This window comes from Symphodus melops (genome assembly GCF_947650265.1).
Source record: "Symphodus melops genome assembly, chromosome: 21".
NCBI lineage: Eukaryota > Metazoa > Chordata > Actinopteri > Labriformes > Labridae > Symphodus > Symphodus melops.
In genome coordinates, this window is record NC_136711.1 from 18,454,180 (window position 1) to 18,524,881 (window position 70,702).

The following is a 70,702-nucleotide window of genomic DNA, read 5'->3' on the forward strand; positions in this document are numbered from 1 at the left end:
GAGTTTGCGTGGCACATGAGAGAGGCAGATCTTCCTCAGAAGCAGGTACTACACCCCAAACAAACCAGGAGTACATAGTGACCTCCAAATACTGTGTGTTTGTGTGAATGGTGCTGTGATGCCCAGCCAAGCCCCCAGGATGTGCGTCGGGCTTTGAGGCTAATTTGGCAAAGTGTGCCAGACTTTTGTGTTACGACCTCTGTGTCTGTGGCGTGATGCATACTGGGCCAAAAAGACTTCTCCAAAATGGTTTTACATATGCCCACTGGAAAATTACGAGAACATTTCACTCAGAAAGGCCCTGAGATATTTCTGGGCTGCTTGTTCACACATGACGCTCTTAGCGGGAGAGTATAGGTATGTCGGCTGCATTCGTCAAGCGTGCGTTTGAACGCCGATGATGTCACAGTGCAGCGCTGAACGCACCTTCAAATGCAGCCGAAAAAATGTGTCCTCTTTTCCCCATTTTCAGAAGATGTGAAATGATTCTCTCTTAACCTCCCATCTTGGACACTTTCAAGCTCTTGGAAGGATCTTTAGGTTTGTGTCAGTTTTGGCGCCCCCTGTGGCAAAAAGTTGCAATTTTTTTATCTCTTTGCGGATCTTTTCCTGAACATCTGTAAGAAGTGTTTTCCGAAAAAAGCTCATCCTCCTGTTATTAAACAATCAAACACTTCGCTTAGTGCAAATGTTTTTCCTGGAAGAAGTTTATGAGGGCACTTATGGTGAGCGCTGTTAATTGCCTATTGATGGAAACTGTCTTTTCTCTGAAGGATTTTTTTTTGGAAATAGCCACAGCTACCATTTTGGAAGTCAATGCGGTAAGGATGTGCTGCAGAAAACCTGAAGGTTAAGAGTTAAATGTAATAGGACAGACAGTGATCTGATGAAGATCATTTGGTTTGAGTGAAAGCCCCAGGAAATCTACTTCCAAAGACTTTGGGATGATGACCTTGTTTTGCCGACTGATGCCTCTTTCTTCCCCCACTGATTTTGTCTCCATGCAGCTAAACTTCCGCTTGAATCGAACACTTGTTTTCATACAATAACACAAGAAAAGGAAACTGGTGGAAATAGAAACGTTATATCCGTGCTTCCAGTAAGTCCCCATGTGATGTCCTTGTTACATCAAAGATCTTCATTTGTTTATCGGTCACCATCAGCCTTATCACGAGCGAGGGAGGAGTGGGAGGGAGAAGAGAGAGAGGAAGACGGAGCTCCAGAGAGAAGGGCGAGAGGAAAGACGGAGAGGTGTTTGTCGACAAGCTTTTCAAACAACACCCTCCCCCGCAGACGCCTCGGCCTCCGGCTCCCTCCTTCCTTAACCCCCGCGTACACTTTTTTTCTGCTCACCTTCTCTTTATTCCCCTTTTTTTTTTTATTTCTCTCCTCACAAATATTTCACTGTACGTCTACTACTACCTCCTTTCCCTCACAGCTCCCTCCATAACTACAACAGCTGAGGCTTTAACAACATTTGGTCCATCCATCAGGCACAGCCAGCTTTGATCAATAAGCACTTTGAGTCCACTCCACAGCACCGCACTGAACTTAAAATGTCTCCCGTCTGTCTCTGTCAGTACTTATCTCCGTGCTGACAAAGCCATATTAGACTCGAGGATGTGGACGACTGCTACAAGAGATTTCATGAAGCATTTGTGCTCTGCGTTGTATGTGCTGTAAATAACAAAAACATTTCTCTGTACTTTAACATTTAAATCCATGCTGAAAAAATGTAAAGAAGCTCTACTCTGATAACATGACGGTATCAGTAAGTGGAGGTGTATCACAAGCATGGCGGCCCCTTTCTTTTTCTTTTTTTTTCCAAGTTAAAGATGTCAAACGTGAATTAAAAACAGATGTGGTCTCTAAACACGTGCCGCATTTCAAAAGTCAACCCCCCCCCCTTTATTTCCTGTCTGGTATCACATCTAACAGCTCTAACTTTAGAAGTAACAAGAAAGACAAATGAGAGTGTTTGTTTTACTCACTTGAGTTATGAGGCTACTCTTTAAATGTGCAAAAGTAATTACTATAATTATTACGAGAGAGAGAGAAAGAGAAAGAGAGAAAAAAGGGGGGATTCACAAGTAGATTGTGTCACTTTCAAAGTGGAAATTTGGGGATTTTGTTCCAATAACTTGTGCTTTTCTGTCACATGGACTCTCATCATGCTCTCCTTTTTTTTTCCAATTGTCAGGAGTTTTCCAATATACTTTGCGGAAATAACACTACACTGTTGAGTCATGCTTCAGAATCAGGGACGAAAAAAAGAAAGAGAGAGAGGTTGTGGAAATAAAGTACAGGGAGGGAGCACAAACTCTCGCTGGTGACTTTTCCTCATGGGTTAAAGGTTATTATTAGTGTAGGCATACACAGTGTAAAATTAAGAGTATGCTAATAACGTCATGCTAACAAGCTAACAATGACTCATTAAATCTTCACATTTTAAGGTTTAGTTTGTTGGCATGGTAAAGCGAAATGGCATGTGATTAAGAAAAACAATGGATGTAATGGATATCCTGCTTTATTTAAAGGCACGTTTTGTAATTTCTGCCACTAGGGGTCAGTCTAAACAATAACCATGATAGCTGTTTTTCTGCATCGTTAAACAACGATCACAGTGAAAAAATGTTCATCTGTACAAAGAGACTAATGTATAAAAGTTGTATTATGTTTTGTTTAGATTAGGGTTAGTTATTTTTTTCACCTTATGTCATTATCTGAGAGCGGCTATAATGTTAAATATTAATGTAAATATCAAAACTAGATTTTCCTACACTGACATGATGATCACAGATCCTGGATGGTTTATTCAAAGGTCTGTGGATTAATCTGTTTGATCAATTAAATCTAAAATAAATTCATACAAGAAGCGTTTCACTTTTATTTATAACTTCATTAATTTAAAACACATTTTATTATAAATAGAGTTGTTCTATTCAGACATGGATATGAAAGTGTACACCCTCCTGCTGACTAATAAACTTATTTAATAATGGGCAATTTTTTGTCCTTACTCCGCAAGCTTTGAAGTCACATATTGGTTGTCTGGGCAACTATGGGTTACAACATAATAATGTTTAGTCATGCTTGCACGTCTGGAAAAAAATGAGGAACAAAGAAGATGTAAGCATCAGCACAAACAGTGTCAATGAAGTTGAAGTTCAGTTAGTTAATCACATTTCCTTTCTCCTAAATGATGGTCTATGACTCCTCCTTCTCCTTTTGTCAATTAATGATTAAAAATATGTTCATACATCGGCTTTAACGCAATAAAACGTCTGCTTAACAACAGTCCCGTTTCACTTTTCCATAACCCTTGAGTCTGTCCTGATCTGCTAAGCTGCTCACTGCTGGCTGTACAGACAGAGTATGGCTGATGCAATATTTACAGCCTGTTGTGCTCATCTGAATGTGCGTCTAAACATCATTAAGCAGGAAATAACATGCACAGTATCACCTGGCATAGGAGACAGAATATCAGCAGACATGGTGTCCAAACTTATTGTCAGGAAACGTTGAATCCCATCAGAGCTTTTGCTCGTCATCTCCTCTTTACTAAACAATCTCTGTGGCTTCAGTTTAGCTTCAATCCAAATGCATATTTCCAAATTCTCTTGGTCGTGTGTGTGTGTACAAAGCCTTGAGGACTTTAGCCCTACATCCTGTGGTTTTTGGTGCTGTGTGGACTTAAAACCACAAAAATGCAAGCATGCATATGCCTGAACTGATTTACGTCAGTTTTTGGTGCTCGGTTTTATTGTAAAAGTCTCCTGCAGAGGTAGTGCCACTTTTTTCCTGCTTGTCAAACAGAGAGGCAGAGACATGAAATTGAGGTAAACAAGTTCTTGAGTTTGTCTGGGCAGAGAAAGAAAAACATGTCAGGATGTTCGTGCCAGGGCAGGTTTTTATGAATGGAAGTTTTTTTTTCCCCCTCCAACTTTCCCTCTCTCTCTTTTTGTGAATGAAAAACAACTGGAAAATCCAGTATAAAGCCCTGCAGCCTGCCGGGAGATGATTGGCTCGTGTGGCGCAAGCTCCGCCTACGGTTGCTAGGAACCCGACTACCGGGCTTGTGATTGGCTCTTGGAGCGAACCGAGACTTCATTCATAAGTCAGTGTATTCAACAGGACAAAGACGAGAAATTCGAGCCCTTGAAAGAGGAAATGCACCAATCACGAGCTTCGTCTGGCTCGAGTGAGAAAAGCAAGTCTCGCTTTATCGCCAAAATCACGTCTGTTTGAAAAATGACAGCACAGCTGGGGCCCAAAAGTCACCACATTTCAAATAAATGTGCTCAAAAATCACTATTAATGGCGCGTGTCACTAATTTCTTCTTAAATATGATGAAGTTCTTTTGGTGCTGTGACTGCACTCAAACACAACATCTGTTTCCCGTCACAGTTTGAGCGCTGGAAAGTGGAGCCTACATGGTGATCCGTGGGCAGACGTGGCAAAAAGCCCAAAAAACAGACTACTAAATAACACTCATAACTCATACGCTCTCCGTGACCATTATTGCGTGTTTTTAAACCAGAAAAAACACGATATAAAACGGGGGGAAAAAATCACTCCAAAAACCGCAACAAAAAAAAAGCTGCAAAAAGCTGCATAAATAAAGTGTCTGTTTCACCTGAACTCCTAACACGACGAGACGAGCTGTCTGTCACACACAAAAAAATAGATTTGTAAAGGAGGGCAGCAGCCTGCTGGGTAATCACTCGCCATCACTTCCCCTCGGTATTTTTTGTGAATGGAGCTCATTATGCATGCAGCCTCCACGCAGCTCCATTCACAAGCAGCGCTCCCTCCTCTCCCTGCAGGCTGCGTGGATCGCACTCAAACTCAGCCTAAATGACCACAAACGGTTAACGGATGGATTATAAGATGGATGGATATTTGGACCAGCAAGTGCCTTACACTTTAGCAAATGTACGTATGGATGAACTGTGATTGTTCTTTTTTCCAGCTCTTTGCAATGACTCTGCTGCTACCGGGCTTTATCTGTCTCCGCGTCGCGTCTGCACGAGTTTTGGCCCGAAGCGACTGCATGTAGTGCGCGAAAGAAAAGTCATATTTCTCTCCTGGTTTTAACACAAAAGTATTCTCAACGTAAGGCGTTTTGAGTTCAACATTTAGGACCGTTTAAACGAGGTTCGCTCTGAGCGCTGGTAGAAGTGACAAAGTGTGCCAAATGGTCACTTTCTTCAGACGCAAACAGCGCGTTTGTTTTTTTTTCCCGAGATTGCCTCCACAGCTGAGCAATGTGTTGTTTTCTAAGGTTGTTCATGTTCACAGAAAGCTGCTGTAGTCCCAACATATGTAGGTAACTAAAAGTGTTGGCGTTATTTGTCAAAAATATCACTTTCTTCTCCATTTTTTTGCAAAGTGTTTTTCTGCTGTTTTCCTCTCCACATGCCACATTAAACATGCCATTAGCTCCTCTGACACTGATGTTGTACACATGCCCTGTTGGGACTCTGTTTTCTCACTTGTCCTCTCTTTGCATGTATGCCTTTTGCAGAAGTCGCATGGAAATGGGCCCCTAAATAGACTGTTGATGGCAGCGAAAAGGAAATACATGGACACAGAATTACCCCCTCAGGAATCTGAAGGTAAAGTAGTGGAAGCTCTGCTCTCTTTTACATGACGCATGTTTACATCATTGTCTATCAACCCCAGGCCATGGTAGCCTGGCTCTCACTTCACTCCATTTACAGATAAAGGATGAAACAGGTCTTATTAAGTTTCTAATAGTGGTCTGTCATTGTGCAGTGCACTCATCAGACTGTCTTTTTTGTCTCCCTGTTCAGACCTCTTCCAGGATTTAAGCCAACTCCAAGAGACATGGCTCACAGAAGGTGAGTCGCACCTTAAGGCTGCTTTTACTCTTACTCTAACTTAGATCAATCACCAGGCTTCATCATGTGTCTGCTTGCAACGTTTGTTTGAAAAAGGGCCACCCCCAAAAAAGGTCAAATACAGCCTTGTGTCTTCTATATGTTCTTCAAATGTTAAGGAAGTAGACACACATGCTGCTTTAAGTCTTAAAAGAAAAGCTTCGGTTGTGACTTATTTTTTAATAATTGAGTAAAACGGAAGGTAAAGGGCTGTATTTTACTTTTTTATTTTCTGGATGCATAAGTGAATATGAAAAATAAGACAAATCTGGCATGCCGTATTCTGTTTATTTCAAATTTGAAGGATTTAAACACAAATTCTGCTTTCCATCTCACATACAAATCAGATTATGAGAATTATTCAGTGAAGAGTTGATAAAATAGAAGATAAGAGACTGTATTTGTCTCTTTTATATCCGTTTCTTTGTAGATTAGTGAGCAAGAACCATAAAAATACAATCAGAGTTTATTATCTCTTGTTTTATTCAACTCCTGAGAATTATGCACATGTGCTTCTCTTCGCGGAGGGTTTAAAGCAGCACATGTTTATAATTCCAGAGAAGTTGAATAAAAGGGAAGTTAATAGACTGTATTTGTCTTATTTTTTGGGGGGGATTCAGGATGAATGTGTTAACAAGAAAACCTAAACCCTTCTCATCTTCCGTTGTAGTCCACTTTAAAAGAATTTGCACATGTTGCTGCTTTTCATCTGCGCTTAAAAACCTGCACATGAAACGGAGTCCTTAAAAGTTGAATTGATGATGCATCAGAAAACGGGAAAGGTTTTTTAAGTCCCAAATGCTCTGATTTTCACATCTGCTTTAAGGCTTTCAGTGTGACTATAACACCTTTCAATGCTTTTCTATTAAAATAAACTGTGTTTTATGGGGAAAGGTTGACCCTCTAAGTGAAGCTAAAGAGCCCCCAAAACTTTCTGATGCATCCCACGTAGTCATAAAACACACAGAAGAGAAAAAAAAGGAGGCCATGGAGAGCACAGACGGGACATTATTAGCTTTGAGCATGTCCTATTTTGGCCATGTTGGCATGTAGCGTGCGTGCCAGCCTGCAGCCAATGCAAACAAACTGCTTATTTGGCTCATGTCACTCAAAGGCACATAGCGATGAAATGAGGACCAGTCAGAGGCAATTGTCAGCTAGTAGACTTTAATAAGTGCAATGATGATGTGAGCCCTAATAGAGTAATTATACTGTACGTCAGGCGAGGGGTAAACAACACAGTGAGTCACGAGCTTGTGTCTGTTGGTGCTGCTTCAGTCTGCAGCGGGACGGTGTGGGTCTGAATGTGCGAGGCAGAGCGAGCAGCAAGAGGTGTGAATGTGGTTGTGTCGCTTTGCTTTGATGTGCTTTTATGTGGAGCTTTAAAGTGAAATGCAACTCTTTTTTTTTTTTTTTTGGATTAATATGAATCCACTTCAGTCTGATCAGTCCGGTGGAAAAAGTCCAACCCTGCAAACTGAAATGTTATAGTTGTAGTCTCTTGAGTGTTTGCAGTTTACTGTGCAGAATTATCTGTTTTGACCAGTATTCAGAGTTTTAAGTGTTAATGCACAAGCAGGTTTTTTGTCAGACATGAAAGGAATGTATTTTCAGGATGTTTATCCTCTGACGCACACTCAGATGAATACAAATTAAAGCAGTGCAATGTAACAATCATTCAATGTGTTATATATACACCAAGACCTACAGTATGTTCATGGTCTATCTATGTGTTCTCTGACCTTATTGAATTAGTGACGTTTCTGAAACCAGTCTTGGTCCAGGAGGAAGCCTCAAGACAAGTGAGGTGCAGAAAGTTAAAGTTGAAAATGGACAAAATCTAGCATCTCTTGTAGTTAAGCTACATCGCATAAAAACAAAAAAGTGTCCTTTTATGTCCAAAGAATTAAACACCATAAAAAAACCTTGTTTCATTTACATATATATATATATTTATACTCATAACTTCATTAGAATTTATTTGATCCTTTTTAGTACAGCTGCTAAATTAATCGTGAATCCGGCGTCATCACGACACGAACATTTGGAATAAACACATCGCAAAAAGTCAGATTTTATAAGTAATAAGTAAGAGAATTTATTTCAAAGAAACCAGCAATGCTTTCTCACTCAGCGTGCGTTCATTTAGCACCATGCAGGTGCTTTCACACCAGTTTGAAGCAGTCAGATGCTAGCTAGCAGATGCTAGCCAGGAGATGCTAGCCAGCAGCGGACTAGCAGCTACACCCAGATTATCTGTTGCCACTTTGTATGTTGCCTATTTATTCTGGATGCAGGAGAGACATGTTACAAACACACATTTTATGTTAAAAATGAAGAACAGCAGATATAGAGAGGAAAAACTGAGACTTACAAACAATCTGAAATTTTGTGAATCTGTCGCATTTCGGCTATCGCGATTTTGAGCAATGTTTTAAACCTCACCAAACCTGAATGTCACTTTGATTCAACAGTGTGATTTTAAAGAGGTAAATGATAAATATTAACCGTAGATGCTGTCTCTGTTGCTTATAGCTGATTTAAAGTCAAGATCTCATGGCTGTGTTCATTTAAAAACCCAATAATGTGATGTTTCCACCAGACCCACGGACACTGGCTGAGCAACATAAACATGAAAACAACAAAAGTAGGTTTAAATATGGGATATTCCAACTATTATCCTTTACCATTTTTCCCATTCAGGGTTGCAGTGGGGCTGAAGCCGATCCTAGCTGTGATTGGGCGAGAGGCACTGTACACCCTGTTTAAATGGATGAGATGTATTTTTCAGAGTAGGCTACATAAGACTTTTTTATCCATTGCATGAGTGGTGCTCAGCTGTTCTTGGTAAATTGTGATTTCATAAGAAGTTTCTCCTTCTAAGAATAGTTGGAGTACTGTGAGTTACGCTGGTCACGCAAAGAACACATCAGGTCAGCAAACTGTGAGGAAGTGAGTGCGTTACAATCAGAGACAGCGTGACAGTCTTTGTGTCTATCCGGGATTTAAATACAGCCCTCTCCTGTTAACGTCAAACAATGCTGCCTCCATGTTAGCCTTCTCACCTTTTCTCATGCAGCGTCAAAGAGCCGGCAAGTTCACTTCACACCCGCGTCTCACACACACACACACACACACACACACAGACAAAGACGAGAGACAGAGGCAATAAAAGTGTAACAATAGGTGTCGCTTCAAAGATTGAGCCCATTTGTATTCACAGATTTTACTGTTAAAAATACAGCTGAAGGGTTCAAGTCACCAAAATAAACCCAACTCATCTCGTATGATGAAGTCTAACAAGGGCACGAGTGGTTTCAGTACACCTTAGGACAGGGTTATTTTTCATTCCCATTTAAAGTGCTTTGGTGAGGGGACCTCAAATTTACAGTAGAAGTTCTCCTTTAGCAAAAACGGGCGCATTGTCTTGGTTTGATGTTGGTGTCCAATTTAAAAAAAAAAAAAAAAATCAGTTCCATCAGTTTTCTCCAACTTCTACTTTCTTTAATCAAAGTTCCTCTGAGAAGGGATAGTAGTGTGAAACATTGTTTCTTGTTTTGATCTAAAGAAATACATTCATGTTAATTCAGATTGGTATAAGCAGCACAATTTATGTTCCTTTCAGCCCCATTGTATTAAGTCGGCAGAGGAAATCATTGAGACAGAAAGCCCAAAATCAAAATAAAACCAAAACCAAAAGTCCCTGTCCAGACTCTCCTGGAGGGCAAACACTTCAATCTGTTGTCTTTTGTGTAATTATGATGAACCAAGCCTTTAAAAAGAGACATGAGTTCATGTACTGGCTTTCAAAATGAGTGACAGATTATAGTTAAGTCACAGGGAGATAGGTTGGTGTAAAAAAAAAAAAGAAAAGTTGGAGAAAGATGGAAGAGTAGCTTCACTATCAAAGTGTTATTTAACCCTAAGTACTGGCTTGTTTTCAGCTTCCCCAGCTAAGACCTCTCCTTTCCTGTTGCATTAATTAAAGACCTGATCATGACTGATTGCAGTTGTGAGGGATTCACCGAGATTGTAAAAGCCGGGTAGCTGGAGGGAGTTTCTAAAAAAAAAAAAAAACTCCTGCCAAAGGAGAGCGGAAGCGAGTGAGAGACAGAAAGGGTGAAGCGCTGAATGGCAAGAGTTCAGGAGCTTGTCACATCTTGTCTCGTTTTGGCCTTTAGGTTTATATGACTGCGGCTGCTTAGCTCCTCCCAGGATCTCCCACTGAGAGAAAAAAAAAAGTCATTCAAGGTGCCTGGAAGCATCGGGGAGAACATGCGTCTGTGCTCGAATAAACACACTTTCCTTCTTGTGCTGACTTGCATCTCAAAGCCCCTGACGACGTGTTCCTGGAAACAAATCGCACACGCACACACACACATGAAAGTTTACAGACACACACTTCGTATGAGATGAAGTCTGATGTTCGTCCTTGTGTCTCTGCTCCTCTTTATGAGGTCCAGCATGTTCCCTTTTGGACATGTTGAAACTAGCCGAAATGAGAAGTGATTGATAGTTGGGTCGGCAGAACTAAATATCGGCCCCTGCTCTGTCTCAGACAGCAGCCTGATTCTCCGTCCCCCGAGGGCGAAAGGCAGAAAAGTTAAAAGGGGGTAATATTATTATGGTATAGTAGGCCACAGGATGGAGCGTTATATAAGAAATCGATGTAATTTATCTTAACATGCTCCAAAACGCTGTCATCCGGTTTCCTCTGCACAGGAAGGAGGAGTGTGACGACAAGAAAGTAGATTTGAATGTCTTATTTCCTCTTTTTGTCCTCTGCTGCTCTCGTGCTCTCTGGGGTTTTGGTCTCTGTGTTACGTGGCCTTGATTTCAAAATAAAACATTTGATGAGGGGAGAAAAAAAAAAAAAAGACAGCTGAGGAGGAATAGTGGGACAGAGTGAGGTGGTTGGGCGAGGTCACACTCTCACACTTCTGTTGTAACGTTACAGTACGAACATCTTCTTTTGGGGCGCCTGTATAGCGGTTTGTCCGTGCAGCGCATGTACAGAGGTTAGATCTCTCTCTCTCTCCTGAGTTTCTGACTCTATCCACTGGCCCATCTCTAAAATAAAGGTATGAAAAGCCCAAACTGCATTACATCATATATTAAAGTTTGATGCCAGCGACACGTTTGTAATATGGATTTGAGAGAGGGTAACTTTTATCACCCCGTAACATGGCCTCCTCTTTGAAGCCCTCAGACACTGAGAAGATCAGTTTCTTTTATTTTGAAAATCGAATGCTCAAGCTCACAATGTGCCAACAATGTGTACCTATATAACCCATATGTTACCAGCTTGTTTCATCCAGGATATTATAACTTTACCAGTAATATTTGTATTTTTTTCTTAACCGTGAAGGAAAGGGGATGATTGTATTATTTATTGGGGGAAAAATTGGCAGTTTTTTTTAATCCATTTTCAGTAAATGCAAGGTGCTAAAGTTCTCACAGTATGGTACCACTTTATTTTGCAGCCCATTTGCCCCTGATTGAGTGCATGTTATTTAATGATACCCATCAACTTTTCCCTACCAGTTAGCTAGTACCATGACGTAAGTGTGAGTCCCAGGCAATGGAAACTCTTTAAAACCCAGAGAAACTTGTCGAGAGGGACTTGTGCCAGTTTGAAAGGTTGCTAGCTCTGGTTCTGCTTTATGGTCGTTAAATCAAAAGGTAGGCCGACCAAATACCAGCGACTGTTGGTGAATTTGACCTCCGAGCCGCTGTTGGCAGCCAAATGTTATTTGGCTTTTCCAAACTGTTTGTGTAACTCGATGTCCAAAGCTCGGAAAGCACAATTGTGAATGGGTTTGGATTCCTGAAAAAAAAAAAAAAAAAGCGTTGCACAATGGTGTCTGTCTCGCTGAGCTGCACCTGGGCTCGGCAATGCTGACTCTGTTTTTTTCTTTTGGATCCGAGAGGAGGTCCATTTTAAGAGAGTGGCACTGAAATGGACACCATTGCAAGTCATTATACATCAGATCAAGATATCACACGTGTGCACATCATCACAGTCATTGTAATTGAATATCGTCTCTGTGAGAATCTGATATAATGTATGTCGAGCTATAAAATGTTCCTTTTAAAGGAAAAGTAGCGGGTTAATAAATAAAGTAGAGAACACTAATTCAAAGCAGATTGTTGCCACTTGACAAGAAGATCTAAGAAGTGTTTTAACCTTAACTTGCCCTCGTTTCACTCCCCCACATCTTCACTTCATTCATGTCTGCCTTCCTTGTTTTATATCCGCTTGTATCTCTCCATTCGTCATTTACGCAGCAGATGAAGTCCAGACTTCTTTTAACAATGTAAGACAGAGTCCCTAACTCTTAGAGGCAGAGAGAAATTCTATCTCTTCACAGAACTGACAGATTTTCACAGTATTTTTGGGGGGTTTTCGGCAGGATAGCCAGTTTCAGTCTGACCTGATCCTCGAGATGGAAATAAAGGGAACTGACTAACGGCTGGTTGCACCACTATGACTGTTGGTGTAAAGCTGTCTGAATATGAGTGGTCAAGAATGAAATCACAGGATGTATTGCATATAGTATCATGTCAGACAAAAGATTGCCTGGGGAGAGGTGACATGGTGCAAAAAAAAATAAAAAATAAAAAAGGAATCAAAATCGTGCATGGACCACTTTTTGAAGGTCTCGCCCTGTCTTGGTCTTGATCTTGACTCTGTCTCTGTCTGTTAACGTCTTGGTCTTGTAAAGAACAGAACTGTATCATATCGTATATCTCTCTCTTGGACTGAAAAGAATTTCATTTAAACTCTTCCGAGATCCGTTAACTGAAGCTGGCTCCATGCAGCGTTATGTTGTTGTGTTATTGATCTCTGGGTGAACACAGCACCGACATACTGCAACAAAAAAAAAAACAGGAAGTGAAGGTCGCCTGAATGAAGGAGAGCCTTGCTCTAATTTCAGAGAGAAGAAGGGAGGAAATGAAACACAGAGAAAGGTCAGATTTAGTCTGAATAATAATAATAATACAATTTTAAAGCGTTTTTGTTTTTTTTCTTATTTCAGCTCAGGTTCCTGACAGTGACGAACAATTTGTTCCCGATTTCCACTCTGAGAACTGTGAGTACCCCACTTTCAATCACTATGTCCTCTCAATGCATGATTGTAAATGTACTGTGTGTTTCTTTGTCTCAACTTGGTTTCTTAAAAAAAAAAAAAAAAGTGATAATCTGACCATAGATTGCATGGATTGGATTTTTTTTAGATGTGTTTCCAATCAGGTATGAATCTATGCAGCATACATAGGTGTGCATTATCATTGGCCCATCGTGTATTTCCAGCTGAAATCTGCACGTCATGAGAAAGCGAGGAAGAAAGCGGCGGTTAGATTGGTGCTGTGAGACCGCCAGGGGCTTATGTAGGGATACTGTAACCCGCTGATGTTACAGTAATCTCTTTGGCAGACAAAGCTGTGCAGAAACAGAAGGCCTAATGAGCCGGTCATCATGAGGTGAATTTGGACGCAGGCATTGTGTGCTGCCGTCACCCATTTGCATCCCTTTGAAAAGCTGAATGGGTACGCCTCAGGAAACCAGTAAAAAAATCATTCAGGGCACAGGTACAAAGATTTCCCTTTGTGTACATCGGAAGGTGTAAAATGGAAAAGCAAATTCCTGGGCTGCACAACTGAGCAGCTATTTGAATGCGTTTCCCTTTTCTTGTTGTGTGTCTTAACAATGGCGATTCAGGATCTGGGCGGGGGGGACGGGGACGTGTTGCTCTGCAAACACTTTTTTTTTTTTCCTGGCCCATTGAACTCACTGCAGGCTCCTCTGCAATGTTTTAGCCATGACTCTGAAATGGGTCCGAACCCTCAAAGAGAGCTTGAAACGCCTCCAAGAATAATCTCGAGCGCAAAGTAGAAGTGACAGCTTTCAGTTGCAGTCAAAGGCGCTTCCTCTCGCTTGAAGCCCCGTGTCTCTTTTGTGTGTCAACATCGTGTGATTCAACCAGCTCCGAGTCACAACTGCTCGGCCGCTCGGTGACACACACCCTATGCGAGATTGTGGCTTGTCTGCCGTCCAACAATGCGGAGAAGGAAGCGCAGATGAACCCCGGGGCACACCGAGGTCGTGTCTACTTAACCCCCTGACCTGTCAGCCAATCAGCTGTCAGGCCTTTTGCTAACAGTTGAGCAGGGTATGATTTGCAGGGTCATCGGGGCTTCAGTTTGACGGGCAGCTCACTTATACACAGCAGAGACACTCCTGCTTTGACAGACAGTGTCCCCGCTGGTCTCAGTCAATAGCCGCAGAGTCCAGTAAGAGCGTCTCTATTCAGCTTTGATTTATAGGAAATTGAGGCTGACAAGCGCCTATAAATATATTCATCATTGTGTGTCTATTAAAGGCATACAGAGCCGTGAGTTTTCCCATGCTGAACAGAAGGCATCTGGTGTACTTTTAAAAAACAAGTGACTCACCTGTTTTAAGACTTTACAGCAAAAAAACATAAAGCAAAGCCCTAATCCCAGGTGACCGGAGTATAATTGAAGCTTTTATTGAAAACAGCACCCTGGTAAAAATTAAACATTGTTCTTGACTGACTCAGGTTGTTACCTGCATGGGTGTGGTGTTGTCGGAAAGAGAGAGAGAGAGAGAGAGAGAGAGAGAGGAAAACAGGTTAAAAAAAAAGAGTGTAAGAGAGAAAGACGGGAGGCTAGAAAACAAGGGGACGAGCTGGAATGCTAGATTAGAGGAAAGAAAGAAGGGGGGCAAAAGGAGGGATTGTGCAATACCTGCACATCTGGTAAATCTATCTCATCTGGTCCCTCAGTTTACGGCTAACAAGCGTGCTCTGTCTGCAGGCTGCGGGGAGGTTATGCAAACATGCAGCTTTAATGTACTTGCTGACCTGCCCCTAATAGTAATTGAGACATTGGTAATAACATTGCAACTTTTTTTTCCATTGACCTTCTGTGATTGGCTGAAGGCCGTGATTTTAATCTCATCAAGAGAAGATGAGGATTAAAGTTTGGTGTTGACAGCACATCAAGATTTCGTCCTCGCCTGACGCTAAGCAGTCCGACAGACTCCTTTGTCTGCTTTACCGCCTGCGGGGAAAAAAACACATGGAGGTGTCACTCAAATTTATGAAGCACATTTAATTAAAATAGTTTCGACATGTCACTTCTTTGCCTTTTTTTTTTTCTTATACGTGTCTCAGAAACGGCAGAATGTCTAAGCAGGAGTGTTTAGCGAGGCCCTGCCTGCGCTCCAGAGCCCGTTCTTCTTTGTCCAAGTATGTTGTTTACACTTGGAGCAGCTCAAGAGATGTGACCCATTCATAAATTTTCTTCCCTGTGTGCGTAAGAGGAAGTGTGCCTCTCCCCCCCCCCCCCCCCCCCCACACACACACACACCCGCTCCTTCTCTCTCTTTCAGGCCTCCGCTGCTCTCTCCTTCGCTCTTCATTCATAAAAAAAGCCCTACAGTACTACAGACCCCCGCCTCCCCCTCTCTCTCTCTCTCTCTCTCTCTCTCTCTCTGACACCCCCTCTTCTCAGAGAGGACTCTCCAAACCCCTCCCTCCCTTCCTGTGTCTGTACAAACTAAGTCGAATTTAAAAATCTGGACTCCCCTCCCCTTCACCTTTCCTCTCTACCTCTCTCCTCTGTCTCTCTCTCTCTGCACACTCACACACACACACACACACACACACACACACACTTTGAGTGTTCCAAGATGTCGACTAATCCAGTGTTTTGCAGTTGTGTGGGACGATTGTTTAGTTCTGGGCCTTACAGTAATTATATAGGAAGTTGTGGTGATATACAGTAGAGTGGCGTTACACTGCTTTCCAGAGAGTTTAACAAAGGAGAGAGGAAGAAGAAGAAGAAGAAGAAGAAGCCATACACACATTCTCTCATTATGCTTCTTTATTTTAAAAAGTTAATCTTTATATTTTTGTCTTTTTCTTTATTTGTTTTATTTGCATCAACTTTAGAAGTGTTTCCCCTTCTTTAAGTCTAATGTAGAGGGTCTGCACTTTATTTTTTTATAAGAAGTGAATTGTAACTCGAGACAGAGAAAAGGCTGCTTAGAGAGCAAACGTGCGTAGAAGTTTGTGTCTTTCATGCAACAGTTGCAGAAAAGTAGAAAAAAAAAGTTACAGTAAGAACCAAAAAAAAACAAAAAAAAAAACAGGAAGTCATAAAAAAAGAGAGAGGCAGACATTTTGCTCTGGAAAAAGTTGTCACATGTGAGAGTTTAAAATTACAAAATCATTTTCTAATAATAATTTTGAAATGTCAGGTCGGAGGTTTTCCCCCAGAAGAGGTTCGAGTAACCCAGATGATCTAAATCTAAACATGTGAACACTTGGTTTAAATGTGCGCTTGTTTTAAGATGACATTACATTTCAGGACAGGAGTAGAAAGAAATAAACCAGGACAGAGAGAAAGTCGAGGTTCCAGTAACCCAGTTGAAGCGAATCCTCGCAGCAGTGTGCCTCTCTGGCTCCATGTGTTCTGCTTTGTCATGAATTCACAGCCTTCCTCTTGTTTGGGTTGTTTTTCTGGATCAGAACTGGCCCAATCAGGCCCTTATCTGGCACATGGGACCACGGGTGAACCCCAGCCCCTCCCTCCCTCTTCTCTTCCTCAACTCCCTCTCTCCCCCGACAGAGAAACATGCAGCTCTGTGTTCTCCACTTTCCAAAATACAGCTGCTATGCAACAAAGTGCGCAAAAACAGCCAGGTGCCTGCCAGATATGCATGGATACCGTTGCTCGCCCGCTCTCTCGCTCTCTCGCTCGCCCTCAGAGGCGGGGCTTCCTCAAAGACTGTTTGTTGTCTGTTTTGTTTTGCTCGTGGGTAAAATGCTTGATTTCTCACTTAAGTGAAGACATGATTTCTTTTGACGGCCCCTTTTGCATTTATCACGCGCACACAAACAAACATGGCATGGTGCACACACACACACACACACACACACACACACACACACACACACTTCAGCCGTGCAGTTTCATGAATGGGCTGGTTGTGAGAGACTGGCTGAGGCAGCACATTGAGTGAAGGGGAGCGAACCTTCATTCATGACATTAGGGGGGACATAACTCCAGCAGTAACAACACCTAGGAGAGGTGGAGGCTTGTTTTTCTCTTGTTCTCTGTCTGACAACTTTATTTATAAAGCACGTTTAGAACAGCCAAGGCGGACCAAAGTTCTGTACGGTAAGTTTGGCAAAATACATGACATCCAAAACATCCTAAAGACACTAAAAGCACATAAATAAATAAGTTAAAATGCTAAACAATAGTTAAAGTTCTCTTGGACACTGATGTTGGGATAAAACAAAAACCAAGGACTACACTTTTTTTTTTTTTTTGGGGTGGGGGTGGGGGGGTAAGGCCTGTTTTAGGCATGCCACTGATGTTTCGTCACGCAACTTTGGTCCTTTTTATGGCATTTTCCTTTTCTAAGGAAGTCAATTTTAGAAGCTTCTGGTAGAATTAGTTTTTGAGGTTTGCTGCCTAAAAGAGTTTGCCTCAACTTAAAGTTAGTTCACCAAATTATTTAGTTGATCTTTTAGTCCATCCGATCCACTGAAAACGCTTTATAAAGGCTGAAACATGTGGAGTAATAGGCGTTTAACAGCTTCCAGTGGGGAAGTAAAAGGCGCTCCCCTGCGTGTTGATTCAGAACAGCCCTGTCAAAGCCAGGGGGCCGCGGGGATTTGAGCCAGGCAGCACAGCCCGAGTGTCAGCAGCATAGCTTTGTGAATGGACGGCAGTGTGTGTTTTATTACAGGAGAGCGAGGGGAGGTGTGTGTGTTTAGGAAAAAGAGTGTGTGTGTGTGTGTGTGTGTGTGTGATGGTCACATGCCTGCCTTTGCATTACTGAGTCCGTGATGGTGAGTTTACTCCAGACAGGGCCGCTCGACTCTCTGCAGCTGGAATGTTTTCTCTGTTTCAGAGCAGAGAGGGGAACAGAGGCTGTGAAAGGGACGGGCGAGGCCGTAAAAATAACAGTAGCTGAACTTGAAGCGACCATTAATAAGGACATACTGGGACTGTGTAACATGACTGCCAGAAAGCTCCAGGGACAAATCCAAGTCTAAAACGACCTGAGCATTAGTCTTGTTATTATTTTCACATACGAAGGCCATACACAAGAGTTATGTAAATGTGGTGACTTTGCTGAAACAAAGTCAGAGGGAGAAAGTGTTGTTGACAAACTCCCTGATTAGTCTAACTTCTGGGTTATTGGTAGATGGTGCAAATCCCTGCCACACTGTCCTTTTCCAAAATTCAAGCGCTTTCTACTTCAATTTGAACTTTTTCCTTGTGCTTTGAGGGATTATTAGTGACATTAGGTGTGTTAACTTTGGTTTTACCTTTACATAAATAAGGAGTAAGATATTGTCTTAATCTGTTTTACAGGTTTCTGTCTGCTTCAAAGTTCTGTTTACATCTATTTAAGTCAAAAAATCTGAAAGCTTGGGAGGACTTTCCATGGAAATTAATTGGGGTTTATAAAAGCCAGTAGTACTAATGCATATTACCCAGACCCCCCCACCATTTTTTCACCATTTTACAATAAATTACCAACTTAAAAATACCCTTGAGACAACACCTACAACACTTTAATTCCATTTAAACGCACACGTGAAAACCAGACTTTAAGCAGTATCTGCCTTTTCCTCAACCAACGTGTTTTTGTAGCCTTGTGTTCAGGTGCTTTATGTAACTCATATTTAACACATGTTCACACGAGCATTTGAGTAAAGGCAGAACATAAATCTGCCCTGCTACCCTATAGAGGATAACAGGCTGAGTTTTCTCCGCTTTCGAAACAGCTCTGAACATTTGAGCCTTCAGATGTGGTCCGATAGACACATCCTTTGAACTCTATTGTTTCAACCTCAGCCGTGTGATCCTCTTGTGTTTCTTTTCTTCTCAGACTTCGTTGTAGCAATGTCACCAATTTCCCAGATCTGAGCAGTTTCTTTGATAGGTACAGTCTTTTTATATAACTGTAGTGAAAGATATTTAAAACTATGAAAATCAAACGCGAGTGGTAACAAAGCAGATTTTGCATCACTGATCTCTACTTTCACATCCCTTATAATCCAACACGCACTCTTATCGACCCGCCAAACGCCAACACACGAGTGGAGGAGGTGTCTGCCCGAGCGTGGACCCCACAGTAACCTGCTGACACAGAGCGGTAGGTGTGCGAAGAGCGAGCTGAGAGCCCCGTGTATGACCGTATCGATCCTTGCCGATCCGCAGGAGGAGACGGAGGAGATGGAGAGGGTTGATAGATGAGTTGATAGAGATAAAGCAGAGATAAATCAGCGCAGGAGGGCGGGGGGAGGGGGGTCGAGATCCTGATCGTGAAACTGAGAGAGGGTGAAAGTAGGGGGTTGGGAGAAGATCGAGAAGGACTGAGGATGTGGCAGGTGCGCTGATAATTTCAAGTAAGGTGTCTCGGCCTGTCTGTGTTGTTTTTTATCTCCTCCTGATAAATCAGATGTTGCCCTCTAAACACACCTCCAGGCTTTGCATTGCAACATCTAGGCGAACAGATATTGAAAGACTGCACGCACTCACCCCTCCATTTCCACCCGCGATCGCCTGCTGAACAGTGGGAGCTCATTATATCATTGCAGTAACAGTGTGGGGGAGGATCGATCTCTACATTAAACATTAAGAGGGGACAGCTATATTGGGGGCTGAGAGATCGAGAGTGAGGAGTCAATATTGTGCCAGATTAATTACATCCAGTCCACGCCTGTGACGGCCTGTCCCTCTTGCTTCACATGTCCCGGGACAGGGATGTATTGTATCGGCTTCACTAAACAGCAGAGGAGTGAGATTTATGGATGGTCAATGTCCATTTATAAAAAGCCAACGCGGCACAATTGAAAGTGAAGTGGACAATGGGGAAAACGTGAGCTGTCGAGGCATTTAGCGATTAAAATTATGATCCATTGAGGATACAAAAACCAAGAAAATATGACAGAGATAACCAAGTGTGCAGGCTGTGTCAGGTCAAACTGGTGCACTGTTTCACCTACTATAGATAGGCGGACGTTAACATGCAAGGAGGATCAGAGGCTGGGGGTTCTCGCACGAGTGTTCGCCACACGAGGCAAACCAAATGACATTGTTTACCCGTGATCATTTCACAAAGCTTATGCTTAAGTATGATTGTTTTCTTCCCTTTATAGATGGTTATTCCCAGTCCTCGACTAACATTTTTGTTAGACTGACAAAGGAAATTAGTTGCGAGGAACATCCCATGATTACAGTCTCAAAAATATATATATATACAGTCATATAAGTTTAATTAAAAAGTGGCGTTTGTTCCTGATGGTTAAAGGTATTTTACCGGATCCTTGGCCTTAACAAGAGTATATGAAGACATCCCTCTTCTAAAGAATACATTAGGATTATTTCCCTTGTACCAATGTCTAGTTTGTTGAAAAGATGCAAAGCTAATAGTTTAAAGATCACTCAGAGAAAAAGCGGAAAACTTGTTCAGACAAGAGCTTTCCAATCCTTGCAGACAAACACTGTGATCTATTTCCTGCCAACACGAGGGAAGTGAAACTTTGATGTTTGCAAAAAAGCAAACCTTTCCCATGATGGGTGACATTCACATCAACATCCTGTTGGCCAACACAACATGATGAAGAACATTAAAACAGCCGGCGAACAGGAGAGGGGGAAAAGAAAAAAAAAACACATTTAAGAGAAGGACGACAGTTCTGTTACAGCCAATCATCTGTCTCGCTGATACCAGCGTTCTTTCCATCAATCTCGTTAGGCTTGTTTGGCAGGTATCTGACAACCATTCTTTAAATATTCAAGGAGCCTGAACCATTATCAGATGGGAGAGGACAACCTGTAAATCAGATAGAGCAGACACTAATGGATGCAACACTCTCAGCTCCCCGAGCAGACGGACGGACGGACGGACAGACACTGAAGCTGCTCTCAGGCCAGATGAGGATGAGCCTGTCAGTGCCGACCAGGCTGATTTCTCTCTCTCTCTCTCTCTCTCTCTCTCTCTCTGTCTTCCTGATTGTTCAGTGACCTGAGAAGTGCACACACATGTCCAGCACATGTTTCCATGCATCAGTGGAATGACTGGATTCACTGTGCAGTCAAAGCCGTCTGGATCATATTGTATCGCCTCGCTTCCCTTCCGTCTCTTGCCCTCATATATCTCATAGTTCTGACTTTTTACACTGAACTATAACCTAAACATGAAAACACAGTAAATGAACCACCTAAACTTCTTATGCAACATATCTTTTTTTTAGGTCACAACCAATAGACCTTTTTTTTTAAACAGTTTGAAACCATTTTGAATTTCAGGGTCATGTGTAAATGCGAAACATTAGAACGAGGTTGTCTATTACCCACTTTGGAGGTTCATACGGCCATTAAAGATTTAGTTGAGCAACACTAGAAGGAGATTATGACTTTTAAAATGCAGAACTAGCTAAAGCAACAAAGCTATCACTGATGCTATCTATGCTAACTGCTAACTATGAAATGGTTAGCAAAGCATTTTGTTGTTCATTTTCACACAGCAGGTCGTCATTCACACCTCATTGGTCTTGTGAAATGGTCTTTTTAGGACTAGATTTTCTAAAAGGAAGGATTGCTTAGTGACTTTTGACTCATTGAGTCTCTCAAGTATGATAACAACTTTGCCTTTTTATTTTTTTTTACTATTTTAAGACAAGGTTTTAGAGGTTTTAGGGCTTTTTTTTCTTGATGAAATAAAAAGTTCATGCCCTCCCTGCGGCTCAGAAAATTGGTTACTGTGCTGTCATCTTTTCTTTTTATTTAACCCTCTAAATGGTTATTGCCAATTCAAAACCAAAGACGTAGAAATAGCACCCACACTTGGTCTAAGAAAGCTCGACATACCACTGAGTCTCCAACTTTAAAATAAACATTAAAGTATAGGTTCTATCCAACGCAGTGCATGTGTTGACAGTCTGATACTTTAAAATTACACTGTTGCTGTTTCCCATTATGCCTCCCTCTTACCACAATGTAGACATGTATTCAGCTGAGTAACTAATGTCATTTGCAATCTATGTGAATCAATAGTCTCCTTTTAACCTTTAAAACCTTTGTAGCATAATTGGCATTCTTGTTTTCTATTGATTTGCCGCCAAGCAAGGGTGGAGAACCAGCAGGTGTAACCTAAGGCAGCGGCCTTTGAGTGCACAATCCAACTGAGGCCTTGAGTCCCTATAGAACCACATTTAAAACACCTATCCATGAGACAAAAACCAGATCATCAGAGAGATGTTTCCAAGAGTGCGACTTGAGTCCTATTTGTGTGATTGAACCCTTTAAGTGTGTATTTACAGTACTGTGACATGTTCTACGCTTTAGCGGGATCCAGTCACCTTATTTGACGCTGGGGTTGATGTCCGATGAGATATCGTGAGCATGTCTGTCATGTCATGTGCTGCAGACTTCCAGAGGCTTAAGACTTGGCCAAGTAACACATAAACATCCAAAGTAAGATTCTCCAGATCCATGGCTGTCTTAGGGCTGGATTTCCCTACGCCAGAGCCTTTAATGGTAGGAAATACTCAAGAAGAAAATAAAAAGAAGATGAGGGGGGGGGGGGGGGGAGTCTGTTGCAAGGTCTGGCCAACTGCTTAAAACAACTCATTCAAAAGTAATAAAAAAATTGGATTTATAGATATTCACTGGATATATCTCTTTCAGAGATTATTCAAAATCGTAAAGCTTTTCATAACTACTCCAAATCCAAATATATAAATCACATTTTAGACTACATTTTCAATCTTTAACAAATGTCCCAACAAGAAAAACAAAAGGAATACAAAAAGTAAGCCTTCGTAACACATGCACTCCTGAAAATGTTCAAGACAGCCTGTCGTCCTTAAATGCTGAACTTTCATAAAGATCAACACTGTATTAATGCATCACAAACGTGCTTTTTATTGTGCAAACCTATTTTTTTATATATATATAGTATCAGGGATGGTTGTGTTTTTTGGTAATCCCAGAGGAATCCAATAATGTTTCCTGACGTGTTCACACTACCTCCTTCGTAGGGCTCAGCTGAGGGGCCCATTGTGTAAAGTAGTGTGTGTCCGTGTGTGTGCTGGGGGTTGCCATCCCCTTCTCCTACGATTTGTTTGTGGTGGGTGTCTGTTGAATAGGACCCCCCCCCCCCATGTAATGATCCCTCTACTTCCTAAAGCACTCAACCATGACCATCACCTTTCACCCTGCAGCCTCCCCCCCTCAGAGCCAACATTTACATATGTAAAAGTCCATCTCCACCCTGTCTTTCGCTGAGGGGTCATCTCTAAACGCAGGGCTCAGAATAGGGTGTGAAAGGGTGGCGGTGAAGAATACGACAAAATAGGGAAGGAGGAGATACGACAAGTTTGGAGTGAGGAAGAACCCTTTGACCTTATCAGTGAAGGAAGTGCTGGGAATCTGCCTCGGATCACCCAACGCTGCAGGAGAAAGTGCATACATTCAACACTCAGGCATACACACGCTTTCCTGTTGCAAGCTTCTGCTCTACCTCAAAACTGTCTGCTTCCAAATCCAGCAGCTATTGTGTACTGTATATGTCTTTTCACTTCTAAACACCTTTCAGGTCTTTCACGCTCTGCGCTTAAGTTCACGCACCGATCACCCGCTCGCCGTAGAAAAGACACTGTGAAATATGAGGATCTCATCGAAAGGGTGATGTAACATTCAACAAAGCAGCTACAGGAGGTTGTGTTGCCCTGAATAAAAGCAGGAAGAGAAGGGAACCTGAAGATCATAACTCTCACTGGATCCGTTTACAAGACTGCCACCGCCGTATAAACTAAAGCAGCAAATTTGACATCGTTCAGACAGGCGGATTTACTGTAATGCATCAGAGAGTTTGGAATAGCTGGTGGAGAGCAGACTTTGTTTTAGGGATCACTCTTTGAGCTTTTTGTGAAATAAATATATCAAATGTGTGTTTTTCAACAATCTGGCTGTCTCGCTTTTGTCCAGACTGAAGAGACGGTCTTAAAAGCTTCGGAGGAAAAGCATCGATTGGTGTGAAATTTGGTACAAATATTCGTGGGCCACAGGGGATGTGTTGTTATGAGTTGGGCATTTTTTCTGATTTAAAATTGTGTGCCTTTAACACTTAAAGTTATGCAAAGAAGTATCTAAACATTTACCTGACAAATGACCTTATTTGAACTGACATACGTGGTTACCAGATGATTTGTCTTCATGAAATTGGTGACGACTTTGCTCTATTTTTCCTGTACTAAAAGGTTTGACATTTTATTTTTTTATTTTTAGCATATTACAATTACATTTAGTTTAGATATTCATGTTCCTGTTAGGATAATAGCTTTAGTGCGCACATGACCTCATCCTAGAACTCATTTTTGCAGACTCTACTGTACTTTGTGTTTGGTGATTATTTGGGAATATTTGCACCTAACAAGCTAAACCAGTTTGTTTTTACGGCACTGCAAATATGGAAGCGTACTGACATTAAAGCATGGCTCAAAATGCTACTTCACCTGAGGCTTAAACAAATGACTTCTTTCCCCGCAAACCCCCTGAAACAGTGAAGCACAACAGAGCCAATATAAATCTAAAATCTCAAAGATTGCATGCTTTGCTCACCAAACAGTCTCTGGTCCAAACCTTTAGCTGTCACTGTTCTGCGTCTGTAATATTTTGTGCAACTTAGCAACCAACTGCAGAGCACACAGAACCGCTTCCTGCTAACAGAGGTACAGTGTGTCTGAAATGCTTGTTTGGAAAGGGATTACTTCGTCTTAAATTGTTTAAAAGGTTTTTTTTAAGGAGTGAAAACAGCCTCTGCTAGCACGACTACAGCCTCTAAGTCTTGCCCAAATGTATTTATTCATGAAAATCAAATTCAGAAGATCAAAGATTGGTGTAGCCTTGTTTGACAAATTGTTTATCAGAACAGCAACCATCTACTCCTCATTGGAAATGTAAGATATCAGATTTACAATCACAGGCAAATACACAAACACGTAACTCTGCCTGATGTTCGTTTACCAAATGAATCTGAATGCTGAAAGGTCAAACATAACTGACTGGGGCAAATTCACACATGTATTAAAACACCGTCCATATGCCGCCTGAAGCCCATCCCAATCCGGACTTTTTGAAACAGAACATCCTCATAAACCGGGAGCCACATCAAGGGCAATATTGCTGCCAATCACATTAGTGTCTCTTCTTGGCTGCACTCTGAGTGTTCGCTCTCCGAGGATTGTTTGCAGTTCATGACCATGGCAGAGGAAGGGGGGGGAAGACAAACACAGTAGTATTATTGGAGCGGCAGTCATGTGCCACCCTCTGTGTACTCGCTCGCAGACGAGCTGTCGGAGACTCAGAGGAGGCTGGAATCCCATCGTGTCTGTCTGGGAAATCTGGGTAAATGCTCTCTAATCCTGTTGATCTCCTCTAAAGCCAACACTTCCTCACCTGCCTGCCTGCCATGGGAGAGTGAGTCCGGGCCAAAAATAGGAAGGTTATGATGATGAGCGGCACGGGTTGATTGTCGGGGGTCAGTTTTTATTTTTTTTAAAACATAATCTCAATCTCAGAAAAGTGCATTCATATCCAAGAAAAGCGACTTTTAATGGAACAAATACCAGAAAAATACTTTCATTTTTTTAAAAACAATTTTCACAGCAAAAGATTCAATGGGTGTTAAAGAACGACAACCCAGTAAGGCCTTTTGATCACAGAGACTTGCTCAGTCTCATTTTGGATACCTATTGAAAAGAATGTGTATATTTTAGAAGATGCAAAAAGAGGAAGACTCAAAGAAAAAGACAAAATGCTAAAAATAAAAAAGCTCAAAATGAAAACGAGATTCATCTTAAATGAGTTAGGTTTTGCTTTCTAAAGTCATTTTCACATGTCGCAATTTTGGAAATTTTAAGAAAAATGTATCACATGAATTCTTCCTGTGTCGCTTGTTCACGCATTTCACAACGAGAGACTCCCTGTTGACCGTGTAGTTGGACATATTTACAAGATTAACAGAGAATAGCATGCTGGTGAGCAGAGCACAAAGGATATAAACTTAATCGACCCCCCCCCCCCACCCCCGCTTCTCGTCGTGAATTTTCCTGAATATTTCCTGCTGTGTTCTCACATCAGCTCATCCTGACTTAATTCGGAAAATGTACAATGTGGCTTGCAGGGAAGATTCTTGATAAAGTCAGGGTGATGTACTAACCACAACATTTCAGGAGGTTTTCGGGAATTTTGTACACAAGATGCTGTATCCTCACATTTTTACCGAAGGATTTTTTTAAAGGTTTAAAAAAAGTGATCTTTATCTTTTTGGGAATGCACCCGAACGATTCAGGAGATCAGAAACAGTTTTAAATCTGTACTTTTATTCAAAGATCTTTTGTACTTTGAGCTGAGTTTATCCTTCCTGATCCTGACTGGAGCAGCAGATCTTCAAGGTCCTTTGTGGTTTGGTGCGCATTATTCTTCCTTCTTCATTTTTTCACTTTCAATGTCGCGCCTCAGTAGAACAGACGATTCCAGTTTCATTCAGTCAGACAGACATTTTTTTCCCTCCTCCTTTTTTGTGAATGGACGACAGTATGTAATTACCTGGGCTGAGCTTTCAGTGTGGCCCGCTCCGTCAGCTCCACACCCACTGCACACACACACACACACACACACACACACACACACACGTATGCACTTTTCAGCATATGCACGCACAGATTGCCAAGATTTCTAATACGCACACACACATGCACTCTCACACTTGTGCACACACATAAATACAGGCCTCCCCAGCTGGAAGTGCACAGCTGCTGCTGTTTACCCTGTCGGGACCAGAAAAACATCCTGTACAGTTCTCCGGGTGAAAACCTCCCCTCACATAATAAACACAAGCCCTCGGCACAGTTTGAAGCTCCACTTTGGGTGGTTTCTGTGGCCGTCGAGGCAAAGGTCCCCTCCAGCAGTGCGTCTTGATCGACAGTTTGGGGAGCTGGAGATTAAGCGGGTGCCTCTGGGGACGAATCGAACTGGAAAATGTTGCTAAAAAATCAGAACTTAGATTATGGAAATGAGTCTATTCTTCATGATTCCCATCTGAAAACGGCAAAAGAAAAACTTATGGCCAACATCTGGATACAAATAGGAAAGAATGCCAAACAGAACGGGGTGTATATGCTGTTCCAACAGAGGTGTGACACTCGCTTTCATCAGTGTGCAGACATCTCTCTGGCCCGTAGACTTGTTTACCTCAGAGCTCGGCTTTGACAGAGGAAGTTTTGGCTGCTGTTGTGTCTGGAGGAGTGAAGAAAAGTGGGCGAGGACTCTTTGGTCTGCTGGAATGCAGTCGTGTGTGAGCGTGTGTGTGTTTCTTTTGCAGCTCTTGTTGTCGTCAGTGGCTGTTTATACGTGTCAGTCCGCTGCCCTATGTGTTTTGTAGATGACAGTCACTTAAGCATTTTGGTTGGCACGTAAAAGAGATTCCTGTGCAGACAGAAGTATTTGCGTTGGCCCTTTCCGCCTAATGACAGGAGTATCGGGGAAGGGCTGAATGAGACGACGAATACACAAAAGCGGCTCTCTGTGTGCCAGTCCTCATCGCTGCGTCCTGTGTCTTTACAGCGGTGGCATTTCACAGCCCGCCAGTCACCATCAAGAAGGAACCGCAGAGTCCGGGATCCGACCCCAGCCAGTCCTGTAGCCACAAGCAGAACTTCAGCTACCCCGGCGGAGAGCAGTGCCTTTATGCCAGGTACACCAGGTTCTCCCTCCACGATTTCTAACTCTGTCCAGTCTGTCCTGTCTAAAATAAAAAAAATGAAAAAAGCCAGAAGTAAAGACAGAGCATGCGAGAAATTGACGTAGCCACCTTTAGTGAAAAGTGAAGAAAATGTTGAGCTTACATTTCCTCAAATACCCTCCAAATTAATTCTAAATGATGATCCTGTTTCGAGTCACACATATGACTCAGCAGCAGTGTGTGCATGTGAATGACAAGTGTCCTCTAAACTCGGAGGGAGGAGTAGTGACATGTCCTAATACAGTCACTCCTAGCTCCTCAAAGACCTCAAAAACATCCAAATCAGCCCCCGAAGGTATCAAACCTTCTACTCACCATAATAAGGTTATTTTTTTATAACGCTTTAAACACATTACAGTGCTCATCCTCTGCACGAGGAGGCAGCATTAATCAGAGACAAATAAAAACAATCCACAAACCTGGATTTAACTAAAGATAGTTTAGATTCAAATTGTTTTTGTTACATGATGAATGTCTTATTGTATTGAAATATGTTTTACTTACAAAGGGGGTTCATGTAACGGTAACAGACCCGGGTTAGGTTCTGGTCTTTGTTCCCAGATAAGAGCAAAGAAGAGGCTTGTCATGTTCTCGTCTTATTTATGCCTCAACCAGGCTTCCTTTATTTTAGCTCTTATTTGGAACATCGTTCAAATTGTATTAAAGCACAGATTCATGAGTAGGATTTATTACCACTCTGCATATTTACTGACATCCTTTTTCTTTTTTTTACCAAAAGGCTGAAAAGAGGAAACAAAAGTACTTCACTTTCCCCCCCTTAACAACAGTCACTGTTGTCCGCTGAGCCGTTAGCCGTGTATCAGTCAGCACAGCTAAAACACTGACCACATGCTATTGACCACTCAACCTCTGACCATTAGTGTGTTTGTTGTATTGACTGAAAATAACTTGTAAACCTATCAGCCCTTCCCAGCTGACGCTGCTGTTACATCAGGCTTCATACATGTATGCATGTCCTCGTATGTGTTGCAGTGCCTATGAGCAGAAAAGGGCTGCAGGAGGAGCCAAGAGCTCCTGCCCAGGGACCCCCATGTCCCCCATGCAGCAGCATTACTCCCCTAAACACGCCACGGCCGGACGGCCCGATGCTGGCTACATGAACCCCGCTGCCACCTCCCAGCCGCTGCCTAGCAACAGTTACCCCGTCAACCCCAGGTGATTGAAAGCTGTGCTCTCGTGCAAAGACATTCTGTGACTGTCCAAGGCGGCGAGCGGTGTGTGTACGCTTCGAGAGGGCGAGAACTGGCAGTAGCTGGTGATAAGGATTTCACTCTGCATGTGTTGTTTGTACGCTCACAGTACCAGTTAAGTTATTTGTACAAGGAATATGTTAAAAAAAAAAAACACAATAAACAAAGATTATTATTATTATTGTATTTATATCACAGAGATAATGGAATATTTTATCATAGAAGAAACTTTTGCGAAGAGGCCTTTCACATTGTATCGCTTCCTTTACAGTCAAGTAAAAGTCCTCCACAACTAAAGCTGAAGGAGAGATTATTTTACCATCAATAAGATCTATTACAAAGTTGAAAGTATCCAGTAACATGAGTACAAATGTGGAGCTTAGACACATTGCAGATGGCACATTCAGCAGGAATAGTTTGCTGTTTATAAAGAAATGGATTCAGGAGGATTGTGTAATAAGCTGCTGTGTCTAACATCTCAGTTCCAGGTATCAGGGCCCCTCAGGAGACCCCATGTGCCCCCAGTTCCCTCCACCAGGGCAGGCCTTTCAGCGCATGCCATCTGCCCCTGCTGGACACGGAGGCAGTGGGGCAGGTGGAGGCGGAGGACCAGGAGGTGGTGGAGGAGGAGGAGGAGGAGGAGGTTATCACCGGCAGCACTCGGACCCCTGCATGCCGTACCTGCAGCAGAGCTTCAAGCAGGAGTACCTGGACCCGCTGTATGAGCGGGCGGCTCACATGGCGGGACCGGGACACAGGAGCGGAGCGGGACACGGACAAGGACCTCCCCCCCATCCCCACCCCCACCAACACCCTCACCCCCATCCACATCCGCACTCACACCCGCTCCCACACAGGTTCCCACCAGCCCACATGATGGTGAAGCAGGAGCCAACAGACTACACCTATGAACCCGGTGAGTGTCAGGGACATATCTGGGTCTTCACATGAGAGGGGAGAGTCGGGCCCTTCTGGTCCAATACACAGCGGCTTACACTTTGCTTTATGAAGGTACAGTTTAACATACAGCTCGCTGTCATTTGTTTACGTGACGTAGATTTAATTAAGTAAGTAAGCAATGTTTATTTATAAAGCACCTTTCACAGATAAAGATCAGAAAGTGCAATAAAAGCAGAACTGAAATAATATCAGTAAGAATAAAGTATAAGTGTTAATGCAGGTAAAAGTAACAGTTAAGCACAGAAACAGCATAAACAAACATACAATAAATAAAAATAATAGATTGAAGGATTTATTAGAGCGAGGTCTTTGTGTGAATTGGAAGTAGATTATGGACAATGGTAAGATGTTTTTTTTTTTTCGGGTCGATTGGCTTTGAACTCTACTTTACAAAAGTCCTTTTAAAGACAAACCCTCGCCAGCGCGCTCAGCGAACTCAAGAACAAAATGTCCAAAAGGCAAACAAACTTCTTCACTGTATCTACACTCCTACTCGACTCCCTCAGTGCCTCCAAAACTCCTCCTTTCAACTCCCTTACACTCTGCAAAGCAAAGAAAAAAGGGCTTTTTTTCCCCCTCCCTCCCCCTTTTTTTTTTTGCTGCAGCTACTCTCCTCCTCCCTCCCTCCCTCCCACCCCTGCTCTCTGTGAGAGAGAGAGAGAGAGGCGCAGAGGAATTTCATTGAGAAAATGGAGGGCACTGGAAAGACTAGAGTCCCTGGTGGAGTGCTCCAGGGTTTCAGGTTGCACCAGCGGCTTCCTTTTTCTGCAGGCAGATGAACTCATAATGGAAAAATGAGCATGGCCGCAGTAACCCGAACCTCTCACTGGCCGGGCGAGGAGAGGGTGAGGGAGGGGGGGGACTGGAGGCGGGGGTGGGGGGTTTTGGGGTGGGGTGGCCAGCACAGGCACTTTAAAAACAAGCACAGAAAACCAGCTCCTCTGCCTGTCACAATACAAAAGACACAACACGGCACATACGTTTTGTCCTCATTCACCTGCATTAAAGCTGCTATAGGAACGCTCCTATGTGTGCATGCCCTCGAGAGCTGAAACCAACATACTAAATGCACAATAAAAACAGGGAAGTGGAACCTGATTCTTTTCAGTCTATGTTTTTTAGTTATGCACTTGGTATTCAGTGATCGTGCAACCTGAACGAAACGTCCAAAAAGTCCACAAGGATGTTTTTTCTGTGGATAAGAGCAGCGTCGAGGAGAGAGTTGTGTTTGGTGGGGTTTCCTCTCGAGCGTCTCTGATACGAGTTTGACCGACTGCAGAAGCCGAGGAGACACAAAAGAGCAGGGTTTATCTTTATTTTGTAAACCCTTCTCTACTACTGCAGAGAGACACGTTTGACTCTGTCCCCGAGGAAATGTGAGACAGAAGAACTCACTGAGCAAAGGTTTAAAGAAGAGGGCCTGAATAAGATCATGAGGATATACAGTGTGAGAAAATAAAGATCATGGAGACCAGGCATATGGACAAAATAATGTGTCTAAGAACACTTTTTTTTGTCTGTAATAATAGAAAAAAAAGTTGAGAAGAAAGTACATCGAAGGCTTTTTTAAGGAGGTGTTCGCATCTCATGAAGTGTGTTTGTAGGACGACTAAATCCTGAAATCCTGCACACTACACTATTACTAAGTTCTACCAACTTATCAGAGAAGAACACAATGTGTCGGACCCTCTGAACCTTAAAGTGTATGTAAGTTGAAGTAGCAGGAGTTTTGTGTTTTTCTCTATTTTTATGTCGTACTTTTGTGAGGGGTAAATTCCTTAAACGTGCGCTGCGATCGACCCCGGTTCTGTTTCTGACAAAAAAAGAAAAATAATGTATCTCCTGTTTAATGTTTTCTTTCCCCGTGTTCTGACAGTGGGAGATCGAATCGTCCCCTTTATCCCCCCCCCCTCCCCTTCCTGGCCCTTACGCTCTGCTGTATATCAGTCATTTGACTCCAGGTTGTCTTAAAAAAAAAAAATTAAAATATCCGCATGAACAGGAAACTTGACTCGAGCATCAATTAAAAGGAGTTATGAGTATTTAATTGATTTGTTATTGACTTTACTGGGACCGTGAGGGAAGTTTATTGGATCATTTGTGTTTAAAGAGCTTCAGAATAAATTCAACCTGCAAACAGAATATTAATAACGTGGACAAAAAAGAAACACTGCTGTCAACGGTTGCTGTTTATGTTGCCACCCATTTATGGTTTTATAATTGTCTGTAAACTCTTAAAGCTTATTGGCATGCCTTGAGAACAAAGTTAATGGAGCGTACAAAGAGGTGCACGGAGGTCAATAGCGTGTAAAGAAAACAACACCTGTGTTTTCTCATGTGCACACGGTAAACAATGAAAGCCAAATGTCACAAAGTGTGCAGTCGAGTTTAAAGCCTGAGAATGAAACTCTTAGTTTCATGTACAAAAAAAGGAATTCCATCGCTTAATCACCGCTATTGTATCGCATGAAAGACACAAAATGGTCGTGCCATTCGGTGCACAATTAACCCGGCTGCTCTCACACCTAATCTACCCATCACTCCCTGGTGGGGAGAGCTGCCATTGCGGGCGGACGTATTATTTACAGGATGATCGAGTGCTGCCGCCCTCCAGAATGGAGGGTTTGATTTTTCCCCAATGGCATCTTATCACAGTCGCAGAGCTGCAGCTGCATTCCCTGCGAGTGAGTCACAGCCCGGGGGCCAGAGGCAACGAGCTGCACCTTTTTTGGGGTTTTTTTATGCTCCCGCTCGTCTTGTTCACACAGACGGAATAAAAGCAGACAAACAAATATACAATAGTCTGCGACACGCCTGTCTTCTATCCCCAAAGAAAAAAAAGATACAAAAACACAAAGGTGAACGGAGCGGTCACAGGATGTGGAGCACAAATCTGTTAGCAACGCCCCTCCGATTGCAGAAGTCATTATAACATAAATGTGCTTCAGAGGCGTTCCAACATGCAGAGGATTTTGCTTGCGGGCATTTTGAACGGGGTTATACAATCTATTTTTGTGAATGCACCGATACGAGGCAGTCGATGGCGGGGCCCAGATGCAGTGCAGACACTGTATACTGTAGCACTTTTCTGGTCTGCTGGAGGTGCTGTCTCATGGCCTAAAAATACCGCCACAGACGAGAGAAGTGATATGATGAATGCAGTTTGTCCTTGCAATGCTTCGGGACAATCACACAATATATCCATATGATATACCACGTTCTGGAGCTGAGATCAGCTTCGTAAGCAGTATGCACGTTTACTGGACCTGTCCCTGAAATCTTCCTGAGTTGCTTATTCCCATTTGTTCCCCCTGACACCGGATTGGTTTAAGACATTAGAAATCAACTATAAAACCAATCAATCCTGGTCAAGATGATCTGGTTCATCAGTATTCGTTTTAGCCTGTTTCATAGCCGACCAAAAACTCCTCACAGGAGCTTCACAAGTTACATTTCGAGGTTATTTGTTTTTTGTTTGAAAAACTGGATTTGTGGACAGTCGTGTTGTACTTTGTGTTTATCACAGTAAAACTTGTTGAAAGTATTAAATTCTGACGTACAGCTGGTTGTGTTTGTGTTACAGATGTGCCTGGATGTCCCTCTATGTACCACCACAATGAGGGCTACCCAAACCCCCAGCACAGCAATGAAGGTAACACGAATCCTCCCATCTTCTCTCGCTGCATGTGCCCAATCTTCTCTCCTCCAGCCCTTCATCTGCCCTGAGATTTGACTGGTCAAAGCCCTGTGGTCATTGGCTAACCGGCATGGAGTATCTGTGTTTCTATTGGCTAAGCAGCAGTGGGTCTATGTTTCCATTGGCAGGGGCCCTCGCCTCACCCCTGCCTAAAGAATCCCTGAATAAACATAACTGCAGAGGAAAAAAGGCTCTATTTCCCCTGCAAAAAGGGAAAACAAACCTTCCATTCGCTTTCATTGTTTTATGCAACATCTTGAGTCATTTTCTAACCTCCTGTTATTCTAAGCATAAGGACAGTTCAAAATGACCGGAAGGATTTTAGTGAAGATGTATACATTATATTCCTCTTTTCTTTTTTTTTTTGTTAAACTTAATCATCTTAATTCTTGCTGTTGATAATTGTATGGAAAGAATTATGTATTTTGCTGGGAGTGTGTTCAGATCTCGGCACATATTCCAAATGAACAACATGAATGTGATTAGTTATTCCTGATGGTGACTTTCCACAGCAGCCTCTGCCATCAGTGTGTGAATGTGTAGCTGTGACCGTTGAGAACTCGGAAGACTAGAAAAGAACTATACAGCTCATGTGCATTTACACACTTCTCTCCATTTGTCTCATAGGCTATCTGTTCGAAAACGACTCCCGCGTGGTTCCAGAGAAGTTCGAAGGTGAGTCACCCACAATCCCTCTGCCTTCACACACAAATTCAATTTCACACCGCTGTCCTCCGGTGGAGGTGTTAGTCCTTCGACAGAGAAACTCTAGCCGTAAACGTCATCTACTTCCAATCCATATAGCTGACCTCTCTGCTGGTACTGACGTCAGGGCTGCTTGTGTAACAGGTACATAGGTCTTTATGCACTCTCAGGCTTAGTTAGTGGGTTTTGTTTCCACGCGCACGCACACACACACACACACACACACACACACACACACGAGGTAGAGCTCCTCTGTCAAGGCGAGAGTAGTTTCCCATGGTGTCGGTGGTGTTGGTGATTGATGCTAAAGGAGATTGAGTGGAGAGCCCGAGGGTGTCAGCACTGGTTGAACCAGTGAAGTGTGCATGCTCTCCGAGAGACAACAGCAGTAACTTAGCTGAGCGTCTCAGGTTCCCACACTTGTGTACAACATATCCAGTAACGGGTAAACAACCAGAACAGAACACGAATCAGTGTCCATTTACCGACCTGTGGCTTTAACCCAGCATTAGCAATCATTTGTTGTTTTCTTTTCTATCGCAGGAAGCACACATTCTCTTACATCTAGATATCTTAAGGACTTTTTTTTTTTAAATCCATAATTGTACAAAAAGTTTCCAGAAAATGTTCCTATTTCTGTCTCAACACAATGCTGCAGTTTAAGTGTTTTTAATAAGCGGTTGACGTCAGTTTGCAAACATGAAACATCAAGATAAGACGAGCCTTCGATGCACTTACTTGATTTCGGAGACCTTCCAGCTCTTTCAGTCACATGTTCCTTGTTTGCACATGTAATATAAGAACCAGCAGGAGTTTGATTTAATGGTTGAAAGCTGATGATTGTGTCCAAAATGTATTAAATATCAAAATGTCTTGCATGGCGTTACTGCTCGTTCTGATTTAAAGATTTGATCTTCTCCTTCCAGGGGAGGTAAAGCAGGAGGGTGGCGGCGTTTTTCGCGAGGGCACACCTTACCAGCGCCGAGGCTCTCTGCAGCTCTGGCAGTTCCTGGTGGCCCTTCTGGACGACCCGGGTAACGCTCACTTCATCGCCTGGACCGGCCGCGGCATGGAGTTCAAACTCATCGAACCCGAGGAGGTAGAACTGAACTTTCATCTTTCCTCGAGTCAAAAAGAGGCTGATTAACTTCCTTTTTTGGGACGATATAAACATGAGTGGGAGTTAAGATGTCGTCTTACAGACAGGTTTACTATCCCACATTTTAAATCTCACTTGAACTAGTACTGCGCTTGTTTGGGTGGAGCCTCAGATATCACGATGAAACATTTGAAAATGTGGTTGTGATTCTGAAGTGTCCAGGATTTAGGAGAATATCGTTATTATGATCGTCTGCTTGTGGCTGCATTTGGATCAAGCTTTGAATTACCATGACCTGGAACCTTCATACTCATTGTCTTGGATTGGCAAGAATTTACTGAGGACTACTCAGTAAATTAGGAGAGGAAATAGAGGGGGGGGGGCTGAATTTGACAAGAGGAAAAATCGGCAAGGCTTTTATGGAAAGACATCTTTTGACCCACATTATCCAGTAAAACAAAAGAAATGGAAGACATAGTTTTGAGACTTGCAGTGGAAATGTTCAAGAACAAATTGTACATTTTGGTGATTTTGTGTTTCCATCTTTTATCACGTTTGACACCGAAGTCCGTCAGGCTCTCTGATCTCATTTTGCATTTTAAAGGACAAATCCGATCCTTCTTTATGGTTAGAAACAGTCTGCGGTCTTTAAATGTTATAGATTTAGATATTCAGGATTTTTTATTAAAAAACTAATACCGATATATTGGCCGATTACTTTCTTGGTTCTATCTTTGATCTGGAACGAGCATCACCGCTGGACATCCTGGACAGTGATGAAGCTTGTTGTAATTCACACAGCGCCCTCTGCTGGGTAAAACAAACTGCTAGTTTTATACAATGGAATTAATCAAATAAAAAATTGACGGGTGAATAAATCTAGTAGGCTACTATTGCTGCATATCTCAATAAAATAAGCTGCTATTGATAGTCACTTGATGTGTTGATATTGGCGATATTATCGGCTGGCCAATTAATTAGTCAGGCTTTAGTGAGGCCTTCTCTGGTTGTAGTCAAATATTATGCTCCAAAGTCTGATTCAAAGACTTTATTTTCAAACGCTTCCGCACTATTTTTGAGCCAGTATTACAGTACAGTTCACAGATAGAGGAGAAGTGTTGATACGGATCGAGACGGTCAAAGAAATCGGATAGGAGCAGCGCCGGAGTGTTTCAGGCGCAGGGTTTAAAGACGCTACGTAGAACAAAAGAGTGATTTAGAAGTGAGATTTGGCCGCTTTCTTCGCAGGTCTGTTCTCCTATCCATCGTCCATTAGTCGCCCATTTATTATTCAACACATGCAACTCTGGATTGATAAATGAAGGACAAGAACGCCATCAAACAATCATCCAACACTCCCCTTTCTCGCTCAGCTCCTCACATTTCTTTCGAGACGAGACTTTTTTTTTTTGCGATGTTTAAGACTGAAATTTGATTGGACGCGTCAGACGGCGTCCATTTAGGCACGTCCTAATACAGCCAGGGTCTATACCGTGTTTTCCATTATCTTTTTACTGTACATTAAAAATGGATGGGGGTAAGAGTTTTACAAGAGCAATTAAGGCTGAGAGCACACTCAGAGATCAAACAGGGCTGCTGGCTTGATGGCCACTGTGGGATACAACCTGTCTTCTCCTGAGTCATGAATCTCAGCGTGCTCCTCCCCACCCCCCCAATTCTTTACAGATTCTCCCCCCCCCACATCTAACATGTTTGTCAATAAAAAAAGATCCACCACTGTTGTGAGATGATTTGATTTACGTTTTGTGCCCGTGTGGGGCGGTGAAACACTAATTTCTCGATCAGAGTTAGTGGTCCCTCGTCAGCTGAGAGTTCAGTTTTGGATTGGGGGGGAGAAGGGGGGGGGGTGTATTTCATGGCCTGCCTCTGACAACCAGCCATGACTCTTATTTCACTGCGAACACTGTGGGACTCTGGTTGTATTCAAGTGGTAATGGGTTACATAAAAAGGAAGTGAATCCACATGTGGGGACTCGCCCTGGTCTTGGCATGTTTACTCTGTTTTGTTAAAGAGCAGACGGGACTTTTTGGCTTTTCCAGCGAGGACCCCTAGTGGCCGCGGCGTGGAAACACGCACAACTGTGTCTAATTAGGATTTTGGGAATCTGAACCTTCAGGGGGGGAAAAATGCTGACACACAAAAAAAAAAATCTCTCCTGTTGACGTGTCACCCGAGGAAGACTTTCTCCTCCAGATGCACTGAAGCATGTAAATAACAAAAGACCTTCACATGAAATTCATTTAAGCTGCCAGAGATGTAACCACAGCTATTTCCTCTCCCTTTTGTCCTCTCCGCTCAGGTCGCCCGACTGTGGGGGATGCAGAAGAACCGTCCGGCCATGAACTACGACAAACTCAGTCGCTCTCTGCGCTACTACTACGAGAAGGGAATCATGCAGAAGGTACGGAAAAGGCTCTTTTAATGCAGTGCAGAGATGCATACCGACTGTTGTTGTCTACAGCGTCATTAGGAATCTATCACATCTTGCAGAAAAAAAAAATGGAGCAAAAGTTTTTAAGGTAGCAGCGAGGTTCAGAGAAAATTAAACGGTACACGTAAAGACCAAGAGAGCGAAAACATGAACTGGAGAGTGAAATCATAAAGTGAAGAAACTGAACGTGTGACATTCCTGACTAAAGCCTTCCTCTCTCTCTCTCTCTCTCTCTCTCTCTCTGTGCAGGTGGCGGGCGAGCGCTATGTTTACAAGTTTGTGTGCGAGCCCGAGGCCCTCATCTCTCTTGCCTTCCCCGACAATCAGCGGCCCAGCCTGAAGGCCGAGTTCGAGCGTTACGTCAACGAGGAGGACACGGTGCCCCTGTCCCACTTGGACGAGGGAGTCCCCTACACCACAGAACAAGCCCCCCAAAACATGGGCTCCCAGCCCTACTCCAAAGGCTACATGTACTAAAAGCCAGCCCCCCCCCCCGCCTCCCATCCGCCCTCTCTTCTCCCCACCTTCAGAGATCTTCATGTTGTACCAACCCATCATCATACACCCCCCCCCACCCTTGCACATGCCCACCCCCTCCACTTGTATATAAGGCTATGGTGTTTTTGTTTTAAATTAATCTCATTAGGGATTCTTTTTTGTTTTTAAGAGCTGCATTCCTCTCACATCTGAGGTTCAATCCAAGACATGATTGTGGTTGAAGAGATTGCTTAATAAATACCCATAATAATACTCAAACCGGAGTACTTCTTTTCTTGTGAGTCACATGTGGGACTTGTCCCTTCGAGGAAATTGATGGTTAACCAAACACGGATCCTAATGATCACATTACTTAACCGCGTCGGCTGTTTGTGACTTAAAGGAAAGTCACCTCTCTCACATCCATATGATTAACATGAATTTTCTGCTCGCAGCTGCTTGGCATAAAATCATTTGTACCTTTTTTTTTTTTTTAACATATGACACAAAGCTTAAATTAGCACCTTTAAAGGTCAAACACTCTCCTACTTTGCAACCAGTGTAAATAAACCTCAGAGCTCCTCAAAACATGTGTGTGAAGTGTGTTGTTGTAAATCCACTCTGATCCTGTATTTGATCATGTCTATAAACCCCTCTATTTCAGCCCTGCTCAGAACAGGCTGTTTCTGTGTCTGTAGCTTTAAATATGTAAATGAGCTGTGTCTGACCACGCCCCCTCTCTGGAAGGGCCTCGGGTGTACTCTGTGCTTTCTCGCTCCATGTCCTATTGTTTACGGTGAGAAGGCAGACTCAGAGGGCAGAACAAACACCTAGCTGTGGGAGTGTCACCCACCTGGGGGAGGGGCTACTGCCCTTTGTGATGTCATGAAGGGAACATCTCCAAACAGCCTGTTTGAGCACACATTTTCTGAAAACTTTTTTCATCATGGGGGGGTTTGTTGACAGACTACAGTCACATGCTAACGTTAGAGAAACATGGGTAAATGGATTTTGCGTAATAAGTGATCTTGAAAGGAGACAGGAGGGGTTGTGGTTTGTGTCACCTTCAGAAAACGACAACCCCGCCGTGTGCCTATTGTATAAATGTACCCTTAACTAAGAATATTCGACGATGACAGTTGAGATATTAATCGACTGTACAGATAAAAAGCACAAAAGCACATTTGTTAAAATATTTCTTTTACCCAAACAGCTTTTGGTCCTGACATAGACAAATTAAAAATTTTGTTCACACTGATATCCGGATGGCAAGCAGCAAAAAAAAAAAAGTACATCAAAATGTTTATCTGCCAAAACCAAAAACAAGCTGATGACGTCAATCCAAAAAGGCAAAATGAAGTTTTAAATATTGCGAAAACTGTTCAGTGAGATAAAAGAAGTCAATGTCTTTGTTTATTTTCCAGCCGTCTGCAGCCTCAGTCAGTCACGTGTGTCGTGAAGTTAGTGTTAGTTTAAAGGCACGGCAGATGATCAGCGGCGTCTGAAGGCGCGGGAGATCCTCCAGGCGTTGGGTTCCTCGTAGCGGTTGTACAGAGGCTCCAGCTTCTGCATCCTCTTCTGTCGACTGAGACGCGTCGGGTCCCCGACTCTGTAGAAGGCCGGTGCGAACTCCACCAGCCAGCGAGGGTCGATGGTGGTCACCTCCCGCATGTACTCTTTGGTGGTCAGAACCAACTCATGGTACACGAGCCTGAAGGGGCCGGAGCATTATCAGTGTTAACGCTCAGTCCTCAACAGAGGGAGCAAAACTTCAAATAAAAGAATAAAAGCTCATCCCCATTTAAGGCACAGTAATTTTACTAGCCGGGTGTTATTGCAAGTTATGACGAATAAAAGGCGCCTCTCGATTAGAGGCAGATTTATTTTTCATGTGGAAACCGTTTGTGGCTGGAAAAATAAGGAGAAAAAGCAGCACGACACAAAAAACAAAGAAGGGTAATAATGCAAACCGAGAGACGCCACAGAAGTGAAATCAAAAGCAGCAAACGCAGCACTTTGAGAAGCTGTAATCAGCGGTCGAGTCGACAGGACTCACCATTCTGGCTGCCTGTTGAAGAGCGTGCTGGAGGGGTGGAGGTACACCACCTGCTGGTCAATCAGGGTACGGTATCCATCCTGTGGGTGCTTCCTGGCAGCGTTCCTGAAGAAACCGCTGCAGATGGCCTTCTGGACCCGCATCGAGGATTTTCCACAACTAACCACGTCCAACTTGTGCCTAGAGAATGTACAGAGTTGTTCAAGCGCTCAGCTGAAGATGATCAGAGGAGCGAGATTAGTTCAGAAATAGATGTGCACGTCTTTGTTTAAATCCCTAACAATCGTTTTCTTCCTCTCAAAGCATCAAGTTAGGATTTAAAGTGACTGATGTAAAATACTGTGCGAGTATTTACTTTAATTCTGACGTACACTTTTAAACACTCGTGAGCTTTTTTTTTGTATAAGTCTGAATTGTTCCGACATGAAGAAGCCTTCAGGTCATCAAACACATCCGTACCTGTCCATGATGCTCAGCATCTGTTTGCGGATGTCCTGAGCTCTCTTTAAGGAGCGCGCCTGGATGAAGTTCTCGAAGCACCAGGGGTTGGAGAACTTGTTGTTCTTCCACGAGTTGTAGACAGCCAGCAGAGTGAGGTGGTCTCCCTCGAGCTGGAAGAACTTTGTCTTTTTCTGATCAGCGAGCGCCTGTTTGTCCTGAAACGGAAGACGATTGCATTTTGTTTTTTTCAAGTACCGAATCTGAAAGTATCTCCCAAAAACGTTTCCACGCTGTTCTTTGAAGACTTTTTATCACCTAATATCTGAGGAGAAAAGTTGTTTTTTTTTCCTGATCAACCAGCCAGCTATTTCATGTGTACAATACAGAAGCTTAATGTCGTGTTAAGACCTCTTCTGTTTACCTTTGGTCTGTAGAAGATGTTCTGCACAGACAGCATGGAGACGATGGTGAGCATCTCTTCACTGCAGCCCAGATGGACGGACATGATCAGCATCTTACACAGCATGGGCTCCAGAGGAAACTCAGCCATCTAGAAGGGAAAAACAGATCCAGAAAATGAGAATGTAAAAGATGACGACATGGACTCACTCAAACTACAAAGTGCTAAAAAAAGAAGTGAGAGAAAGTCTTCCTCACCCTTCTACCGAGCCGTGTGAGTAGACCTTCATTATCCAGAGCGCCCAGAGTGTAGAGCTGCTCCATGGCCGTGATCAGAGTCTCCATGGGAGGAGCGTCCATGAAGTCGAAGGCCAGGAGGTCGTTGATGCCCATCGCCTGGTGGAGGAGACAAAACACAGACAATAACTAAAACGCCTGAGAGAAGATAAAAAATTAAAGGCAGCAAAGTAACGAGTAACGCTCAGTGTGACGGCCTCATGGCATGCACCCAAGGTCAAAGGTCATTTAAGGTATTTTGAAAAATAAAAACGTTAGTTGCACATCGGCCAGTTTGGGAGCCTGAAAGAAGTGATGTATGAAATAATGTGCTGATTCTTCTTCATCCCAGACAAAAGCATGAAAACAGGAGACGGAGAACGGCTGGTTCAAAGAGGAAGGTCACCTTCAGAGAGAGCACAGTGCTGGACAAGTTGGTCCTCTGGATCTCGGGCACGTTGGTGGTGAGCATCTCGTCTCTGTAGGCTCTCTCTGTGTACAGTCTGTAACACTTTCCTGGACCCGTTCTGCCGGCTCGACCCGACCTCTGCTTGGCCTGAGCCTGAAAAACAAAACCAATGATTTGGTTTTTTTTAACGATCCAGAAGAAATGAAAAGTCTCTTTTTAAGAAGTATCGTTACAAAGCTCAGCAGTTATCACATCTTTCATTCATATTAATCCTGCGGTTACGTGATATTGGCGTCCCAGTCTATTTGAACGACAGGGAAGCTGCGGCGTTAACCATCTCCCGCCTGACCAGTTTTTTCTAGAACGTAACAAACGGCCAAGTAATCTCTCCTCATGGATCCAGATGTGGGCGTGTCTGCTGCTGGCGCACAAAATGATGCCGACTCACCGGAGGGACACGCCTCTCTCTACTCGTCAAACCTGCAACTTAAACCCTTCAAATACCAACATCCTCCAGGGCGGATGCACATTGGAGAGAAGGGATGGCTGGCGTGTAAGGTTCAAACCCCTGAAGTAAGCTGGTGTTGAATTTGTCGTGTTGTGAGCTCATCTGTTTCTTGTTTTTAAAATAAGTCTAAAAATCCACACAGCAGGGTTTACTTCTCCAGGTTTATCTGTAATCCTGATTCACTGGTCAGAAAATAAAAATAAAAAACAAATTCATTTGAAAGAAAAAGTCGACCTGTGAGATGGGCGTCACCACCAGCTGATCGATCCCCGTCTTGGAGTTGTAGACGATCTGTTTGACGAAGCCAGGGTCGACCACGTAGTAGATCCCATCGATGGTCAGGGACGTCTCGGCGATGTTCGTGGCGATGATGACCTGGCGTTGAACACGACACACAAAAAGACGTTTTCACACGTGTAACTGTTCAACATGTTTGAATTTCTAACAGAGGAGCTTCGGTGCTTTTTCTTTTCTTTACCTTTCTGCTGCCTGGTGGAGCAGGGTCAAAGATCCTGGTCTGCATCTCACTGGGCAGAGCAGAGTAAACAGGCAGGATGATGAGTTCAGGGACATCGGGCCCCAGAGACTTCATCCTATCGTAGAGGATCTCACAGGCCGTGTCGATCTCCTCCTGACCCGTCAGAAACACCAGGATGTCCCCTGGACAGAGAGGTGGGATTGATGTTGAGACGGAGACTAATGTTTGAGTCCACTGGTGTTTATGACTTTAAAAAAACCGTACCTGGAGGCTCTGTCAGATGGATCTGCATGACCGTGATGAGACCGGCATCCAGGTAGTCCGTCTCCGGTTCTTTGGTGTAGAGAACCTCCACAGGAAAAGTTCTCCCAGGGATGGTGAAGATGGGCGCTTCGAAGAAATACTGCGAGAACTTCACGGCGTCCAGAGTAGCCGAGGACACGATCAGCTTCAAGTCCGTGCGTTTTTTTATCGTCTGAAAAAAGAGACGAGACGGAGTTATCGCTGAGACGTTAAGTTAAGAGCTCGAACGGCGATTCAAGCGTGCAGCTCGTCAAAGACCTTCTTGAGCAGGCCGAAGAGGACGTCGGTGTGGATGGTCCTCTCGTGGGCTTCGTCCAACATGATGAGGGAGTACTGGCTCATGTCGGGGTCGATCAGACACTCCCGCTGCAGCATGCCGTGGGTCATGTACTTGATCACCGTCTCCGTGCAGGTGCAGTCCTCAAACCGGATCGTGTAGCCCACCTAGAAAGATTTTAACAACATGTTACAGAAATGCATTTAAAAAATGAAAGGGAAGGGAAGAGCAACACTCACCTCTTGGCCCAGACGACAGCCGTACTCCTCGGAGACTCTCTTGGCGACCGACATGGCGGCCACACGGCGAGGTTGCGTACAGCCGATCTTCCCCCTGGCGGTGTAACCCGCCTCTGCCAGGTACTGAGTGATCTGCGTGGTCTTACCGGAGCCCGTCTCTCCGACCACGATGAGGATCTGATTGTCGTGGACTGCCTGTCGGGACAAAGAGGGAGACGACACAGACTAAGGAACAGAAACATTTTCGGCCTTTCACCCTCCTGATTTCACTCGCCGTCGTTAGAGCACCAAAAGTAACTGGTTGATTATAGAACAAAATGCGGTACGTTCTCCCCTGCGTGTACCTGAACGAGCTGCTCCTTCAGCTTGAAAATGGGCAGACTCTCTCTCTGCTGCAGGATGGACATTTCCGTCTTCTTGCCGTACGACACTTGGTTTCCTCCGAAGGCGTATCTCTTCCACGCCGGGAGATCCGGAGGCATGGCACCGATGCCTCTCATGTTGGCGGCGATCTGCCTTCCTTCATCTGAACAGGAAAAAAAAGGAACAACAAGTCCCACAAGTCAACTCCGCACTCAACCTCCAGCGATGGGCTGTTAAATGGAAGCGAGATGAACCGATAGTTCGTTTCACAACGAGCTCTTTTTTGTATTTGATTTAGTCCCGAGGTAGGAACCAGGGAGGAAGGAACTTGTTTCAGCCTCTGACATCCCTCAAGGCCAAGGAAGAATGAGTCACAGAGGATCATGTCATTATAAGTGTGTGTGTGTGCCAGTGTAAACTCATAGTGAGCCGAGATAACCATCTCCAGGCTCGCCAGCAGAACGTAGTTACTGTGTAACAGGCCTGGCGTGGGGCGGATGGTTCTGTGCTATTTCCTCCATTTCAAATCTCATGAACTCAAGATATATTCAATTTGACTTAGTTTCCGTGTGGGAGGCATGTTTGTAGAATTTATTTTATTGACCATGCTTAAAGGCCCAATACGTAACTCTGACCCCTAGTGTTTCAAACGGGTACTGCACTCTATATTCTAAACATGATATAGAGCTCACACAGGTCACCATGTGGTGGACACTGTAGCTTCAGTGTTTAGCCAGCTCTGCATGTGGTGGACACTGTAGCTGCAGTGTTTAGCCAGCTCTGCATGTGGTGGACACTGTAGCTTCAGTGTTTAGCCAGCTCTGCATGTGGTGGACACTGTAGCTGCAGTGTTTAGCCAGCTCTGCATGTGGTGGACACTGTAGCTGCAGTGTTTAGCCAGCTCTGCATGTGGTGGACACTGTAGCTTCAGTGTTTAGCCAGCTCTGCATGTGGTGGACACTGTAGCTTCAGTGTTTAGCCAGCTCTGCATGGGTCTGTAAAGCTTTCTGCGTTCTAACCTCTCTCCATGTTTCAAAAGCATCTCCAACATGGATCCTAGTTTGAGCAGCTTATTAGAAACATGCAGAGGCTTTTTAGCTCGGGTACAGTCACTTGTATCTGAAGCAGTTCCACTGCTCGCTGTTTGACTCATCATTAGAAACTGTGTATATCAAGTCCTTACAATCAGGCATGGGGTCGATCCAGTTCTTGTGGAGACCGGTCGGGATCGCGTCCATCTCTGCTGCGCGGGCCGCCTGCTTGAGCTCTCTCCTCTCCTTAGATAAAGCACTCTGCATCATGGCCGCCTGGGAGAGGGAGCCATCTGGATTCTAACAGACAGCATGGAAACAGCAGGTTGGTGTGATGATGATGATGAGAAAAACATCAGTATTTACAGTACAAACATACACTCCAGGTATCAGGTGTGCTTCATCCAAGATGGAAGACAATTTGAGAAGTTTCCACGATTCAAAGTGAAAACTTCACCGAGCTGCACTGCAGAGTCAAACCTTGTCCTTCGGGACGTTTCTCTAAATCTCTAGGCAGGAAAAGTTAAAGTCGAAGGGAGGAGCGTGAAAGTTTCAGGAAAAATTTTAGGATTTTTGTGCATGTGTGAAAACACCATAGAAAGATTGAGTCAGAAAATTGAACGTTTAAAATCTCATTTTTGGTCTAAAAGTCACAAACAGTTCAGTATTTTCTGATCTCAGATCGACACACTGCACCTTGACTATTTTGACTGGACTCATGGTGGTGCTCCATTTAGTCTGTCCTCTCAGAAACGGTGGCTCCTCTTCGACCAGATCAATATCCACGTCTTCGTCTGTGGAAGGAAAAGTTTGAAAAGAGTGAATGTTACGTTGAAGCGTCGCTTTGCAGACGAGTGAAAGGAAAAGCCTTCGACCTTCTTCATCTTCTATCTTTGGAAGGATTCCCGTCGCCTCGTCAAATTCTGGGAACTCTTCTTTCGGAAGCACGTTGGCTGCGATCATCTGAACGAAGGAAACGCAGCTTTAATGGAATCATCAAAATCGACAGTAGAGATTTAAAAACCTCTCAGGATCAATACCTGTTTTATTTCCCATTTCTCGAGGTCAGTGATCTTGGTGAGACGTTTGCGTTCGGTTGTGTTTTCCTCTAACTCCACGATGTTGGCTTCAACGGGGCGGTCCGGGTTCCTCATGGCCTCCTCTCCAGGTACAGGGTCCAGGTTTCTTCTCCGGTTTGGGTTCAAGTCCTCGCCTGTCTCTTGGTCCACATCCTGATGAAAGAGATGAGTGAGGAACAAACGCACAGACACATATCCTTGCATATCCACATGTACTTGGCACAAAAAAACCTGATTCTGAAATCTTTTGGACTTGGTTGTGCATCACACTGAGAGATGTGTGCAGGTTCTCATGTGCACAGACGAGATCCTCTCCCACTCTCACTTTAAACGTGACTCACCTTCATGCTCAGGCTGGCTTTGGTTCCCGTAAACGAGAGCACTTTGACTTTGACTTTTTGACTTCTGGTGACCACGTCTGCCACATTTGCTATCCGTCCTTCTTTGCGTAGCTCGGAGATGTGCACCAGGCCCTCCCAGCGTTTCCTAGAGACAGTGTGAGTAAAAAACAAACAAACTGCAGCTTAATGATCAAGATGGAAACATAAAAATCTGTACGAGTGTGTGACACATCTGTACGAGTGTGTGACACATCTGTACGAGTGTGTGACACATCTGTATCAGTGTGTGACACATCTGTACGAGTGTGTGACACATCTGTATCAGTGTGTGACACATCTGTACGAGTGTGTGACACATCTGTATCAGTGTGTGACACATCTGTATCAGTGTGTGACACATCTGTACGAATGTGTGACACATCTGTACGAGTGTGTGACACATCTGTATCAGTGTGTGACACATCTGTACGAGTGTGTGACACATCTGTATCAGTGTGTGACACATCTGTATCAGTGTGTGACACATCTGTACGAATGTGTGACACATCTGTACGAGTGTGTGACACATCTGTACGAGTGTGTGACAAATAGAAATCTTGAAACACTTTAGTACAAGCTTGTAATTGTATATAATATGACGATTGTATAGAAATATAAAAATATTATAATAAAATAAAAAAATAAAAAATATTACAATAAATATATATAATATGTAGAAATATTACAAATATTAGAACAAAATAAAAATAATAAAATATTAAATAAAAATATATATAATGACATGGAGAAAAATTACAAATACAGGCCAGAATGAATTCCTTAACAATAAAAAATACTCCGTTGTACAGGAAGTAAAGATTTATTTAAGCGTACTTACCGTAGACCGTCGAGCTGCACAAAACAGCCAAACTGCATAATACTGCTGATTTTGCCGTTATAGATGTCGCCGACAACCGGCTCCTCTGGAGGAGGTCGATCCACGAGTCTATCACGCCATCTGTCCGAGTCTTTGTCCTCCTTGTTGTCGTTGTTGTTAAGTGTGCTTGGGCTCGGAGGATGGTCACTCCAGCGAGACGGGCGTTTCCGTCTTTGTTTAGAGTTTGATTCTTCCTCGCGATCTCTGGATGTGGGGCAGCTTCTCTTCAGTGCACTCTGCCCGTCCGTGTCTCTGCCTCTGTCACCGTGCGAAGGCTTCGCTGAGCTGCGGAGAAAGAGAAGTCACATTTGTGTTGCCAGTATGTAGAGGTTAAGATAGGACAGCGAGAGAGTGGAGGATGGCATGCAGGAAAAGGCGGAGGAGGGATTTGAACCTACAGCCTCCATACATGGGGTGCGTGATATAACTGCTCGCAGATGTGAAGCATTGTAAAAACTAAATGACATGCTGGATTCGTGTGCACTTCCTAAAGGCAGGTCACCACTTCTTTAAATCACCTGCTATCACTGCTTGTTCCACTGAAGTTAGGCATCAGCATCTCCAGCTCTTTCATGGCTGCTGCTGCGACACGCTCGTCTTCTTTATCCGGCTGGCGTGGTGGAATCTGATGGAGAAAGTTTTATATTAAAAGGAGAAAGTTCACAAATGTTATTTCTCTACAACCCAAAGATTTGATACGAGTCATCGAATGAGCCTCACCATCCACACAGGATCGTCTGGTTTACATAAGGCAGGATATTTCTCTTTCAGCCTGTCCCGCTCACCGTTTGATTTGACCTCCGACTGATGAGCTGTCAATCAAAACACAGAGAGGATGATTTTCACAGCAGGACACAGGATGTAATGACGTCACATGGGGGGGAGGGGGTCAAGGTGAGGGTCTCTGTACCTTTACTTGTGGACGGTTGGGGCCGCATGGTTTGAATAAGTCTGAGTAAATTAGCAGTGAGTGTATCCTGAGAAAACACACACACACACACACACACACACACACACACACACACTGTGTTAGAGGGGAAAATACTAAATCAACAAACATGAAGAATTGGATGTAAACACTTACTGTGAAGTCTGCTCCATTTTTAGACAGGACTGCTTTAAATTCTTCAAACGTCGGGTGTTTTTCGGCGAGACAAATAACAAATTCAGCTGAAACACAGACAGTTTAGCACATGTTGATGTTACAGTTAGTTTCATCTCGCTGAGTTTCTCGAGAAGTTTCGGCTGACACGAAGCGTCACGTTACCCAAATCTTTCTCGCTTATTCCCAGGTGATTCTCCAGCTCCGTGCACACCTTAGACACCAGGGATAAATATTCCAGACGTTTTATTTCCTCTGTGGCGTCCATGTCTGTTGTTTATTTAGAATTGAACTGGAAGTGGTTCTTCTTCTTGAGGTTGAGCCCCGGAGTGTTTCAGCGCTGCTGCCCCCCAGCGGCCATCAGGCAGACTGCAACAACACGAAGCGGACACTCTTCAATTCAGTTCTCTTTGACTTCCGTTTTAATAATCCCCTTGAATGCTGTTAGACTAAATAAAGTTAATACACACGATTTATTACATGTAAAAAAAATACACTATAAAGTCTATTATAAACCTTTTAATTGCTACTTATATTTTAATCTTTTTCTATTTACGTCAGCAGAAGCACAGCACTGGACACGTTTTTAAAAAAATTAAAGATACCCTAGAAATGTGATTAACTTTTTGTAAGCATCTAAACTTGCTTACAAAACGTTAATCACATTTCTAGGATATCTTTTATTTATAATAATGACATTTTAGTCCATTTTAAAATATATATATTTTACTGTGTTTTTACTATTATTTTAGTACTTGTTTTTTTTGTTTTTTAGGTGTCTTTACTGTAAATGCAGTGGTTGCTGTGATGGTGTGATGGTTTCCTGCAAATTATTAACGACCCGTCTGTCATCTATCAAAAGTGGCCAGTTAAGAGGCCTTAAACATCGATAGATCATCAATTAGGCACATTACATTAAAACTCAAATCCATTATGTACAGTTTGAAGATGTGGTCATTTTCGATTATTTAAGCTTGTTTGACATAGGTAAATATAGAAACACTATCTTCCTCTCAGAAGAAAATCATCCTTTATCAAGACATCCTTCTTCTCCTTCAAGTTCACAAGAAAAATGAGGCAGGCTTAAGAAATATTTGTATTTAATAAGGACACATTTTCCACTGATAAGCCGAGCGAAGCAACAATTCAGGATACAGACAAGTCAGTGAAATGTCATCGTACAAAATCTATCAAACATAAACTGTCTATGCAGATCCATCTTTACAGTCTTGCCAGGCGAGTACTGACTCATGTAGAAGTTTACATTTCTATCAGGTCTCATTCACGTGGAGCATTAAGCCGTTAAAATTTACAAAGTATCAAAATAAAATCGTCCACGTGTCACAGAATCTCCTTCCAGAAGATTACCTTTAAAACCGACGTCCTAGACGACCGATGGGGAAGTTTATTTTTGTTGCTGTTTTAGTGCCATGAAAACAAAAGTAGCTCTGGAGTTCTTCAAACGAATGACGCTAAAATTCCCTCTCCGACTGACGGGACAAATATGGACCTATCAGGTGGAAAATGTACAAAAAGGAGTGAAACCAGTCTGAAGGTGATGACACAGACATGAACCAGCAGGGTCTGATCACATTTCCCGCGCTGCGTCTGTTTCCTTCATCACTGTCAAAACATGGAAGTTTTGCGTCAACATCATCAGGCTCAACGGCGCCTGAAGGCGCGAGAGATCCTCCAGGCGTTGGGTTCCTCGTAGCGGTTGTACAGCGGCTCCAGACGCTGCTGCTTCTTCTGCTTGCTGAGGCGTGTGGGGTCGGACACTTTGAAGAAGGCGGGAGAAAACTCCACCAGCCAGCGCGGGTCGATGGTGGTCACCTCCCGCATGTACTCCTTCGTGGTCAGGACTAACTCGTGATACACGACCCTGAGGAGAAGACGCACGACGTCACCGGCTGCATTTTAAAACTCGTCTGGATACTTTTATTTTACAAATCTTAAAGATCGTTGTAGTCTTACCACTCAGGCTGACGATTAAACAGAGCGCTGGACGGGTGGATGTAAACCACTTGCTGGTCTATAAGAGTTCTGTAGCCCTCCTGAGGATCCTTCTTGGCTGCGTTTCTGAAGAAACCGCTGCAGATGGCTTTCTGGACTCTGACTGTCGCCTTTCCACAAGAAACCACATCCAGTTTGTGTCTGAAGAGAAGAGAGAGAAACCAGACAGATGTTTTTCCCTCAGTGATCCGGGGGTTCAGTTAATGACATTTACCATCTTAGCTCTTTTCATTCTAACAGCCGTACCTGTCCATGATTCCCAGCATCTGTTTGCGGATGTCCTGAGCTCTGCGCAGCGAGCGCGCCTGGATGAAGTTCTCGTAGCACCAGGGGTTGGAGAACTTGTTGTTCTTCCAGGAGTTGTAGACAGCCAGCAGAGTGAGGTGGTCTCCCTCAGGCTGGTGAAACTTGGCCTTCTTCTGGTCGGCTAAGGCCTGCTTGTCCTGTAACACGAGAAGGATGAACAAATAAAGGCCAGGGGAGATCAATGCAGGCTCTGTGTGAACACCTTTACTGAGAGAATTTAGACAAGTGAAGGAAAATAAAACTGCCTGTACTTCACATCTACACTTATTCTGTCTGCTTCAGTGAAAATATACTAAACAGTTAATGGAGTTCATTTTTTATCAGCATGGAGGACAAATCTAATGCCTAGAATAAACAACCAAAAGTCAAATATCATATTATTTGTATACCTTCTTATAGTTTTAATAACACTTTTATTCTATGAATTTGTGTCCATGGATTTTGACATGTAAACTAATATTTAAAAAAAATCTTGTTTACAAAAAGTACCGACACCAACAATGTTCAAAACTCTTAATTCTTAAATCTGGATTCACAATGTTGCAGCCCACTTGTTTAATTCTTTTATGAAATATTTTCTTGGTGATTATGTTGCAGAGCCCAGGAAGAGCAGCAGCAGTATTCAGTCATTTTAGACGCATGGATTTAGTGCTGGGCAAACCTTGGGCCTGTAGAAGACGTTCTGCACAGACAGCATGGACACGATGGTGAGCATCTCTTCACTGCAGCCCAGATGGACGGACATGATCAGCATCTTACACAGCATGGGCTCCAGAGGAAACTCAGCCATCTAGAAGGGAAAAACAGATCCAGAAAATGAGAACGTAAAAGATGACGACATGGACTCACTCAAACTACAAAGTGCTAAAATAAGAAGTGAGAGAAAGTCTTCCTCACCCTTCTACCGAGCCGTGTGAGTAAACCTTCATCATCCAGAGCGCCCAGAGTGTAGAGCTGCTCCATGGCCGTGATCAGAGTCTCCATGGGAGGAGCGTCCATGAAGTCGAAGGACAGGAGGTCGTTGATGCCCATCGCCTGGTGGGGGAGACAGATCAACGTATACGGTTCACTCCATCCTGTAAAACTTCAGCTGCAAACGTATGAAATACACATTTGTGTAGCATGACTGTTTAACCTTCAGAGAGAGCACAGTGCTGGCCAAGTTGGTCCTCTGGATCTCGGGCACGTTGGTGGTGAGCATCTCGTCTCTGTAGGCTCTCTCTGTGTACAGTCTGTAAGTCTTTCCTGGACCCGTTCTGCCGGCTCGACCCGCTCTCTGCTTGGCCTGAGCCTGAAATCCATCACAGAGATTTTATTTTTTTAAACACAGCTCAATAAAGATCCAATAACTTTGGGTGACATTTTGGATGTCTGGTCGTACCTGTGAGATGGGAGTCACCACCAGCTGGTCGATGCCAGTCTTTGAGTTGTACACCTTTTGTTTGACAAAGCCAGGATCCACCACGTAATAGATCCCATCGATGGTCAGAGATGTCTCTGCAATGTTGGTGGCGATGACGACCTGAGGGAAAGAAACATGACATTAGGTAAGTATACGTCAAGTTATACAAAATGACCATAAAAACTTGACCTGCATCTTCTTAAATAGACCTGTAGCTAACTGATCAGCACAGTGCGGCTCATCTTATTTGTGAATCTTAAGCTAACCATGTCACAATTCAAACATTGCTTCCACGTAAAGGACGCAATTTGTGACCGCTGCCATTGCAATGTGCAGCACTGGATTACTGTTTAATCTGTTTACCTTTCTGCTGCCTGGTGGAGCAGGGTCAAAGATCCTGGTCTGCATCTCACTGGGCAGAGCAGAGTAAACAGGAAGGATGATGAGTTCAGGGACATCGGGCCCCAGAGACTTCATCCTATCGTAGAGGATCTCACAGGCCGTGTCGATCTCCTCTTGACCCGTCAGAAACACCAGGATGTCCCCTGGACAGAGAGGTGGGATTGATGTTGAGATGGAGACTAATGTTTGAGTCCACTGGTGTTTATGACTTTAAAAAACCGTACCTGGAGGCTCTGTCAGATGGATCTGCATGACCGTGATGAGACTGGCATCCAGGTAGTCCGTCTCCGGTTCTTTAGTGTACAAAACCTCCACTGGGTACGTCCGTCCAGGGATGGTGAAGATGGGCGCTTCGTAGAAATACTGAGAGAACTTCACAGCGTCCAGAGTAGCCGAGGTGACGATTAACTTCATGTCGGTGCGTTTCTGAACAGTCTGAGAGGAAACACGAGAGTGTCGTCTGTCAATAAGACGTTTCTTTAATTCTCCTGAATAGATGAAGCTGTTCTCATCTTGCTTACCTTCTTCAGCAGACCGAAGAGGACGTCGGTGTGGATCGTCCGCTCGTGAGCTTCATCCAACATAATGATGGCGTACTGGCCCAGTTCAGAGTCGATCAGACACTCCCTCAACAGCATACCGTCTGTCATGTACTTGATCACCGTCTCCGGGCTGGTGCAGTCCTCAAACCGGATCGTGTAGCCCACCTAGACCAAAAAACAGTTTAGTCATTAAGTCAAACTATCAATGTTCTGTTTTATATTTTCATCTCAAAGGGAACAATCACTCACCTCTTGTCCTAGACAACAACCGTACTCCTCGGAGACTCTCTTGGCGACCGACATGGCGGCCACACGGCGAGGCTGTGTACAGCCGATCTTCCCCCTGGTGGTGTAACCCGCCTCTGCCAGGTACTGAGTGATCTGCGTGGTCTTACCGGAGCCCGTCTCTCCGATCACGATCAGGATCTGATTGTCGTGGACCGCCTGATGATGATTCAAACAAGAACTCATTATTATTAAATCTCACTTTGTCAAACCTAAACGACCTAAACTAAGGAAAGCTGCTCATTTGCATTTGGCAGATGTTCCACTGGGTGCACATCTGTTTGATGAAGGCGTAATCACACTTCCTGTAGAGACTGATCAGAATCCTTTATGAACTCTGACATGAAGCATCCGGCTGAGACTCTCTCTGGGTTTTAAACCTTAAACAGACCTGAATGAGCTGCTCCTTCAGCTTGTAGATGGGCAGACTCTCCCTCTGCTCCAGGATGGAGAGCTGCGTCTTCTTCCCGTAGGACGCCTTGTTGCCTCCGAAAGCGTGCTTCTTCCACTCGGGGATGTCGTTGGGCATCATGCCGATGCCTCTCATGTTGGCTGCAATCTGCCGACCATCAGCTGTCAAACAAAGAACACACGCTTTTGTTAAAGGCTCTTTATAACAACTTCAATCTTATGACAGTAATAGCTACTCGTCCCACTGTCTCGTCTGTATTCAATCCATTTTGGATTCAGAGAGGGCTGTGATTTTTTATTTAGGAGGACAAATACTCGTTTTAATTATCAGGACTTGTTCTGAGATCTGAGCACAAGATGCAGAGAAACAAGTAAAAAAAATCTCATTAAAATGATCCATAATCCAAACTCAAGCATGCAGATGTGTTCATGGCTGCAAACTGATTTGATAAATAATAATTCAGCATCCACAGCTGTGTCTTCGAAATGACTTAATGTGCACAAATAATGGGTTTCTAACCATCTGGCAGCGGGTCGACCCAGTGTTTATTGAGCCCCATGGGGATGGAGTCCATCTCTGCCTCTCGAGCCGCCTGCTTCAGCTCTCGTCTCTCCTTAGCGAGAGCGCTCTGCATCATGGCCGCCTGAGACAAGGAGCCATCTGGATTCTACGTGTGGAGGAACAACAGAGGTCATGAGCAGTTTGTTAAATAAACCCTAAAAGTCAGAGAGAAGCGCAAATTATTTATCCAAACAAAAAGAATCAATTGTTCTTAACGGCTGTTCCAAGTTATGTTTTTCAGCATAAACCAAAAATAAATTGACATCGACGGATCAGATAAACGTGATTATGAAGTCCAACAAAAACACGTTTAAAGTCAAATGAAATTCGTGATCGACATCGAAAGTCTCACCTTGACGATCTTCACCGGGCTCATGTCCATGCTTTGTTTGGTGTGTCCTCTCAAGAACGGAGGCTCCTCTTCAACCAGCTCGATTTCCAAATCCTCATCTGAATGATGGAGAACATGACCAATAAAGCAAGAAGTCTCCTCCTCATCACACTTAATATGAAAGCAGCAAAAACACATTTCAGTTCAGTATTTTTTTTTTGTGTATTCGTCATGTTAGACTATTTTTTTAATTTCTTACCCTCTTCATCGTCGACCTTGGGAAGGATCCCCGTCTCATCGTCGAAATCAGGAAACTCTTCTTTGGACAAAACGTTGGCTGCGATCATCTGAAGGTGGACATACAGCATGTAAGAAAATAAGATCACAAAGATTTCATGGTCAACAATACCTGCATCTTTCTTTGAGTGCACCCACCTGTTTGATCTCCCACTTCTCTGGGTCAGATATTTTGGTGAGTCTCTTGCGCTCCAGGGTGTCGTCCTGTTCCAGCTCGGGAGCGTTGCCCAGGTTCAGGTTGCTCGGTCGGTCGGGATTCCTCATGGAGATCTCCTCCCCTCCGTCTGGGCCTACGTTCCTCCTCCTATTGGGGTTCAGGTCTTCTCCTGTCTCTTGGTCCACATCCTGGAAAAAGACAGAAATGTTAGCATGATAACAACTGACGGGATTACAGTGTGAGCTGTGAGGAGAGTACGCACTGGTCAGTTTTTGTTCCTCTCACCTTCATACTGAGGCTGGTCTTTGAGCCAGTGAAGGACAGCACCTTGATCTTGACTCTTTGGCCTTTACTGACAACATCGGCCACATTAGCCACACGACCTTCTCTCCGCAGCTCGGAAATGTGAACCAATCCCTCCCATCGTTTCCTACATCCACGATAAATAAAGAGCACATTTCATCAGCACGCAGTCGGTTAATCTTCTGCTGTTAATAGAGCTTGTGTAACTGTATCCTGACCTTAAGCCCTCCAGCTGAACAAAGCATCCAAACTGCATGATACTGGTGACTTTGCCGTTGTAGATGTCGCCAACGGACGGCTCTTCAGGTGGAGGTCGATCCACATGTTTGTCCTTCCAGCGGTCAGAGTCTCCGTCTTTTTTGGGACTAGGCGAGCGCTCTGACCAGCGTGAAGATTTGTCCTTTCTTTTGCCGCGATCTCTGTCTCTGTCTCTGTGCCGTTCACGGTCTCTGGAGCGAGACCTGGACCTGGACCGGGAACGAGAGCGATGCCGTCTCTTTCTATCCCGATCTCTATCACGATCTCGGTCCCGATCTCTATCACGATCACGGTCTCTGTGTCGGTCTCTGTCTCTGCTTCGGCTGCGACTCCGACTGTGCCGCTTGCTCCTCTCTGACCTGCAGGAGCGGTAAGAAATTGTACATGAAATTAAAAAAAACTATAATCTGCATTCGATGTGGAACACAAAAACAAAAATCAAGAGTCTGAAGTTATCTTACCTGCTCTTGCTGTTTTTAGATTCTGTCCCGCTCACACTGGGCATAAACATCTCCAGCTCTTTCATGGCATCAGCTGCTACTTTCACGTCATCTTCATCTAGCAGCTTCTGATGAGATCAAATCAGAGAATAATCTGTAAAAAGAGATTACATTTCCTTTATAGCAACATTGCTTACATTTTATTTAAGTCACGTACCTTTGGGGCTGGATCATTTGCTCGGCACAGTGCAGGAAACAACTCCTTTAACTTGTCCTTTTCTGACTTGGGCTTGTCCAGAGCCTCAGAGGCTGAAATGAACACATTAAACATATTATTCTACGATAAGTGTGCAAATGTACAGGGAATGTTTACTAGACAATCTCTGACGAGAGGTCGAGATTTAAGCTTTTCAAGAACAGCTGGTGTTTAAGTGAAATGTCCCTTGATTATCGCTTAACAAAATTAGATACACTTGTCTTACCTTTGCTGGCAGACGCCTTGGATGGGGGTCGCATAGTCTGAATGAGCCTGAGCAAATTACTAATGAGAGAATCCTTTAAGACAACACAAAAAAGAGACAAGGTTTTCAGTACACTTAACTTTTTAGGTTGGCTTATTTAAAGGTGTAATTACACCTGTAACATGATATTATTGAAGCATTTAACGTTGAACTTACTGTGAATTCTGCTCCATTTTTCAGCAAAAGTTCTTTAAAACCTTCAAAGCTCGGTTGTTTTTCAGCAAGGTCGATGACAAACTCAGCTGTGAATCACAGAAACGACATATACATATTAAAAACATAAATTAATAACACGGTGACGTACACTGGGTGTGCTAACTCATATTTTCTATGGAAACGTTAAACCATAAAAAATGTCAACAAGTTTACTTAAGTGACATTAAAAAGTTTAGATTAGTCATATAACGTTGTAGACGCCTTGAGTTGAGTATATGTGATGGAAACAGACGCTGAACAGTTTGAAGAGACAAACATTGTGGCTAACTCAGCTAATAACAGATAGTTAGCATTAGCTAGCTGGTTAGCTCTGGTTCTAATTAGGGGCGGAAGTACAAACCTAAGTCTTTGTCACTTATTCCCAGGTGGTTGTCGAGCTCCGTGCACACCTTGGACACCAGAGACAAATATTCAAGCTGCGAAAGCTCGTCAACTCCGCCGTCTGCCATTCTCCACGAGACCTGTTTTTTTGTTCAGAGACGGTGAGCGGCGGCGGACATGTTGGATAAGGGCAACGTCCGACTTCTATTTCCGCCCTACGCGCTTCGTTCTAAAAACGTGCTTCACCATTGGTTCACGCGTCACCGCAGTTTAACAGCTGTCAGTGTTGCCTCTACCAGCCGCACGATGGCGCTAAAAGTCCTAACAATTGTTATATTTTTGCAATGTGGAGTTTTTACTGTGAAATAGCAATTTATCATTTGAGGTTTGGCAGCAGAGCTCAACAATCTGTTTCATATTAAATTGTACATAAAATAAACCATGTATGTGGTTTACTAGTTTTACATTGTAAAATAAACGATATATAGCCTAATGTATACATCTCTCTGTTTTAGGCTTCTAGTCTGTGTTTTATGAATTTCATATGTCACATGTAAATATTTTATGCATTTTTTTTCAGCAGTGATATGATTGTGTTTGACATTTTATTTTGTTGTGTTTCAAAACATTGTTTCTAAAATCATGCATAACGGTTAGTGTTTTCTGATCTGCAGCCCTACACATCTTGCTGCGGCCCTTGGGATGCATATAGGAGCGGTGCATTAACTTTAGCATTGCCTTGTTGCCTAAATAATTTGTTGCACTGCATGAAGAATTCATTAACTCTTACTTGGTTGAGATATTTCGGATGGAGGAACTTACTTTGCTCAGACGTTACCTTTGTGGACCTGAATTTTGCAGGATTTTTGAATGGTTTAACCCACCTATAAGAGAATTTCAATAAGAATGCTAAAATTTGCAATGATTCTTGAGACAAAACTGTTTTTCCTTATCCGTGAAGACAAAACACTCAAGAATCGTTTTTTTCCCACCTTGAACTGCATGCACAAAACCTCAACCCCGTCCAAAATTTATTTCTGCTCTCACAGGCCCAAATCTCTGCAGCCAGGCAACATAATATACAATGTTCAGCGTGCTTTTGGCATAAACTGTGCTTCAAATTATGACTTGCAGCCCAGTCATAAAAAGTGTTGAGCAAAAAAAACAGAAATATATATATTTTTTAAACTAACTAGACACATGAACTCTGGCTTCTCTTTGCACAGAATGGCAATAAATCACTGCACGCAATCTCAAGCATTTAACTGAGGCTTCCAGTAAGACTTTATCTCTGTTTTTATCTCAGCCTGTAAGCAGCCTGTCAGTACATACAGCTATGATTCATAGTTTTGTACTCGCTAACAAGTTTTTCAACCATGAGAAATAGTGCAGACCAGTTAATCAGGCCTGCATGTACTGCAGTATCACTTTGCTGTCAGTGTCATCAGAATGTATTATATAAAGTGTAGAGTGTTAATCTGGGAGTACAGGCTGGTATGTAGGACATGGTAGACAGCCTGCCTCCCCTCGCCCTGGGATAACCCTACATATACCTTCCAGAACATCTCAACTCAGTGACCCAGCCTATAGACCCTCCCACACACACGCACACTCTGTCCTCTGTCTGTTTACTCTACGTATTCCCCTCCATCGCTGTCTCGCTCACTCTTCCCTCGCAGGCCCCCTACCTCTAATCTCCTTATTAAATCTAATCCTCATTACCTTTCTATAAACAAACCACTTTCTAAAGGTTTCAGGAAGAACGCAGCACTCTGTTGATGAGGTTTTTGTCAGATTCTCATGTCAAGCAGCCTCTGAAGTTTTACTGTTCTCAGAGATTATGTCTGTGTCTTGATACACTTTATTCCCCCCATCTCTGTAATCTTCTGTAATTATTTTCGCCTCACTTCTCTTTTCTCACACTTCACATCCAGCTTACTTAAAGGCATACGCTTTGCATTTTAGGCAGTAATGGACTCTCTTGCAGAAGCTTTAATATGAAGACGGGCCTCTTTCCTCTCAGAGATCTTTTCCAAATCAATGCATTTTTTATATTTCAAGCATCCCCCCCCATGTACTGTTAAAAATATAATGTGGACTTTCTTTCGTTTTCACATTTTTTACTGTAAATCACAAAGTAAAGCTTAGGATAATAAACCCTCCAGAAATATATAATCTCAAAGGTTATAGTTGGCATTAAGGTCAGGGATATGTCCACACCAACCTGGGAAAAATACCCTTTGACCTGGCTTTGCAGGTAAGTTACCTCCAAGATTCCTATTGGATCCTGCATACAACAAATGCCTGTATTTGTATTGCCATCGTTTGTTAATCAACCTATAAAAGTCGCACATTAAGTCTGAAAGGACTCCAGGTTCACACTGTGATACGTGGTAAAGTCTAAGAGGGTTGAAAACACATGCACGCCACTGGCTTTCCAAACTGGAAGGAAGAGGCCCAGCCCAAAGGATGAAAAACAACCGTGGACCAAAAGGGGCCTTGCAGGATAACGTCCACATACCTGAGACCTTATGGCGTGTTTGGAAGTACCCACAAGTCCTTTTTGTATTAAACCAGTGTAAACATGTTGTTGAAACATGTATGGAGTTACTTGTGTGTCTTTGTTATGGAACCAAACCGGTTTTAAAAGCAAAACTTTCCACCCTGTAATCATATAGAAATGATTTATTTTCCCTCTGTCTGTCCACTTACGCACATTGCTTTGGATCTATCCAATGTTTATAATAACTGTTCCTTGCCTTGGCCTCCTCTGTGTTGGTGTAGACTTGCAGGATTACGTATATGTTTCCAATGCATATCTCTCCCTCTGCCGTCCTCACCTGACCTGATTTGAGTGCATGCAGGGAAATGTATGGGCAACAGGAAGGGGAGGAGGGGTGGGCTCACACTTGCATAAGAGGCCTTTAATGTACACAGGACACGTGGTTCATGTACACAGTTGTCCTTGGTGTTCTTGTGAGTTTAGGCGTGATTTCTATGGCGAGCTGCGATGACACAAGAGAGGGAGAGACTGTGAGGAAGAGACAGAAGGTTGGAGATTAACCATGCAAGATTGTTTAGATGGAGAGAGAGTGTATAAGGAGTACAGAAAGGGGAGGGGGGGGTGCATTAGTAGGCCATCCTGTCTCCCTTGGGTGCCATACTTAGTGTGCACTCCTGGTAAACACATATAATCATGTCTGCAAGGGATAGAGCACAATCACAGATGGAAATAAAGATTTTTTTTTCCAGCTTTTGCCACAGTGCATCACGTTCTTTTCATCGGTATGGTTGAGTGCACGTGTGTGGAGCTGCACATGAATTCAGCAAAAGTCAGGAGAGGGTTGGAAGAGAAAGATTTTCTGCAGACAGTCTTCGCGATTGGACCATGGACTGCAATTGACAGCACAGCTGGCCGCAATGTTCTCCCGCTGCTGAGTGGAAAATTCCTGCCATGACGGAGCATGAAGTGTGTGTATGAGAGGGAGGGTGGCAGAGTGTATGTGTGTGCATGACACACACATGAGAGGGAGAGAAGGAGAGAGGGAGAGAGCGAGGAGAGGGGGGCCGGGCTACGGTCCAAACAGCGAGTGAGGGATTGGTTGGCGGAAAAGCTGCCTTTGTGAGATCACAGCCCCCACAACAGCTTCCACACACATGGCCAGCTTCATGTGAAAAGATCCACCCTTCCTACGCCAAAATTCATCAAAGGAAGCCTGTGTTCATGCACATCACCTGCTGCACACCAACAGACTCTGTTACACACTTCTGCAGATGAGTCATGATGGACAGCAGCAGCAGCCTCTCTGTGCACCGCACTGAATGACAGGTTCCCTTTAAACGTGCAGAAAAGTGAAAAGAGTTTAAAGACCAATCTTCCTGTTTAGCAGTTCACCTGAAACCTCTCCTGGACCAGACGGATATAACACCACTGTCCATACACTGTAAATACAGTGAAGTGTCGTTTAATTGATTTTGTTGAAAGCTCCTGTGAGGACTTTTATCTGGTTTATTCTGCAATCAATATTGATGACTTTCTGTGAGCAACAGAATCAAACAGGAAGTAGATAACATAGCGAAAGGTACAGAAGGATCAGTACCTGTTTTTAGCTCGTTCTTTCTTACATTGTTCACGGATCATTGTGCTGTTTGATTTATTTCCATGTAAAGCTCTTTGTGCTTTATTATTGTATGAAAGGTGCTTTACACTTTTGATTGATTGACAGATGTTTCTTTTCATGGTTTGAATTGAGGATATTGAAACTTACCTCACGTGTGTGTGCTCCTCCTGGATTCTGTGATCATGACACATTTATCTATGGGTAACCCGCCTGAGCACCTTTTTCATATCTACTGTAGTTCATCAATATTTATAGATAAAATTCAGTTCTACAGAATCTAATTTGTCACGCTAATATTTTTTATATACTGCATGTTTTATCTTTCCCTGCAGATATTTATCTTCACCCACCTGTCCTGCTGTTTATGACCCTCAACGTGCTCTTTATCTTTTGACCACCAGATGGTGATACGCTGTCAGACTGCTCGTGTCACCCTCAGGTGACCTCCTTTAACCTGTCCCGCCACTCAAGACCTTTCCCCCACATCATCCTTCACAGTCTTTTTCTCTCCTGTTCATGGTCAGACTCCACCCTGGAGCCTCACGTGTACAAGGAACCAATAACTGAAAACTCCTGGACCATAAATCCAATTCGATATGGCACTTTTTTTTTGCTTCACAAGGTTTTTTTTCGGGGCGGGTGGAGCAACATATCACTCCATATTTGTGCTGTATGAGTTTAAGGTTTCAAAGGGAGCTGATGACAGGCTTTCTACATTTTTCTGAGATACTAACCCCTAATCCAAATTGCCCCAACTTGCTGCGGAAGCATGTATTATAAACCCATGCCATGAGGATTTATAACGTAGGTGTATCCAGCATTTTAGTACACCAGAACAGATCAGCACTCATGGAGGAGTCAAAACACACCAAGAGATTCACTGAATTAAGCTTTTTTTTTTTTTAGGATTAAGCATGCAAACCAGCAGCGTCCCCGTCTGTGACGACGAAGCACTCTTGGTTGAAGAATTAGCAGCCGTCGCCTTGTGACCAGCTGTCTCACACTGCGAAACCTTGCAGCACTCTGAGAGACATCTGATGCGATCTGTCAATAAGTGAGACAGGATGTGCCGTCACATGTGCCGGTCTCTCTGCCCAACACGGATAGAAGCACACAAACCTTGTTTACCCCTCCATTATTTCAGCCCACGAGTTTACACCCTCCTGCTGCATGCAACATTGCTTTGCAATTACAAAAAAAAAAAAAGCCAAAGGGAGATTCAGGAATAATAATACGTGCAAACATAGCTGTCCTCAATCTAAGTAGGATTAAGTGCTCATGCTGGATTATGGTACACAGGGACATTTACATTCTCATCTATTATTACTGAAACCTGTGGACCGCAGAGGATGTTTGAGCGAGGTTCATGCTAAGATGGAGCACTTTTTAACGATCACTTCCCATATTTGCACGTGTCAGCACGTTCTTGTTCTCAAAGCTTGGTCAAGGAGCCAACATATGAAAACATGACACTGCACCAAATCTGCACGCTGTCGTGAAGTACAAACAGCACCAAAGTCTTACATGGTTGGAGACTCTGGGCAGGGTGCTCAGCTCTACAAAGAGAGAACTGACTTATGCATTGGTAGCATCAGTGGTGCATCCTCAGGCTGGCCAGGAGTGACCCGGGCCACCCTTGAAAATAAAGACTTATTGACTGGGGTGGCCAAAGTGGAGCACTGATCAATGAAGGGGTGACATGAAGTATGTAGGCACACAAACATGTCTGAACAGCATCAATTTACAATTTCTGTCCCCACTACCGACTTAAAATAAGTTTAAAGTACCAGCATAAGAAACACGCGACCACTGAAGTATGTTTTAACACAGCTCTGAGAGTTGGTGTGAACTTAGATGTAATAATATTTTAATTATAACTCAGGACTTTGGGGTGGCCGGACAGAGTTCAGGGGACCGTGCCACCCTTCGGGACACGCCCCTGTTTCAGATACATTTGTCTTTACGTCATCTCCTACTTTTGCAGCTCAAATCAAACAACCTTGAGAACTCAAAGCGACCATCTCACAATGAAAGCCGCGTGAACAATTGATGCAAAAAGTCACAACATCAGACAAATGTGTGAATGCTTTATTTTAACGTTGCATTATTATACTGATTTATTTGGTTTGACCGGATATTAGAAATGTATTGGTTTGATTCCAACCAGTGGCTCCTTTCACAGATGTTAGTCCTCACTATCTTCTATTTCTACAGTAAATAAATGCAAAGGCCCCAAAATAAAAACCTTAATAATAAAAAGAAAGAAAAATGTATTACTCTTAATTTTCCAGTTTCAAACTGGAGCTTATTGATGCTAATGGTGCCGTGTAGGCTATTTGCAGGTATACAGAGTAAACCCACTTATTTTTCAATCTCTATCGGGTATAACAAATTCTAATTCTCCTCTGATTCAAGCAATCAATTGATTGAAAATATTTTATGGTATGCTGCAAATTTTCCTTGGATGGTTAAGTAATGACTCTCTACTGTCTGTAATTGGCTAGTATGACCTTCTCTAAATATGCAAAAGGAGTCTTAAAGAGTATATACACGTCTTTATCCACCACTACACGACTGAGTATTTGAGATGTTGGCAGTCAACAAAAACGTAATAAAGAACATTCGATGAGAGAGACAATAAGGGGATACCAGGAAACAGTTTTTTGTGGGTTTTATTTATTAGTCCATTAATGAAAACCCTCCAGCACATGACGGAGCTGGCCGGACAACTGAGAGCCAAAAAGAGCCAGTGAGATGTCAATTTAGTCACATATTTATTACATAAATATATAGTAAAATAGACCAGCGACAATTACCATAAAAATATCTTCCTTTAAAACCCTGACCATAAACAAAGAGTTTGAAAATCACACACCGACATTTACAAACACGCTGATTGTCTGGACCTGTCATAAGCAGCCCACCACAAAAACCTGACATCACACCACCCACTGGACTCGGGCAGGGAGGACAAGGACGGGGGGGGGGGTTAAAGGGAAAGGGCGTGTTGGGTAATACAGACGAGGACAGGTCCAGGTGAGAAGGGGCTCAGTGTGATGAAGGTGTGGGTGGTGTGAGAGGAGATCACAGTAATTATTCGGAGGTTTCCTGCATGTGTATATTGACAGACAATTCAGAGTGTATTTTTATTTTTTGCCCAGAGCGGCGCCTAAAGCGAGACTGTTTGTCCTTGCATGCGTCTTTGCCCCTGTGCTTCGTGGAAACTAATCCTAAATATTGTTCCTTTGCTTTGTATACCTGTGAAAGTCATCTGAGAGTTAAATAAAAATCATAATATAATACAAAATAATATAATAATATTTCCAGATACTTATTGATGTCTGGTTTCAACCTGCACCACATCCATAGCAGGAGGCTGGGATTTGTAGTCCTACATAGTATCCTCTGCGCTGTGACACGCAAAGCGAATAAACATTTAAATACTTTAAGCTAGTATTTGTTCTACCCTGAAAATATAAGAATATGTGGCACATCTGGATAGAGACAGAAGGAGAGAGCTCTACTCTTTGTACAGTGAATGGCCTTGTGTTTCCCTGTGTACTGTTGTCCTCTGTTCACTGTGGCAGTAGACTGGCCCTCGGAGGTACCTGCTGGCTGCAAACTCTGTCGTACACTACAAGCGCACTGATATATATATTTTTTTTTACTGCTCTGTACCATCTGGATTTGTGTTCCCTTTGGGTTCTTATGCTTTCTAGAAATCCCCCTTAAGCATGTCCTGACCCAGAAACACGCAGCGTAAAAAAAACCCTGGACATTCCAGTTTTCAGCAGCTCATAAAATATAGAGGAAGAAGAATGTCAGAAATGCGAACCTCCTGGGTTGAAAGTAGCAGTGTTAGGCAGTGCAAAGTATCGTCTCCCACCAAATAAGAAGACATCACTGATGTCTGTAAATCACTGAATGGGGGATGTTATACTCAAGGCTTGAAATGTTGGACTAGTTTGACTTTGTCAAAGTCAAATAAAATCTTTTATCAGAGTTTATCGCTGCAGTACTGCCACTGGCCACTAGGACATAGTGGCCAATAGCAGCGTTAGCAGCGTTAGTGGCGTGTTTAGTGGATGCATTCAAAGACTTTACACAAGAAGTGTCAAACACGAGGACAAATGACAAACATGTGTTCTTTCTAATCTTCAGTAGAGAGGAGACAGCTCTACTGGATGCATTTATCAACTTTGTGCCAAAAGTGGACGAGAAGGCCAGTAGGCATCAACAGCACTGATTGCGAACAAGTTTTATTGTATAGAGGTCTATGAGAAAATAACCCTTCTTCTCGCTTAATTATTATCTCAGTAAAGATATTTCTTACAATCTTATGGTTTTAATTGCTTGTGTCTGGACTGCTCCAGGTTCTGAATCTGAACGTTATCTGAATGTTCTTTTCCCCACATTTGCAGAATACAGACTTCAAAAGTCGTAAGTCCAACGAGCTGCTTAATTGCTGAAATGTCCAGTTTTCAGGAGATGACACGTACAGCGTTAGCCTGGGATCAGGACCAGTTACATTCTTGCTGCAATATCTTGCACTCTGTTGTTCCCTGCTGTCTGTTTGTGATAATAAAACCTGTATGGACGATCATTTTCATGGAGAGCTGTGACAACAACAGGCTGACACGCTTTCAACATCACTGAGAAAACACCTCACATCCCGTCTTTGGCACCTTCCATCTACAACCCTGATCCCGCACGGACAGGTTGAGACCCCTGAGTGTCTGCAGAACACATCATAGATTTCCCAGCAGCCTCTGCAGTCACAGTGAAACAAAGAACTTCATAAGGAGTGATACAAAAGTAAGAAAAGCTGTTGTGGGGAAGGTGGTTTTTATAGCTCATTTTGCATGATGACTTGATTCTTGTCGTTTTGTAAAACATCTGCTGGTTTGACGTCATGACTTCATATTTATATATTTGTATAGTGTGTGTTTCCATAGTTACAAGTATACTGAGCAGGCTCAACAGGTTCCTTGAGAAATCCAAGAAAATAAAAAGGAACAAAGACATCAAAACAGAGAGAAAGATTCTGAGGTTGACTTTAGCATCAGTAGAATTTGCTGAAATACATATATATTATATATATATTTATATATATATATATATATATATATATATGAAAAAAATACCAAGAACAAAGTTTGCAAAGAGGTGTTTTGTTTGAATGCACCATCCAGACAGGAAACTGGCATTTCGTGTTAAATCAAGACAATGTAAACTCCTGCACGCTGTCAATGCTCAGGTCCATTCATTCAGATCAATGGAAAGACGTCTTGACATTCACTGTTTACGTCTCTTGATTTCGCATGATGTCGATGATGCACCTGTTTGCTCCAAACAGGCGGTCGAGTCATATTTAACTTCTAACAGGACAGTGGATTGGAGAATAGTGACACACAGACAGTTCATAGACATTTGCACAACAAAACCGCATCTTGAAAATAAAGCCTTACATGGAAACATCGACCACCACCAACCGCTGCGTATGAAAACATCGATCCTGCTGTTAAAGATACCACTTTGAAGCATAGTGTTTCTGCTAAGATTTTTTTTTTTTTTTAAAAGACATCCTATAAGCATGCTAAGCTTTTTCTGTACATGCACGTCTTTCCCACTGTGTTAAAAAAAGGTGGTACAGTAGAGAAGATGTTCCCAGTGGACATGTAGCCTTAAAGAGGTGGTTGTTGGTGTTTTGCTGGTGTCATAAAAAAGTCTTGGACCTGCTACAGAGAAGAATAAATTGATCCCTTTCTTTAAGGTTTGCTGAGAAGAGAGCCTGTCCTCTGGTTTTGCATAAAGCAGTTGTGTGTGTGCAGACAGAGAGAGAGCGCTGATGGTGTGTGTTCTCTGCGGGTGATTGACAGACGAGAAGACGAGGGAGAGAGCGCAGATCAAGGGCACAGGAGACGAGGGAAGAACGTGAGGAAAGCACCCTTTGAGGCCGTTTCTTTTTATTTGATCAAACCTGAGCAGTTCTGAACCCGATTCAAAACCTTTTTTTTTTTTTTTTTTTCAACCTGACAAACATTGCATATTTTTCTCCAAAGCACACATCTCCTCAAACTGCAATACACTTTGTAATCTCTGATGTATAACTCTTATTGATAGACTTCTGATAGATGAATTTATTTGTGTACATTCTTAGCTGTCTGTGATTTCCCACCCGGTTACAAAAATATCCCCATGACTATAAATCTCCTTGTAGATAGTCCGAGCACCACAAAACCTTACAAGTTCACGCCACACAAAACCTCCTATAAGTGCTCTTAGTTTCATCTTGGGATTTGGTGTACTAGGCAATGGACTCACAACAGACAGGCTCCACTCAAAGCTATTCATAACATCTCGTGGCCAGTTGGTAGAGCAGAGGAGTGAATGGATGCCCATCACCGGGGGGGATTTTAGAGTCTGTTGGGGGCCCCTCCAACCAGCGTTCATCACAGTTGTATTTCAGTGATCAGTGACTCGACACACTTTGGTTTTCAAAGGAATGATGCGACACTTAGCAGGGCAACGATGGTGAGTGCTGTCAGGTGGGGCCCTCTTAGGGAGGTTTCCGACAGTCATTGCAAATTTTGCACATTTTAAGCCAAAGTTTAAGAGGCCTCGGGGGGGGGGGGTCCTTCTGGTCTGGGGCCCCAAGCAGTTGCCTGCCTTGGATATTGACAAGCAGCAACTCTGCTGCCATCACAGAAGGAAAATGGGGAAATGTCTCGACTACTGTTAACAGTCACAATTTCAATATCAAACTTTATCTTCAATTCGTAAAAAAAAGCAAATTGATGACGTGCCAAATAATCAGATCCAGCGCTTTCATTTCATTGTTAAACTCTTAAAGTGTTTATATATGTAGATACTCTCAACAGATTGTTCTTGTGTTAATGTGGCTATAAAAGGGGGGGGGGGGTTGGTTTGGATTTAAATTGTGTTGGGATAATCTAAAAATCTCCATTGGGAGTGTTTAGCTGCTACCATCCAGTAATTCACTCTTTACCAGGGATTCAACTCCACAACATGCAAACCTCATAATAAATCCTCTGGTGCCCTATGAAACACGCTGTGGAACAATACCACAGAGGAGCTGGGATACAAAAGCAATCAATAAGGCCATCATTTGGAAAGAGAAACACAATTGCCCAGCCTCGCACCGCGGCAGCGGCGGCAATCAGCGAGCGAAAGTCTGGCTTTTGTTTGTGGGAATCCTTTCAGTTTCACTTCTTCAAATATCACCCACTCTTGCAATTTCCATTTTCTACAACCTCACCACCTTAGCCTGCTGAACACAAGTTACATTCTTCAGAGGGAAAAAATACAGGTCTGTGACAGGAATCTGTTGTACAGACTTCTGTCACAAACCGCGGCCTGAAAAGGTGCTTTTCTTTCTGGGGGGGGATTCAGGCAGGAGAGCGGAGCTGGTCGATCAGATATCAGCAACACAGACAGACGTTGACAGCGAACGGCTCACACGTTAACACCAAACAGTTCTCTCACATGAAAATGGACGCTGACATTCACATGCACGTCATTATATACATGCACAGCCTTGGGTTTTTTTTTCGCCATGCTAGCCTTTCAGTACATCGACAGTGATGAACAGTAAGCGCACTGAAATAGAACAGGCCTGCAGACGGAGGAACAAAGCCAGTTTCTCTACCCACCCCTCAAGGGTGGACGGGGCCCGGCTTGGATGTGAGCCATGTACTTCTCATGTATACGTGCACACCATTAACCAACTGGGAGAAGGAGAGCTGGATATTGCTGCTGGCACTTTGACCATAGTGGCAGAAAGTTCACAGACGAGACTTTTACTGAGAGAAAGGGCTGAATTTACAGCTGTACACTTTGGCACGTCTTTGTTAGTCGAAGTTAAAGTGAGATTTACCTCTGATCAAACTTGAATTTTGAAATAAAAATGGACACCTCTGGAAGCCCATTTCCACCAGGATACGTCAGGCATGAAAAACAAAATATACATTTTTTGCTTTCTTTTGTCTGAACTTTTACATAAAACGTCAGAATGTTATCATTCTCTCTTGGGCCTAGCGTTGGCGTTTCCCGCGCTGCACTCATTGATCTTCCATGTTATTAACAACCATCTGTCGACAGCGATCACGCCTTAGATGTTGCAGTAATCTCTTCACTCTTCTACTCATCCCCTTCTTTAGTTTCTGTGCTAATTACAGGTAAACTGCATCCTTATTTTCCAGAATGAAAATCCTAGAGGGTACGTCGTTGGCTGCATTCCCTCTCCTAGCCAATTAGCTTAGCTTTTAGCCTTGTCATGTTGATGGTTCTACTCGAGTTAACTGTCTTTGCTAAAGTGTCTTTCAGCTTCTCGCCGCTAACGTTACCTCCCAGATACAGCCGCAGAGTTGACAGCAAGCCTTTTTGTGTCAGTTCAGCCTCACGTTGTCTACAGGAGACGATCATTATCCTGTTTGGTGATGTGGAAACCTTTTTTGGGACCTTCTCACTGAGAGCAAGTTCTAAGCCTTTACTCGCCATGCTTGTAGTCCTGTCGCGCTGTGTGGCTCCTCTTGCACGCTAATAACAGAGGACTCCATCACCTGCGATGTTAGATTAGCATCACCGCCATTTGTTTACTGTCTGGCTAATCTGTGTCGACAACAGCTGGAGACGAAGCAGCTAGGGAAGCAAACATTAATGTACGACTAAATAAGACGTAGCGTTCCCATGGATATGTTGCTCAAGTTAGCAAACAAGGTTAGGGTTGTTCAGAGGTCTATTAGTACATTGTCCTGCTTAAAAGTTCAATTTCTTTGATGTGTGAATGTTGGGTTGAGCTTTTATATCGCTATCAAAAGTTTATAGAGATGGTGTTAGAAAGGTTAGAAAGCTCCTTGAGGCAAATTCTGATTTACGATATTAGGGCAAATTTAAATTAACTTGACTTCTTTTCCTGGCAGCAATGGGCTTCTAGTGCGGCCTGGTCCCATTCAGACGTAACTCACAAACATACACACCAAATAAAACACAAGGACTGCCGACGTCCACACATGCAGAAATACGTTTGTTTTAGGGTCAACACTAATGAGGGCATGACTCTGTGGGTGAGGTGGACTCAGGATCCAAGTCCTTGAAACCTGGGTGTCGACACCTTTTCAATCTGACGCACACAGAAACAGAAGAAGGGACATCGTTGGTTGTAGAATAGAGAAGACAAAAAAAAAGATGAGCTAACAATGGGGT

General features: G+C 43.3%; 3 protein-coding genes across 5 annotated transcripts; 1 reads left to right on the forward strand and 2 right to left on the reverse strand.

Moving 5' to 3' along the window:
• The first annotated feature begins 4,717 nt into the window (after positions 1-4,717).
• Positions 4,718-38,644, forward strand: etv4 (ETS variant transcription factor 4). Of its 3 annotated transcripts, none has more exons than XM_079334394.1 (12): positions 4,718-4,936; positions 5,529-5,619; positions 5,818-5,865; positions 12,945-12,998; positions 27,592-27,721; positions 28,763-28,945; positions 29,463-29,896; positions 33,524-33,592; positions 34,265-34,312; positions 35,269-35,441; positions 37,763-37,864; positions 38,144-38,644. In XM_079334394.1, exons 1-12 carry the CDS (start codon positions 4,880-4,882, stop codon positions 38,369-38,371), a joined length of 1,617 nt encoding a protein of 538 aa, XP_079190520.1. In that variant the 5' UTR covers positions 4,718-4,879; the 3' UTR covers positions 38,372-38,644. The 3 variants fall into 3 exon arrangements, with proteins under 3 accessions (XP_079190520.1, XP_079190522.1, XP_079190521.1); XM_079334396.1 differs by lacking the exon at positions 4,718-4,936 and adding an exon at positions 4,990-5,330; XM_079334395.1 differs by lacking the exon at positions 4,718-4,936 and adding an exon at positions 4,990-5,326.
• Positions 38,645-39,554: 910 nt separating this feature from the next.
• LOC306817480 (ATP-dependent RNA helicase DHX8-like) lies at positions 39,555-48,931 on the reverse strand. The gene is made up of 23 exons (XM_079334393.1): positions 48,755-48,931; positions 48,572-48,657; positions 48,398-48,464; positions 48,208-48,299; positions 48,006-48,112; positions 47,449-47,772; positions 46,572-46,716; positions 46,192-46,383; positions 46,027-46,114; positions 45,848-45,945; positions 45,304-45,451; positions 44,102-44,283; positions 43,758-43,952; positions 43,500-43,685; positions 43,203-43,413; positions 42,939-43,120; positions 42,695-42,835; positions 41,950-42,105; positions 41,526-41,663; positions 41,290-41,418; positions 40,887-41,083; positions 40,428-40,607; positions 39,555-40,082 (listed from the first exon to the last, which is right to left on the reverse strand). Exons 1-23 carry the CDS (start codon positions 48,855-48,857, stop codon positions 39,863-39,865), a joined length of 3,567 nt encoding a protein of 1,188 aa, XP_079190519.1. The 5' UTR covers positions 48,858-48,931; the 3' UTR covers positions 39,555-39,862.
• Positions 48,932-50,112: 1,181 nt separating this feature from the next.
• LOC306817023 (ATP-dependent RNA helicase DHX8) lies at positions 50,113-57,582 on the reverse strand. The gene is made up of 23 exons (XM_079333568.1): positions 57,376-57,582; positions 56,976-57,061; positions 56,781-56,853; positions 56,516-56,607; positions 56,320-56,426; positions 55,819-56,217; positions 55,583-55,727; positions 55,279-55,485; positions 55,103-55,190; positions 54,865-54,962; positions 54,471-54,618; positions 53,931-54,112; positions 53,504-53,698; positions 53,234-53,419; positions 52,937-53,147; positions 52,674-52,855; positions 52,290-52,430; positions 52,044-52,199; positions 51,806-51,943; positions 51,570-51,698; positions 50,849-51,045; positions 50,564-50,743; positions 50,113-50,471 (listed from the first exon to the last, which is right to left on the reverse strand). The coding sequence occupies exons 1-23, from the start codon at positions 57,482-57,484 to the stop codon at positions 50,252-50,254; spliced, it is 3,669 nt and encodes a 1,222-aa protein (XP_079189694.1). The 5' UTR covers positions 57,485-57,582; the 3' UTR covers positions 50,113-50,251.
• Between the last annotated feature and the right edge of the window lie 13,120 nt (positions 57,583-70,702).

Bases quoted from the DNA above. Each gene is read 5' to 3' on its own strand.
- LOC306817023 (XM_079333568.1), bottom strand. From the start codon at position 57,484: ATGGCAGACGGCGGAGTTGACGAGCTTTCGCAGCTTGAATATTTGTCT. The intron at 52,856-52,936 runs GTACGGTTTTTT...CTCTCTGTCCAG, and splicing joins CCATCTGACAGAGCCTCCAG to GGGACATCCTGGTGTTTCTG. The intron at 51,944-52,043 runs GTTAAACAGTCA...CTCCCCCACCAG, and splicing joins GCACTGTGCTCTCTCTGAAG to GCGATGGGCATCAACGACCT.
- etv4 (XM_079334394.1), top strand. From the start codon at position 4,880: ATGGATTATAAGATGGATGGATATTTGGACCAGCAAGTGCCTTACACT. The intron at 5,620-5,817 runs GTAAAGTAGTGG...CTCCCTGTTCAG, and splicing joins ACCCCCTCAGGAATCTGAAG to ACCTCTTCCAGGATTTAAGC. The intron at 5,866-12,944 runs GTGAGTCGCACC...TTCTTATTTCAG, and splicing joins AGAGACATGGCTCACAGAAG to CTCAGGTTCCTGACAGTGAC.
- LOC306817480 (XM_079334393.1), bottom strand. From the start codon at position 48,857: ATGGACGCCACAGAGGAAATAAAACGTCTGGAATATTTATCCCTGGTG. The intron at 47,773-48,005 runs GTGATTTAAAGA...CTTTCTCCGCAG, and splicing joins GGAACAAGCAGTGATAGCAG to CTCAGCGAAGCCTTCGCACG. The intron at 46,384-46,571 runs GTGAGTCACGTT...CTCTTTCATCAG, and splicing joins AAGCCAGCCTGAGCATGAAG to GATGTGGACCAAGAGACAGG.